We start from the raw sequence: 72,089 nt of genomic DNA, 5'->3' as shown, positions 1-72,089 counted from the left end.
ACCCCCTACATGTACAGTACAGTTTCCCCACAGTACCCCCTACATGTACAGTTTCCCCACAGTAATCCCTACATGTACAGTAGTGTCCCCACAGTAATCCCTACATGTACAGTAGTGTCCCCACAGTACCCCCTACATGTACAGTACAGTTTCCCCACAGTAGCCCCTACATGTACAGAATGGTGTCCCCACAGTACCCCCTACATGTACAGTACAGTGTCCCCACAGTACCCCATACAAGTACAGTACGATGTTCCCACAGTACCCCCTACATGTACAGTATGGTGTCCCCACAGTTCCCTCTACATGTACAGTATAGTATCCCCACAGTACCCCCTACATGTACAGTATGGTGTCCCCATAGTGACCCAAAGAAAAATGTCCCCACAGTACCCCTACATGTACAGTGTCCTCAGTGTACCCCCTACATGTACAGTACAGTGTCCCCACAGTACCCCCTACATGTATAGTATAGTGTCCCCACCTTACCCCCTACATGTGGGTCGCCCTCAGTCCCAGGGCTGTGGGGTACTCGGTACCGGGTCGATGTCAGGGGGAAAGTATCACGGTAGCTGTGACCCGGTCCGTTGCCCTGGGCGCCCAATGTCAATGGTGGTGTGTGGTTAATGGAATTGAATAGTTCGTGACTCCACCTGTGGTGTTTGGCAAGCAAGATGTTAAGCCAACGCTGCGTGAAGATCCTCTGGGGCTGATGGTGTGTTGCAGCATAGACGGTATAGCTCCCCACAGGTGAAGCTGTAGCCCTAGGGCAGTGTGTAGGCGCAGGTAGTGTAAAGGATGATACCCAGATGTAGTGGTGCTGACGGTGTTGGCGCACAATAACTGGAAGACACCAGGGCTTGCAGTTTCAACGCTTTACTCACAGTTCTTGGTAACCACTGGTGCCCGCTTCCATGCCGTGTCCTCCAGGGCAGAGACTCAATCAACCTCCCGGGCAAGTTAGGCTTCTCCTCACCAACACTCCGGCAACATGTACCTGTCCTGAACGACTCCTCTATTGTGCCTTTTAGTGTGAAGAGCTCTAGTACCGTGGTTACTCTGAAGTTCCTCCTGTCAGATGTTCCTAACTCTACTTGTATGACAGACAGCTATAGCCTGATCAGGGACCTCCTAAGTCCCGGCTCTCTATCCGCGTTGCTGTTGTGTCCCAAGTCTTAGATGGGAGTAGTGCATTTACAGCCTACTACTCCACCGGTGTCTGCTGCAGAACCATAAGTGTCCATACAACCTCGGGGAGCGGGCCCCGGCCTTGCGCTGAGAACCTATAGGCAGGGTTCCTCTTCCAACCCATAACTCCTCTCTGTTCTCCTACTCCTTCGTTCTGCGCTGTTCCTTCTCTCTCTTATGGAAGCTTAAGTTGCAGTTCTACGTCTCTTTCTCCTTCTGTTCACTTTCCCCTGCCAGCTGGCTCAGGTCACTGAGGCAGCTGCAGCACTCCTTCCTCCATCCCGCTTCCAGGGATCCTCACTCCTGTCTCAGTCACTTCCTACTCCTCTGACCTTCTGTCAGACTGACCTCCAATTCTAAGCTTTCCCCCTCTTTTATTCTAACTCCACCCACCTCCCAGCACATCTCGTGTTACGAAGCAGGGTTCCACGAAGGCTGCTCTGCTACCCCCAGCCTGAAGCTGCTAGGTGGACCTACTGAACTATCCTGTGTGTGGGATGCAGGTGTTGGAGTGTGGAAAGGAGTTCCCAACTTACATAGTCGGTAAGGCACTACACCTTAGGAGAAGGTGCAGTACCTCTGTGGCGACTGAGCCTCAGGGGCGCCACATATGTACCACATATGTGTCACCACAGTACCCACAAAAATATACAAAATATAGCCAGCTCACCAGCAACCACAGCAGAAACCTCAGAACTTCGTCCTGACAGATGTGGAATCCATAGAGAAAACAAGATGAGTAGTTCCAGCTGCGTTAAAACGTAATGAATTGCTTTATTTCTTCTCATTAAAAACAAATGGTCAGATGACAAATTCACTCTCCAGGACTACTGCCAATACACATGGGACAAGCTTTACGCGTTTCGATCTATGCGATCTTTATCAAAAGCTACAACGCAGACGGCGACAACCCTGGCACACGGTGCAAACACGTTTCCTGCAGCGGTGCTCCAGGTGCGCCGAACGTCTGTGGAGAAAATCCAATCTACCCGAAGATTTCATCCATTTTAAGTTTATGCTTAGAACATACAACACTGCCCTTCACCTCTCCAAACAAACCTATTTCAACACCCTCATCACCTCACTGTCCAATAACCCGAAACGTCTCTTTGACACTTTTCATTCTCTACTCAATCCAAGAGTACAGGCCCCAACCACGGAGCTCCGAGCTGACGATCTGGCCAATTACTTCAAAGAAAAAATTGACCAGATCCGACAGGAAATTATCTCCCAATCACCTCATACCATGCACTGTCCTCCCTCCCCCACTGCATCTAACTCACTCTCTGATTTTGAACCAGTCACAGAAGAAGAAGTAAGCAGGCTCCTTGCATCTTCTCGCCCAACCACTTGCACCAGTGACCCATTTCCGTCACATCTCCTCCAGTCCCTTTCCCCTGCTGTCACCCCTCACCTAACTAAAATATTTAACCTCTCTCTCTCTTCTGGTATTTTTCCCTTCTCATTTAAGCATGCCATCATACATCCACTACTTAAAAAACCATCCCTCGACCAAAACTGTGCCGCTAACTATAGACCTGTCTCTAATCTTCCCTTCATCTCTAAACTCCTGGAACGCCTGGTCCACTCCTGTCTTATCCGCTATCTCTCAGAAAACTCTCTTCTCGACCCTCTCCAATCCGGTTTCCGCTCTTTACACTCCACTGAAACTGCCCTCACTAAAGTCTCTAATGATCTGCTAACAGCTAAATCAAATGGTCACTACTCCATGCTAATTCTCTTGGATCTCTCTGCAGCATTCGACACTGTGGATCATCAGCTCCTCCTCACTATGCTCCGTTCCATTGGCCTCAAGGATACCGTTCTCTCCTGGTTCTCCTCCTATCTCTCCGACCGCTCCTTTACTGTATCTTTTGCCGGTTCCTCCTCCTCTCATCTTCCCCTTACAGTTGGGGTCCCCCAAGGATCGGTTCTAGGTCCCCTCCTCTTCTCCTTGTACACTGCCCCTATTGGTCAAACAATCAGTAGATTTGATTTCCAGTACCATCTCTATGCTGATGACACCCAATTATACGCTTCTTCTCCTGACATCACGCCAGCCTTTCTAGAAAACACCGGCGATTGTCTAAACGCTGTGTCTAATATCATGTCCTCACTATATCTGAAACTGAACCTGTCAAAGACTGAACTCCTGGTGTTTCCTCCCTCTACTAATGTACCTACACCCGACATTGCCATTTCTGTGTGTGGTTCCACTATTACTCCCCAGCAACAGGCCCGCTGTCTTGGGGTCATACTTGATTCCGAGCTTTCCTTTGCCCCCCACATTCGATCACTGGCTCGCTCTTGTCATCTGCACCTCAAAAACATTTCTAGAATTCGACCTTTTCTTACCTTTGACTCTGCAAAAACTCTTACTGTTTCTCTTATTCATTCTCGTCTCGACTATTGTAACTCTCTTCTAATCGGTCTCCCTCTTACCAAACTCTCCCCCCTCCAATCTGTCTTGAATGCTGCAGCCAGGATCATATTCCTCACCAATCGTTACACCGATGCCTCTACCTTGTGCCAGTCATTACACTGGCTAACCATCCACTCCAGAATTCAGTATAAACTTATTACCCTCACTCACAAAGCCCTCCATGGCTCAGCACCACCCTACATCTCCTCCCTTGTTTCAGTATACCACCCTACCCGCGCCCTCTGTTCTGCTGATGACCTGAGATTAGCATCCTCAATAGTCAGAACCTCCCACTCCCGTCTCCAAGACTTTACACGTGCCGCGCCAATTCTTTGGAATGCACTTCCCAGGTCAATACGATTAGTCCCCAATCCCCACAATTTTAAGCGTGTCCTGAAAACACATTTATTCAGACTGGCCTACCACCCCAACACATTAACCTAATCTATCCCTGTGTGGCAGAGCCAAAAGTTTTACCATAACCAGGTTCCCCGCATCATGTTCCCACATGCTTTATGCCTCCATTAGCCCTCTGTGTCTGTACTGTTACACACTTAACATTATGACTGGTCCATACAATCAGGGTAACTGTTACCACCCACCTTTCGTGTCTACCTCTTTCCTCATAGACTGTAAGCTTGCGAGCAGGGCCCTCTTTCCTCTTGGTATTTGTTATAATCTACTGTATGTGATTATTGTTATGCTGTAATGTCTATTGTATGTACAAATCCCCTCTGAAATGTAAAGTGCTGCGGAATATGTCGGCGCTATAAAAATAAAATTTATTATTATTATTATATTAAAAGCTTTTGTCCCTTTTGTCTAATAAGGGACAAAAACAAACTGGCACAAGCAGTAACATATGGATAGAGATTCAGCACAGCCCAAGCCGGAGCTGGCTGACCACACAAAACTGAAATAGACAACAAAACTGAAATAGACAAAACCAGATCAAATGTGAACAATAGCAAAAGAACACTTAGCTGAGCATGCAGGGACTGAGCTGGAAACTAAGACCTCAGGAGGCAAGAAAAAATCACCGGCAGGGATAGAGGGAGTCGGCTGTCTTAAATCCAGTCAGAAACTCCAGATCTCCATTCATCCTCCTCATTACCAGGTGGCAAGCCTCTGTTAATCAGATCAGCTCCATTATCTCCAGTAACCACCAGAGGGAGCCCAGAAAGAGAACTCGCGACCCCTCTGTCCATACAACCAGCTCCACTACCTTCACTAGTAACAAGAGGTAGGCCAGAAAGCGAATTCACAACAGTATCCCCCCTTGAGGAGGAGTCACCGAACCCTCATCCACTCCACCATGCCGATCAGGATGGGCCCAGTGAAAAGCACGAGCCAATCTATCGGCATGAATGTCAGAAGCAGAGACCCAAGAATTATCCTCCTGGCCATAACCCTTCCATTTGACAAAGTACTGGAGTCTCCGTGTAGCCAAACGAGAATCCAATATTTTCTCTACCTCATATTCCACATTGCCTTTAACCAATACAGGGTCAGGAGGTGCCGCCATAGGAACTACTGGCTCCACAAACCTCTTCACGAGATTTATGAAACACGTTATGGATCTTAAACGTAACTGGAAGAGCCAATCGAAAAGAAACAGGATTAAGAATCTCCAAAATCTTAAAAGGTCCAATGAATCTTGGCTTGAACTTTGGAGACGCAACCTTCATAGGAATATTCTTTGATGATAATCAAACCATATCACCCACTTTAAACCGGGGACCAATGGTCTTATGCTGGTTGGAAAACCGTTGGGCTTTTTCCTGAGAGAGGGACAACTTATCCACCACTTGGTCCTAAATCTGCTGCATTCTCTCTGCCACAGTGTCCACACTTGGGCAGGTCAAAGATTCCACTTGCCCTGAAGAAAATCGAGGATGAAACCCAAAGTTACAGAAAAAGGGCGACATCATAGTGGCAGACCTAGCTCTACTGTTTAGCGCGAATTCGGCCAAGGGCAAAAATGAGACCCAGTCATCCTGATCAGCAGATATAAAACATCTCAAATAGGACTCCAAAGTCTGGTTTGTTCTCTCAGTCTGCCCATTGGTCTGAGGATTAAACGCAGAGGAGAAAGATAACTGAATTCCCATTTTGGAACAAAAAGCTCTCCAAAATCTGGAAACAAACTGGACTCCTCTGTCCGACACAATGTTCTCAGGAATCCCGTGCAACCGAACCACCTGTTGTAAAAACAAGGACACCAACTCTGAAGAAAATGGCAACTTTGGGAGTGGTACAAGATGGATCATCTTAGAAAATCTATCACAAATCACCCAGATAACAGTCATTCTCTGAGAGACAGGAAGATCAGAAATAAAATCCATTGAGATATAGGTCCTTGGCTTCTTGGGCACCGGCAGGGGCATCAACAACCCACTAGAACGAGAACAGGGTTTGGACCAAGAGCAAGTCCTACAGGACTGCACAAAATTCCTGACATCACGAGATAAGGCAGGCCACCAAAAAGACCGACTCACCAAACCTCTGGTACCAAAAATACCTGGATGACCAGCCAACGCGGAGCAATGAATTTCAGACATTAATCTCTTCCTCCAGTGGTCAGAGACATAGAATTTTCCCATAGGGCAACGTTCAGGCTTATCCTCCTGAAATTCCTCCAGGGCACATCTCAAATCGGGTGAGATGGCGGAAAGAACTACCTCCTCATTTAGAATGGCAGTAGGCTCGGTCACAATAAGAGAATCCGCAAAGAATCTCCTAGAAAGGGCGTCCGCCTTAACATTCTTAGTGCCCGGAAGAAAAGAGACCACAAAATTAAAACGCGTGAAAAACAAGGCCCACCTAGCCTGCCTAGGATTCAAGCAAACGGCTGATTCAAGATAAATCAAATTCTTGTGGTCGGTGAGGACCACAACTTGATGTCTAGTTCCCTGCAACCAATGTCTCCACTCTTCAAATGCCCATTTCATTGCCAACAATTCCGATTCCCCACATCATAGTTACGTTCAGATGGGGAGAATTTTCTAGAAAAGAAGGCACAGGGATTCATTTTAGAAGTCACAGGATCTTTTTGGGACAAAATGGCTCCTGCACCAATCTCAGAAGCATCTACCTCCACCTGAAATGGGAGTGAGACATCAGGTTGCCGTAGAACCGGAGCAGAAGTGAATCTCCGCGTAAGCTCCTGAAATGCCGAGACTGCCTCTGGAGACCAATTCACCACATCAGCGCCCTTTTTGGTCAGATCAGTCAGTGGTTTGACAATACCAGAAAAATTACTTATAAATTTACGATAGAAATTAGCAAAACCCAACTTCTGGAGAGCCTTCAAAGAAGTGAGCTGAACCCAATCATAAATGGCTTGTACCTTGGCCGGGTCCATTTCAATAGCCGACGGGGACAAAATGAAGAAATACTCTGTACTCTGTACACCAAAGAGGCACTTCGATCCCTTAACATACAGGGAATTTTCCCTCAGAATCCGGAACACAGTCCGGACGTGTTCCACATGAGAATCCCAATCACTGGAAAAGATCAAAATATCATCCAGATAAATGATCAAAAACTCATCCACAAAGTCCCGGAAAATATCGTTCATAAAAGATTGGAAGACAGAAGGGGCATTAGTGAGCCCAAAAGGCATCACCAGGTACTCAAAATGTCCCTCCGGAGTATTAAACGCCGTCTTCCATTCATCCCCGTGCTTGATGCGAATAAGATTATACGCCTGAGGTCAAGCTTGGTAAACCAGCAGGCACTTTTAACTCTGGAAAATAAATCAGAAATCAGGGGTAACGGGTACTGATATTTAACAGTGATTTTGTTAAGGGAACGATAGTCAATGCAAGGCCTTAATGAACCATCTTTCTTGGCCACAAAAAAAAACCCAGCACCTAAAGGGGAAGAGGATGGTCTAATATGACCCTTCTCCAACGACTCCTTGATATAAGATCGCATAGCATCATGTTTGGGTACTGATAAGTTGAAAAGCCGACCCTTGGGGAATTTACACCCAGGCATTAACTCAAGTGCACAGTCATAACTCCTATGAGGAGGCAAAGACGCAGACTTACTCTCACTCTCACTAAATACATCAGAAATATCAGCCAAATAATCAGGAATATCATGAGACTGAGGAGAAGTGGAGAAAACAGGACTGTCACTAAGAACACATTGACAACACCAACTCACCACAGACACAGATTTCCAATCCAAAACAGGATTATGAGTTTGCAACCAGGGAAAACCCAGAACAACTGTATCTTGCAAATTGTGCAACACCAAAAATTTACAATTTTCTTGGTGGTCCGGGGTGACCCGCATTATCACCTGGGTCCAAAACTGGGGTTTATTCTCCGCCAAAGGAGTAGCATCAATGCCCCTCAAAGGGATAGGAGTCCACAGGGGTATCATGGGAAAACCACAATGTTTAGCAAAGTCTAAATCCATCAGATTCAAAGCTGCTCCTGAATCTACAAAAGCCTTAGCGGAAAATGTAGACAAGGAGCAGATCAGAGTAATTGCCTAAAGGAACTTAGGTTGTACACTGCCCACCGCAAATGTGTGAGCAAAAAGTTTCTCTCGTTTAGGGCAGACAGAAATAATATGAGAGGCATGTCAACAGAAAAAACACAGCTTATTACGCCTTCTAAACTCCTGACGTTGCGCCCTAGACAAAACCCTATCACATTCCATGGGTTCAGACGTTCGATCAAAAGGCGGCAACGCCTCTCGTGTAGTTTTACGTTCACGTAAACGCCGATCAACTTGAATGGCTAATGACATAGAATCATCAAGACCAGAGAGAACAGGAAATCCCACCATAACATCTTTTAAGGTTTCTGCCAAACCCTTCCAAAAGAGAGCTGCTAGGGCATCGTCATTCCATTTAGTAAGGACCGCCCACTTTCGGATTTTTTGACAGCATAACTCTGCAGAATCCTGACCCTGGTTCAATGCCAATAGGGTTTTCTCAGCTTGATCAATAGCATTAGGTTCATCATACAACAACCCCCAGGCTTGAAAAAATGTGTCCACATTAGTCAGAATAGGATCTCCGGGTGTCAAAGAAAAGGCCCAATCCTGGGGATCGCCACGCAGCAAAGAGATGACAATTTTAACCTGCTGCACAGAGCTCCCCGATGAGTTAGGCTTCAAGGCAAGAAATAGTTTGCTACACATCGGGTTCCTGCCACTGCACAGCAGGAATCCAGAGCCTTGCACCCAGCGGTCTCCCATTCTTCTTCGGCCACAGTGGAGCCTGCTCAGCAGATTCGTCGGTCCCGATGCTCTGCCCAGGCCAACTCCGTGGGTTTCCTTGCTGCTGCCACCTCTGGAACAGCTTTGACAATGCATGCTGCACAGCAGCGAGATTCTCCAGGGACTTATTCCTCATGTTGGGCCACTGAGCATGCCCGTGGAGTGATCTCCCATTGGAGATTGAGGGTCACATGCTCAGGTCCTGCTCGTGTTCGGATTGGCCCATCCGAGAAGCCAGGAAGGTCCTGGATGCCCGTGGCTATAAAAGGTTTGCATGGACGCTCGCCCATGCGCTAGTATAGACTGTATTTACAGACTTTGTGGAGTGAGTGATGTATGCACGTATGAATGTCTCTGGTGAATGACTCATTAAGAAACCCCTACCCTTGGTATGCATGTGTTGTGCAGCCTAGCCTGCTAGCTCCCAGGCTTAGGCGTAGGTAGGTCTGAGGTTGAGTCAGGTATCTGGCCTCACCAGGGACTTGGCACGCCTCAGTGCACGTGCTCCAAAGCCAGCGTCTATAACGGCGCTCATGGCAGCGGGCCTAGAAGGACTCTAACCCCGTGTCCTTGGGGTAGAGTTCTGTGGCCATACACTGTGCGCTCTTTTGGCCAAGTTCTGTGAGTTAACAGGCTCCGGCATCTACTTTCAGCGGTGGTGCGGCTCAGTGCAGTAACAGAGTTCGCCCTGTTCACATTGGGTGACGTAACCCACGTGTGACTGGTTTCACACCGCTTAATTCTTCCGCCATTACTTAGCAGCAGTGTACCACCTCTGCACGGTGGACCCCAGGCTGCGAACGCACCTACTATTATTTTAGAATTTGGTGCATTCCGCCAGCCCTAACATAGTTTACAATTATTCTTAAAATTCAAAAATTTAGACCGATCCCCAAAACCACATCAGGAGTAGGGATTTTTGGTTCAACAGCAGATGATTGAGCTAAATAGGCGGAAATTCCCCGCACTTCAGCAGCGAGCTGCTCAACACGATCAGACAATTGCTTAATCTCCATTAAAAAAAATAAATCCTCCTACGGCCCCAGCCGGAGCTGGCTGACCACACAAAACTGAAATAGACAAAACCAGATCAAATGTGAACAATAGCAAAAGAACACTTAGCTGAGCATGCAGGGACTGAGCTGGAAATTAAGACCTCAGGAGGCAGGAAAAAATCACCAGCAGGGATAGAGGGAGTCAGCTGTCTTAAATCCAGTCAGAAACTCCAGATCTCCAATCGTCCTCCTCATTGTCAGATGGCAAGCCTCTGTTAATCAGATCAGTCAGCTCCATTATCTCCAGTTACCACCAGAGGGAGGCTAGAAAGAGAACTCGCAACACCTCTGTCAATCCAACCAGCTCCACTACCTTCACTAGTAACCAGAGGTAGGCCAGAAAGCGAATTCACAACAGAATACTGAGCAGTGTAGCTGTGAATATAGCACTTGTGTAAGAGAAAAGCAAGTTTGGAGGACATTATACATCAGTACTGAGCTGTGTAGCTGTGAATCTAGCCCTGTTGTGAGAAAAAAGCTGAATAGAAAGTAGCAGTTTGGTGGAAATTATACAGTACTTCTGAGCAGTGTAGCTGTGAATGTAGCACTAGTGTGAGATAAAAGCTGTATAGAAAACAGTAGTTTGGAGGACACTGTACATCAAGACTGAGCAGTGTAGCTGTGAATATAGCACTAGTGTTAGATAAAAGCTGAATAAAAAGCAGCAGTTTGAAATGACATTATACAGCAGTACTAAGCAGTGTAGCTGTGAATATAGCACTGGTGTGAGAAAAAAACCTGAATAGAAAGTAGCAGGTTGGTGGAAATTATACAGCAGTACTGAGCAATGCAGCTGTGAATATAGCACTAGTGTAAGATAAAAGATGAATAGAAAGAATCAGTTCAGAGGACATTTTGCATGAACACTGAGCAACGTAGCTGTAAATATAGCACTAGTGTAAGATAAAAGCAGTATAGAAAGCATCAGTTTGGAGCACATTGCACATTAGTACTGAGCAGTGTAGGTGTGAATATAGCTGTGGTGTAAGATAACAGCTGAATAGAAAACAGCAGTTTGGAGGAGATTATACAGGACATTATATAGCAGTATTAAGCAGTGTAGCTGTAAATCCAGCTAGTGAGAAGAAAAGTTAATAGAAAGCAGCAACATATTTCTGTCCGCATCACTCTCTTACTTTTCTTACCCCTTAAATAGACTTCTACAGGCAGCTGTAATATGATCCCTCAGTGAGCTGACAGCCCTTCTTGTCAGGAGCTTTTCAGAGTGAATGATGAGGAGAAGAAATGGCTCATTAGCGGAGAAAGGAGTGGATTTCTCTGATAAGATATTTACAGTTCCTTCTTTCCACCTGCACTCCTCAACGTTTGATGAAATGACAGGGACCTGGTTAACGGATCGGTAGTCAGCCCTTGTTACGCATTGTGAAGCATCTACATGTTCGCGCCATGTGGTCCCAATCATCGCAGAATTTCTGCTATTTCCTGAGGAACCTGAGACATGTTCAGTGGGGGAAGGTGGAGATATAAAAAGTAATGATGTCCCGAATGTGATGCCGGAACATGGACATCACACAATCAGAGCTCCTCCGTGTAATCCCACCGGCTGCTGCGGAAGTTAATGATTTCATAAAGAGTCAGTGAAGTCACGCTACTCCGCCAGGAGCCACATCAGAAACAAGACGTTACATGGATGAAAGATGGCGCCAAAGCGTGAACCATGGAGAAGGCTTACGGAAGACGAGGCCCGAAATCTGGGAAATTCCTAATAAATCAGTTTAGTAATGGGAATCCCATGTTCCGCACCATAGATACATAGTGACATGATAATAATGAGAATTCTTTCTCCTCCATTTTGGCGACTCATCGTCATCGGCGTCTAGCGCTCCACACATCGAAACTTGGGATGAGGGACTGAACACAACTTTTACAAAGTGAGCCATGAATTATTTTGAAGCCCAAAGAGAAGGTTGTGGCCCCGGGGTTAATGTAATATTCATTTCTAATGACCTTTCCTGGTCGGGGCCGGCGCAATCACCAGGGGCCGCGGAGTCAAGACGTTTGTATGTAAATGAGGCGCGCGAATGTCGCCTGCGGATGTGGAGATGAATGTGAGATGTCAGGGAGCATCAGCAGAGGAGAAGCAGGTCAGACAGAGGAGCCATAATGACCGGCGAGAGATTAACGTCACACCATGAAAGCAAACACAAGGAAGCGCAGACACAGACTGCAGATGCCAAGAAAAGTTCTGCAGATCTCAGATATACTCTGTGTGTTACTGTACTTACATCTTATTACCAAGATCTCAGCATAATGTCAGTAAAGTGGAGCTGTGCTATAACTGCACTCATCACACCGCAGCGGTGACATCGCCAGATTCATACACACACCTCTCCCGTGACATCACCAGATTCATACACACACCGCTCCCGTGACGTCGCCAGATTCATACACACACCGCTCCTGTGACATCACCAGATTCATACACACACCGCTCCTGTGACGTCACCAGATTCATACACACACCGCTCCTGTGGCATCACCAGATTCATACACACACCGCTCCCGTGACATCACCAGATTCATACACACACCGCTCCTGTGACGTCACCAGATTCATACACACACCGCTCCCGTGACATCACCAGATTCATACACACACCGCTCCCGTGACGTCACCAGATTCATACACACACCGCTCCTGTGACATCACCAGATTCATACACACACCGCTCCTGTGACATCACCAGATTCATACACACACCGCTCCTGTGACGTCACCAGATTCATACACACACCGTTCCTGTGACATCACCAGATTCATACACACAACGCTCCCGTGACATCACCAGATTCATACACACACCGCTCCCGTGACATCACCAGATTCATACACACACCGCTCCCGTGACGTCGGCAGATTCATACACACACCGCTCCCGTGACATCAAGAGATTCATACACACACCGCTCCCGTGACGTCACCAGATTCATACACACACCGCTCCCGTGACATCGCCAGATTCATACACACACCGCTCCCGTGACATCGCCAGATTCATACACACACCGCTCCCGTCACATCACCAGATTCATACACACACCGCTCCTGTGACTTCACCAGATTCATACACACACCGCTTCCGTGACATCAAGAGATTCATACACACACCGCTCCTGTGACGTCACCAGATTCATACACACACCGCTCCCGTGACATCACCAGATTCATACACACACCGCTCCCGTGACATCACTAGATTCATACACACACCGCTCCTGTGACTTCACCAGATTCATACACACACCGCTCCCGTGACATCACCAGATTCATACACACACCGCTCCCGTGACATCACCAGATTCATACACACACCGCTCCCGTGACATCACTAGATTCATACACACACCGCTCCAGTGACATCACCAGATTCATACACACACCGCTCCCGTGACATCACCAGATTCATACACACACCGCTCCCGTGACATCACCAGATTCATACACACACCGCTCCTGTGACATCACCAGATTCATACACACACCGCTCCCGTGACATCACCAGATTCATACATGTGGCACCCCTGAGGCTTCAGTCGCCACAGAGGTACTACACCTTCTCCTAAGGTGTGGTACCCCACCATCCAGGTAGGGTGGGAACTCCCTTCCACATTCCAACACCTGCACTCCACACACAGGATTGTTCAGCAGGGACCCATCCATGCTTTATGCTGGAAAGGTCATTGGGTGCCTTTTGTGGTCCCTGGCTTCATAACATGAGAGGTACTGGGGAGGCGGGTGGAGTTAGATATAAAAGAGAGGGAAAGTGTAGGATTACAAGTCAGTCTGAAGGAGGTCAGTCCGCAGAAGAGGGCAGGCGGAGTAGGAGAGGACAGCCACTCAGTGAGGAGTGGGGATCCCTGGAAGAAGGGATGGAGGAAGGAGTGTTGCAGCTGCCCCAGTGAACTGGGACAGCTGGCACGGGAAGGAAGAGAAGGAGAAAGAGACGTAGACTGGAGACTACAGATTCCATAAGAGAGATAGAACAGATCGGAACGAAGGAGAATAGAAGGACGGTGGGAAGCAGGTTGAGAAAGAGAGATAACCCTTCCAGTCTAGAGCGCAAAGGCCGGGGCCTGGTCCCTGAGGTTGATTGGATCTTAATGTCCGGCAACAGACACCGGAGGAGTAGTGATCCACTAACGCCTTACTCCCATCATAGACTTGGGACACAACAGCAACTGAATAGAGAGCCGGGACGCAGTGAGGAGTCCCCGAAGCAGGCTACAGCTGTCTGTCATACAAGTAAAGACTAGGAACACCTAGAGAGAGGCATTCCAGGGTAACCAAGTACTGGAGTGCTTCGTACCTAAAGGCGCATTGGAGGAGTCGTTCAGTAAGGTACATGTTGGCGGAGTGTGGAGGGGAGAATCCAATCCTGCCTGGAGGTTGGCTGGAGCCCTGACCTGGAGAACACAGTGCGGAGGCAGGCAGCGGTGTGAACTGCAAACAGTGAGTAAAGCTTTGGAACCGCATACTCTGGTGTCCTCCAGTTATTCCAGCACCGCTACACCTGGGTACCAGCATCCATACCATTCTGCGCCTCTCCTCATCCATTGCACCTACACTGCCCTGGGACTACAGCTCCACCTGTAGGGAGCTACACCATCTTTGCTGCACCACACCATCAGTCCCAGTGGATCTGCATGCAGCGTTGGCTTACCATCTTGCTTGCCAAACACCACAGATAGCGTCACGAACTATTTAAATAAACTATTACACTATTAACATCACCGCCATTGATATTGGGCGCCCAGGGCCACAGACTGGGTCACTGCTGCTGTGACACATCCCCCTGACACCGGCCCAGTACCGGGTACCCCGCTGCCCTGGGTGTGAGGGCGACCCAATTTTGGCGTCACTAACAGGATGACAAGACCCGATGCCATCAGGTTCTGTGTGCTTTGGATTTACAACTTTTGAAAATGTGCAAAAGACCAAATTTAATAGACTTTGACATGAATCTAAAAAATGGCCGCTGGCGCGGAGAAGAAGGGCGTGAAGAGATGGGAGGTCCTAAGAAAAGACCGCGAAGAGTATTGGGCCTTCCCTGCCTGAATTACTATGCGACAGATGCATGGCCCACCCCCCGAGGGGTTCGTATACTGGCTTGGTATGGAGGCGCTGGGAGAAGACACCGCCCCCGGAAGGAGGGGCAGAGGATGCCAGTGGCGAGCAGAAGGCCGAGGCAGGAAGAAGAATGCCAGAATGCCATTTTGGAGAGTGAGGGAAGGAGGCCTGCGGAGCGTGTGGAAACGGATCTCCCTGGCGCCATGGCTGGAGGCTCCGACCCCGTCTCTGAGATGAGCCGCCAACAGCTAGAAGATGACATCGCCCAGCTGACGTGCCCCCTGCGACTGAGGCAGAAGGCCTTATGGAGGCCGAGCAGGGTGCACGCCCAGGAGGGGCCTACACCGGCGGTGACCGCCGCTGCTGCACGGAGCTTCCCCGGGCAGATTCTGTAGAGTCTGTCACCGCCATCACACCACCAGCAGCATCCGAAGCCCCTTTGCTGCCGCCACAAGAAGAATTATAAGAAACACTGGGAGCTGAAGCGGAGGAGAAGGAGCTCCCGCCTGGACCTAACGCAGCCGCGCAGGTCCCACCGGAGGCCCCCGTGGACCCGGAGCCACCACCCGCTGCCACCGGCCCGGGAGCAGAGATCACACCACCAGGAGGCCCCAGGTATGTCCGATGTCCCGACACCTGGGAAGGCCCTGGGGTGCACCACGGTCGCAGCAGCTGGCCAGGTCGTGCTAGATCTGGTCTGGGATCGGGATACCAGTCCCCGGGGGGGAACACCGGAACCCCTGAAGGTGGCGCCGCAGCACCAGAGCTGTGAAGCAACCAGCAACAGGATGAGGACATTCCAAGTACCACATCTGGAAGCAGTTCCCATTCAGCGGCTTCCAGAACTCCAGGAGTGGACCACAATTTAGAAAATATACAAATCTCGTTGCCCAGGAGGGTTTTGTTTGCACCAGTTGTGCCTTTTTGTTATCATGTTTTTCTGGTAGCACTTTTGTTGCCTAGTTTTAGCAACGGCAGCATTTTCACAATTTGAACTAGCGATCATGAACTTGGAGTGATCCAAAAACTCTTACTTGTAAATAGTTGCACCTCTTTAGGTGCCCTTTCTTGGTTTTACATATAAGAGACTCTTTGCGAGGATAATGTTTTTGCATGGACACTTTTCAAAGAATGATGTGTACCTCAAGGGACACTGCAAGAAATCCCGGCTGGGAGCAGTGTTCAGCACTTTGCAAGAATCTTTGAATGTTTTATGATAACGTATTTGATAATGTTGTGTCTTATGAAAAGTAAATGTCTTTTATAGCATGTTTGATACAGAAAATTAGAAAAGTTTGAGATAGAATGTGATAATTGAATAAAGAATAAATAATTGAAAGTGACAGGCCAAGTACAGATGGTCAGTGTCTTGCATCCAGTAGAAAGAGAGATTAAGAATAATTGCACTTTGAACTAGGAATTGCACTTAAAGAAAATTTTTGATACTAAGATAGGAAGTTAGCCTGTTTGTAATGTTTAAGAAATGTGCCTCCTACATTAGGAAGATTAGATAAGTATTGTTAAACAGCATTTAAAATTTTTGTGTGTTCCTCTATTGTATTTTTGTTGTCTTGCAGCCCGCGGACGTGCTGTGTTTAACGGGGGGGTATGTGGTGCCCCTGAGGCTTCAGTCGCCACAGAGGTACTGCACCTTCTCCTAAGGTGTGGTACCCCACCATCCAGGTAGGGTGGGAACTCCCTTCCACATTCCAACACCTGCACCCCACACACAGGATAGTTCAGCAGGGACCCATCCATGCTTTATGCTGGAAAGGTCATAGGGTGCCTTTTGTGGTCCCTGGCTTAGTAACACGAGAGGTGCTGGGGAGGCAGGTGGAGTTAGATATAAAAGAGGGAAAGTGTAGGATTACAAGTCAGTCTGAAGGTCAGTCCACAGAAGAGGGCAGGCGGAGTAGGAGAGGACAGCCACTCGGTGAGGAGTGGGGATCCCTGGAAGAAGGGATGGAGGAAGGAGTGCTGCAGCTGCCCCAGTGAACTGGGACAGCTGGCATGGGAAGGAAGAGAAGGAGAAAGAGACGTAGACTGGAGACTACAGATTCCATAAGAGAGATAGAACAGATCGGAATGAAGGAGAATAGAAGGACGGTGGGAAGCAGGTTGAGAAAGAGAGATAACCCTTCAAGTCCAGAGCGCAAAGGCCGGGGCCTGGTCCCCGAGGTTTATTGGATCTTTATGTCCGGCAACAGACACCGGAGGAGTAGTGAGCCACTAACGCCTTACTCCCATCATAGACTTGGGACACAACGACAACTGGATAGAGAGCCGGGATGCAGAGTGGAGTCCCCGAAGCAGGCTACAGCTGTCTGTCATACAAGTAGAGACTAGGAACACCTAGAGAGAGGCATTCCAGGGTAGCTAAGTACTGGAGTGCTTCGCACCTAAAGGCGCATTGGAGGAGTCATTCAGTAAGGTACATATTGGCGGAGTGTGGAGGGGAGAATCCTATCCTGCCTGGAGGTTGGCTGGAGCCCTGACCTGGAGAACACAGTGCGGAGGCAGGCAGTTGTGTGAACTGCAAACAGTGAGTAAAGCTTTGGAACCGCACACTCTGGTGTCCTCCAGTTATTCCAGCACCGCTACACCTGGGTACCAGCATCTATACCATTCTGCGCCTCTCCTCATCCATTGCACCTACACTGCCCTGGGACTACAGCGCTACCTGTGGGGAGCTACACCATCTTTGCTGCACCACACATCAGTCCCAGTGGATCTGCATGCAGTGTTGGCTTAACATATTGCTTGCCAAACACCACAGGTCACGAACTATCTAAATAAACTATTACACTATTAACATCACCGCCATTGATATTGGGCGCCCAGGGCCACGGACCGGGTCACTGCTGCTGTGACACATCCCCCTGACACCGGCCTGGTACCGGGTACCCCGCTGCCCTGGGTGTGAGGGTGACCCATACACACACCGCTCCTGTGACATCACCAGATTCATACACACACCGCTCCTGTGACATCACCAGATTCATACACACACCGCTCCTGTGACATCACCAGATTCATACACACACCGCTCCTGTGACATCACCAGATTCATACACACACCGCTCCCGTGACATCACCAGATTTATGCACACACTGCTCCTGTGACATCACACACTTTTCTTTTAGAGGTACCGTATGTAATTATCTCATCCGGTTATATGTAAATAAAGATTATGATTCATTGTACAATGAAAAGTTCTGTTACTTTTTTTAGACTTTAGCAGAATCCAGAGCAGTGAGGGAGCTGCATGGGGCTGTCGCTAATGGCGCTGGTCACCACTGACGGATGCGCAGCCCTCAGATGTTTCCTGTGCTCCCTCTTCCATATTCACTTCTCAGCTGGAGGAAGAATCTCATTAGAGAGGTTTCATCTATGGAGGATTCATCTATGGAGGCTATGTATAATTATGGCACAAGATGAATGGGGGAGGGGCGGAAAGTTCAGATGTCCAACGGAGACAGGTGACGGTCTGGTAATGAATCCGATATGCAAATAGCAGAATATGAAATGTTCTGGCGCTCGTCTCCGATGTGCGAATTAATCTGAATATTGCAGAGTCGTCTTCGTGTGTCGGGGAAGTGACACTTCTAAAGTGGATTCTCATCGTCATCTTCACACAGCGACTTGATAAACAGCGAGATGTGAGCCCTCAGAGAGAAAAAAACACACCGAACATGTGACAAGAGAAGAAAGTAATGGAAGGAATTATATGTAGAAGAAAAGTATCCAAAATAAAGCCTCGAGCAGCGACAGACACACAAGAAATGGCAACAAAGTGATCACAATGTGTAACAATGCTGTCACTTGTTCATTACCTAAACAAGCTATATCAGCAGTACGAGCAAGATCTGCAGCGAAGAGGCTATATCATATAATCACAAGTGTCAGTAAGGCATTTGAACATGATTCTCTGTAAATTCAATATACCATGCTGTCACTTGCTCATTACCTATTCTGTACATCAAACATGTTAACAATGTGAGCAATGTCTGCAATTTAAAGGTTATATAATCCAGTCGCAAGTGTCAGTGAGACATGTGAACCTGATTCTCTGTAAATTCAATATACCATGCTGTCACTTGCTCAATACCTTCTCTTTACATCAGGTTCGTTAACAATGAGAGCAATGTCTGCGACTAAAATGTTATATCATCTGATCACAAGTACCAGTAAGGCATGTGAACCTGATTCTCTGTAAATTCAATATACCTTGCTGTCACTTGCTCATTACCTACTCTTTACATCAGGTTCGTTAACAATGAGAGCAATGTTCTGCAGTTTAAAGGTTATATCATCTGATCGTAAGTGTTAATAAGGTACATGAACATTGTGAAGAAACCAGATTATACCTAAATTATGCAGACGATTATGTTTTGCAAACCAAGGAGAATTGACTTTTTATTTTGTATGTTGGCTTTTGGATTTAAGTTTTGATTTCTGGGGGGTCAAGAAAACAGACTGTTGCCTGTGTAAGCTTGTAATAGTGACTTATAAGAGGATATTTCATATAACATAGTGTGCACTTGTCTTTGACTTGTGATGGTTGCTGATATGCTAATTGTGCATTGTATTATGGAGCCAGTTTGTTGACTGCAAAAGCAGCGGAAGGAAAAAGCGAGGGAAGAACCATTCAAATAGAGTAAAGAATCAAGTAATGCTTCTTGAGCTCATCACCATTGTTCCCTTATCTTGATGCTGGCCTGAAGGACACTGGGTAAATCTAAAAATAGGTTACATACCTCGGGTATAAAGAGACTCAGAGACTGAGATGGGGAGAGAGCGACACAGCCGGACATTCTGCAAAACACCCAATGGACGAGAGAGCGGACTGCAGCCAATCCATCATGGCACCATCACGAAGGACACGGCTCTATGATTCTATAGGAAACAACCTAGGGATTTTCGGCTCTAGTTGGAAGGATACAGATCTGCTCCATTGACCATCGCTGAACCATGGATGCGTTTTGAGAAAGCCAGGATTAGGGCTTGCTGGTCGCCTGGTTCCATGGAGGTGGTCGGATAAGCCAGGCGGTGACTCTCGTGTCAACTGGTTTTGGACCTTGTATGGACTCTATGGACTGTCATCTTCCTATGCTTGTCGTTACCTCCTCTGTCTGTGTGTACCACAGGTGGGGTAGTCGACCCTGGGAGCTCTGATGTAACAGCCGCCATTATCCCTGCGAGTCAGTGGAAGGGTGAGACTCTGTAATGTGCACCATCTTGGGTATTGTGCTGGGACTGTTCTATGTGTTATCTGCTTGTTTTGTGGTTGAATAAAGCATTGCCATACTGTTTTACCTCCGACACTGTGTTGTCTGAGTAGCGTTATGCCCACGTAAACGGGAGGGTGGGCGTTAGGCGGGTTAATCCCTAGTTCATGCGGCCCCGGCTAGTGGACCTTGAGTGCTCGCCGACCCCCCATTTCCCCACAAACATGATTCTCTGTAAATTCAATATACCAAGCTGTCACTTGCTCATTACCTATTCTTTACATCAGGTACACTAACAATGTGAGCAACGTCTGCAGCTTAAAGGTTATATCATCTGATCGCAAGTGTCAGTGAGGCATGTGAACATGATTCTCTGTATATTCAATATACCATGCTGTCACTTGCTCATTAGCTATTCTTTACATCAGGTACACTAACAATGTGAGCAAGGTCTGCAGCTAAAAGGTTATATCATCTGATCACCATGCTGTCACTTGCTCATTACCTATTCTTGCACCAACCATTGTCAGCTGTGGCTGCTGCTGGAAGGTTATAGTACCTGTTCACAGATGTCATTTACACATGTGAACATGATTCTGTGTGATTACAATATAATATGCTGTCAATCACTCATTACCAGGCCTTCAGATCAGGTGCACTAGCATTGTAAGCAATTGCTACTGCTGGAATGTTATACTATCTAATCACAGGTGGCAGTGAAGCATGTGAACATTATGCGATGTGATTACAATATAATATTAAAGTATGATGTGACTTGCTTATTACCTTATTTCACATCAGTTGCACCAGCAGTGAGAGATATGCCGGCAACTGAAAGGTTATACCACCAGATCGCAGATTTCAATGATGCACAGAAACAGAATCTAATGTGATCACAATATAATATGCTGACAATTTCTCACTTTCAATATTCTTTGCATCAAATACAGCTACAATATGACATTCCATCACTTGCTCATTACCTCATTACAGAACATCTCATATGCCATAGGAGAGTATACTGTTCATGGGGCTGTTCCCCAATTTGGGTACCCCGAAAGCAGCAACAAGGAATTTTAGAGCAGAACATTCCCTTTAAGCAATTTCTGACACATTATAGATAACATGTCAGAGATCCGACCTCTGCCATCTCACAGCTGACACACATTATATGATTATTGCAAAATAATTATCATTATATCTAGCAGGAGGAAGCAGAGATATGAAATCCTCCACGCCACATCATAATCTCTCCATATAAGAACTCATCTTCAAGGTTAATGTGGGCGACGGTGATTGACAGGTCGTATATACCCCAAATCGTCCTGCCCTTGTCTGCTGTTCACATTAACAGGTTAAAGGTCCAGAACATATTTACATCCTGACATTTCAGTACGACTCCAGGACGGGTGATCAACGTGGCGGCCAATTAGTGGGCATCATAACCTGCTCGGCGGGATGACATCCTGGGAGAGAAGTCTGGACGTCAACCATTCACCATTCTGGAGCCCATGAACCTGGAGATGGTCCAGCGAGGGGGGATACCCCACACAGCCTGGAGCCACGAGCCCAACAGCGCTCTGATTCTGAAGCCCCGGCCAGAACACTTACCCGTGATGGAAAAGGACAGGGACTTGGACACGTTTCTGTGGGCCTTTGAGAAAGCCTGCAGACAGTACCAGCTGTCTACGGACCAATGGCCAGGTACTTGACCCCAAGGCTAAAGGGCAAAGCCCTGGAGGCATTTGCTTCTCTCCTGCCAGACCACAATGACGACTATGTGGCCATCAAGCAGGTCCTGATCATCAAATAATGACTAACACCTGAGGTTTACCGTAGAAAGTTCCGGAACCTCCAACATGGCCCACATGACAGTTATAGTGATGCGGTGCAAGGACTCAGGACCCACTCCAGACAGTGGACTGGAGGACTGTCCGTGACCTCTTTTGAGCGGCTGGAGGACCTGATGATCAAAGACCAGTTCCTACACCTTTGCCCAGCTGACATCCGCCAGTTCACACTGGACCAAGAACCAGAGGACGCGGACAAAGCAGCGCAGATTGCCGACAACTATGAGGCCAACTGTCACAAGCAGAAAAGAATAGGCCACAAATCGGGGATCACCCTGAATAGGAATTTAGCAAAAATATTACAATTTTTATTTATTTAAATTAAGCACAGCAAACAACAACAACACATTAAAAAATGGTCACACATGTGACACATTCAAAAGATATACATATCTCATAATAGAGAACCAAACCTGATAACCACTACCACTTTTGGTGGAGAAAGTGTCTTATACCCAAGGTCCATGTAAACTAATACCCAATTAGAAGGTTTTGAAAGCACACTAATACACTGTAGCCATCACAAATGAGTCATGGATATCAGTGATGCAGATAAATTTTAAATGGATGTTATCACAATCTTAAATAATGCCTTGAGACAGTGCACACAATTAGTTATATAGCTCTGGCATACTCTTATTCACAATGTGGTACATAAAAAACAAACGTTTCTGAAATGTACTGAATAAACCCCATTTGGAAATACCTCAGCCTGTAGTCAGGTTCCTAGAGCAGACCAGATCATCCAGACCAGAAATGGGCTGTAAAGAGTGCAAACAACCAAAGGACCTCTACATGTCCACCTTCATATAATATACATAGATGCACAGAACCCAATACATCACATATGAAGTGAAGTGGAGTGGGGCAGGCTGGACTAATGACCCGACGCGTGTCGCCACTCTGACGAAGCCACCTAGCCACACTATTAGTGTGCTTTCAAAACCTTCTAATTGGGTATTAGTTTACATGGACCTTGGGTATAAGACACTTTCTCCACCAAAAGTGGTAGTGGTTATCAGGTTTGGTTCTCTATTATGAGATATGTATATCTTTTGAATGTGTCACATGTGTGACCATTTTTTAATGTTTTTAATGTGTTGTTTGCTGTGCTTAATTTAAATAAATAAAAATTGTAATATTTTTGCTAAATTCCTATTCAGGGTGATCCCCGATTTGTGGTCTATTCTTTTCTGCTTGTGACTGTCATATATAGGTTGTAGGCAGGCCCGGATTGGCAATATAACCAACCGGGCATTTTCCCGCTGGGCCGCTGTCACGTGGGCCGCGGGCGGCAGCGCCCGATCATCTGGCCGCTTGCCAGCTGCTGCGGCCACTATTGCTCCTGCCGCCGGCCCTCTGCGGGCACGGCGGTGATAGTTTCCAAGTTCCTCCCGCACTGCAGGGAGATAAGCCGCCACGCCCCCCCCCCTCGCACCCCATCCTCGCCTTAGCATGAGATCCCCTCCCCCCGCAGCCACTCACAGCGTCGCACTCGCTTGCCTGCTCGCTCTGTTCGCAGGACATGTGATGAGGTCACAGGAGGGGAGGAGTCAGGGGGTCACATGATCAGGAGCCTTTGTCCAGACCCCCGATCATGTCACCCCTGACTCCGCCCCTCCTGTGACCTCATCACAGGTCCTGTGCGCTCAGCCTTGCCTCTACCGTCTGCAAGACTCTGCTTTGCTGTTGTCATGGTGCTGGTTGAGGTAAGTATGTGTGGGGTCAGGATTTACAGTGTGGATGTAGCAGAGCTGTGTGTGTATGAGGTGTACGGAGCGGAGCCGTGTGTGTGTACGAGGTGTACGGAGAGGAGCCAGGTGTACGGAGAGGAGCCGTGTGTACGAGGTGTACAGAGAGGAGCCGTGTGTACGAGGTGTACGGAGCGGAGCCATGTGTGTGTACGAGGTGTACAAAGCGGAGCCGACCGTGTACGAGGTGTATGGAGCGGAGCCGTGTGTGTGTACGAGGTGGAGCCGCGCGTGTACGAGGTGTACGGAGAGGAGCCGTGTGTGTATGAGGTGTACGGAGAGGAGCCGTGTGTACGAGGTGTACGGAGAGGAGCCGTGTGTGTACGAGGTGTACGGAGCGGAGCCCTGTGTGTACGAGATGTACGGAGAGGAGCCCTGTGTGTGTACGAGGTGTACGGAGAGGAGCCGTGTGTGTACGAGGTGTACGGAGCGGAGCCCTGTGTGTACGAGATGTACGGAGAGGAGCCGTGTGTGTGTACGAGGTGTACGGAGAGGAGCCGTGTGTGTACGAGGTGTACGGAGAGGTGCCACACGTGTACGAGGTGGACAGAATGGAGCCGTGTGTGTATGGAGTGGAGCCATATGTGTACGGGATGTACGGAGCGGAGCCAAGTGTGTACAAAGCATACAAAGCGGGCTTTTCCCACGGACACAGGAGTACACGGCGGAGTCCCGAGGAGCATTTTAAAACACACACATGACGTTCCACCTGAAGTGATGTGCTGGAAGCTGACCGGAAATGAGATAATTTCTTGAGGAGATTGTGACGGAACCAGGAATGCTTCAGATCCATCACCGTGTCCTCCTCCGACTGCGCAGACAGCAGGATCGCCTTGGAATCGGGGATGCCGGCCATGTGAGCGGATCATGATAGGTCCTGCACTGGGAGGCTCAGGTAGGCACTACAATGGGAGCCGGGCTGCTATAGTATCTTTGTAGAATCTTTCTTTATTTCTTTCTCTCTTTTTCTTTCTCTCTCTGTTCTTTCTTCCCCTCTTTCTTTCTTTTTCTTTCCTCTCTTTCTCTCTGTTCTTTCTTTCTTTTCTTTACTTCTTTCTTTCTCTCTCTGTTCTTTCTCTGTCTCTCTCTGTTCTTTCTTTCTTTCCCCTCTTTCTTTCTCTCTCTGTTCTTTCTCTGTCTCTCACTGTTCTTTCTTTGTCTCTCACTGTTCTTTCTTTCTTTCCCCTCTTTCTTTCTCTTTTTTCTTTTTTCTCTCTCTCTCTGTTTTCTCTCTTCCTTAGTGCCAGTCAGTGTGCCCATAATGCCAGCCACTGTGCCCTCAGTACCAGTCAGTGACACCGGCAGTGCTAAATGGGTGCGATTAGGTGTGGACATGGGTGTGACTATTTGTGAAATGGGTGGGGCTGGGCATGGCCAAAATTTGCAGCGGCGCCTTTGTCCATCTTTCCCTTCTTCAAAAGTTGGGAGGTATGATAGGGGCGGCTATGACCAGGGGGTCTGGTTGCCCAATAGAGAGCAGTTCTGCCAGGAATTCTGTAATCATGCATACAAAAGGGGACAGAGATTTGGGAGGAGTACTGTACCTAAAAGCAATAAATAGGACTGAGCTGAAATACTGGGCACAGCTCTGACTACATGTTATATAGTCGAGTTAATCTCCTCTCACTTGTAAACTACAAGTGTACAAAGATATTATATAATCACCATGTGACTAGTGGGCCTGTGTAACTTCAAATGCCAGGGCTGAATTTTAGTCCCAGTCCGGCCCTGGTTGTAGGCCAGAGTTGGATCCCCTTTTTATATTTCGGTGGTGCCCCCGTTAGCTTGCTTTACTATGAGGCCAACTGGAAACCAGAGACACGGAAGCCAGTCACTGCCAGCTGAAGATAGGGTAAGCCTGCAACCAAACCCAGCAACCCTGACAGTCGACCCTCCGGAGGCCCTGTCCCTTTTGCCAATACTAGGCCTACTTCAGATCCTCAAAAGTGTTTTGCCTGCAATTGGACTGGTCATATCAGTGCCAACTGGAGAAGCAGAAGAACCCCCCAGCCAAGGCCTCCGGACCTAACGCATCTGTTGTTTTGGTGGGTGGTGTGGTTGGGAGCATTGATGACAATGTGCAGCACGTCCGTGTAGGGACCAGTCTCGCTAGAGGCCTCAAGGACACAGGGGCCGAATGAACCCTCATCTGACCCGGACTGGCGACCCGTGAAGAGCTGATTGAGGGGAAAACCCTAACTGTCACCGGGATTGGGGGCACCCGCTATCCCTTGCCAGTGGCCTGGGTTTTTCTTGATTGAGGTGCCCGGAGCAGGGTGAGGGAAGTGGGGGTGTCTGAAAACCTGCCCACTGATGTTTTATTGGGGACTGATTTGGGGAAGATGGTTGCATACTACATCCCTGACACCCCTCCCCAATCTGATAATAAGGATAGCGTTAACGCTGGTGATGATGATGATGGGAAACTGAATGTGTTACCTGACAATGCTGTTGTGACTTAATTTTCCCCTTCACCATTGAGGTCTGATGAACTCCCTCTTCTGGTGAAGGAAGGTAGTGAGGCTGATTACAAAGCACCTGAGCAAAATGATGATGACTGAGTGACTGGGATTGCTGACTGGATATAAGGCAGCCGTCGCCCTTCTGCCTTGCGGGTGATTACTCTGAGGGATTCTTGGAGACCAGTCTGATTCCTGCTCCTCAAAAGCTAAGTTTTCTGCTCTACTTTTTGCATTTGTGTTTTGGTTTTGTTTTGCCTTGTTTTTCTGGATTTCTGCCTTTCCCTGCTGGGTGAGCTGAATTCCTTTTTGCTCTGTCTTCAGATAATACCTGAGTACTGATATAGTCTTTTTGAAGCCTAGCGTCTTCAGGGTTTTTTTCCCTATCAGTCCATTGGCTATTGTTTTTGAGAGGGTTTTGGCGGATTGCAGACAGCAGCTTTTCTATTCTGTCCTATTTAGTTAGCTTGGGCTCCATCATTTGCTCAGCCTATCTTTCTATCTGTGTGAGTGTTTTTTCATCTTGCTTCACCGTGATTATATGTTGGGGGTTGCCTATTGCTTTGGGGTCTGCTCTGGGGCAGTTTAGATTTCCCTTTCTGTCTTTAGGCTATGTAGTTCTCCGGCTGTGATCGAGGGGTCTAGGGCACCGTAGGAACCCCCCACGGCTACTGCTAGTTGTTGTTGTTAGGTTCAGGGGTCTGCAATCCGATAGCTGCCAACTTCTCTGGTTTTCTGGACTTAGCTAGTATTTCTGTTTTTGCCTCCTACGGTGACTCATTCATAACACAATGCTTTATTGAATGATGATGCCTCTGATAACCATTCTTTCCCTAGGAATGATGCTGATTAGAGATGAGCGACTTTGCCTTTTTTAGGGTCGAGTCGGGTTTCATGAAACCCGACTTTCTCAAAAGTCGAGTCGAACGAAATCGGACTATAGGGAAAAGTCGGGAAAAGTTGAAAAACATGAAACCCAATGCAAGTCAAAAGGAAGAAAAGTTGGCAGTGAGTGGAGGACTGTAAACACACCTGGCATGAATTTTAACCCTAGAGGCAGCGAAATCTCTCTCTCTCTTCTCTCTCTCTCCCACTCCCGCTCCAGCTACACTCCCGCTCTGCTTCTCTCATTGGCTGAAAAAAGTCACGTGCAAGCATTCGGCGAAACCCGACTTTGGTGCTTGGGTCGCCGACCGCATGGCCGACTTCACACTGTGGTCGGGTTTCGTTTCATGAAACCCGACTTTGGCGAAAGTCGGCAACTTTTGAATCTGACCGACCTGTTTCGCTCAACTCTAATGCTGATAGTAATGTAAATGTGTCAACTAAACCTGATAACCATTTTTCTGAGACGGTTGATGTGTCCACAGGTACAGGAGTGCTCAGCCTCGTCGCTCTGCGGAGTGAGACGGCTGAGGAACCCCTAGCACCCTAGAAGGAGCAAGCGTCGGTGCTACAGGAAATGTGGAGGTGCATGGGAACTGTGAGGAAGGTGATGCCATGCCACTGACCAGTGCCACCGAGGAAGATAACTGGCCCATGAGTAGCACTGCTCCTGAAGTGTTGGGGGTGGATGGGGAGGTAACGCCCATAGCAGCGCCAGCTGATGGGTCTGTAGAAATCCCCGGGGAGGCAGCATACGTGGCCGCTGTCACCCGCAGTCAGAGTGCCCGGATCACAGGTAGCGCCCTGCATTCTGGACCCTCCTCCACTACAGGAGACTGAACAAGAGGTGAACCCAGAGCAGGTACCAGAGGGTCCCAGTGAGGAGGGGACCCTGACGTCACTTCTGGCTGCCTCCAGCCAGGAGTTCCAGGCCACTCTGCACTCAGATGCGAGCCTGGAGAAATTGAGACACCTCGCCGAAACGCCCACCTCTGGGACTGATAAGGAGAGGGTGCTCTGGGAATGAGGAAGGTTGTACTGGGAGACAGTACTCAGAGACTCCCAAAAGGAGTGGTTGAGGGAAAGACAGCTAGTCGTCTCCTATCAGTTCATGGGTGAGTTGTTGTGGATTGCCCATGAGATCCCACTCGCTGGATACTTGGGCATCAGCAAAATTAAGGCCCGACTGTCTCAACATTTTCATTGGCCCAAGATGGGGACAGATGTGACCAACTACTTCCGCTCCTGTATCACCTGTCAAAGAGTGGGGAAGGCGGGGCCTGCTCTTAAGGCTCCCCTGATCCCGTTGCCAGTGATAGAGGAGCCTTTCCAGAGAATCGCGGTGGACATTGTGGGCCTGCTGGCCATCCCCAGCAGCTCTGGAAAGCAATACATCCTTACTGTGGTAGACTACACTATCTGGTACCCAGAGGCAGTAGCTCTGTCCTCAAATAGGGCAGACAAGGTGGCAGATGCATTGGTGACCATCTTTTCACGAGTAGAATTTCCCAGGGAGATGCTTACCGATCAAGGGACCCAATTCATGTCTTGCCTAATGGAGGCTCTCTGTAAGAGAATGCAGGTGAAGTGTCTGGTATCAAGTGCCTATCACCCACAGGCCAATGGCTCGTGTGAACGCTTCAACGGTACCCTCAAACAGATGTTCCGCATGCTGGTTGAGACCCAAAGGCGTGACTGGGAGCGGTACCTCCCACACCTGCTATTCGCTTACAGAGAAGTTCTGCAGGTCTTGACAGGGTTCTCCCCCCTCGAGCTCCTGTATGGCAGGCGAGTCCAGGGGCCCATTGGGTTGGTAAGAGAATCTTGGGAAGATGAGCCGAACCCTTCTGAAGTGCCCATAGTGGATTATGTCATGCGCTTCCGTGACAAGATGCAGACCTTGATGCAGTTGGTGCATGAAAACATGGTGTAGGCTCAGGCTGACCAGAAGCACTGGTATGACCAGAACGCCCAGGAGCGGACCTACCAGGTGGGTCAAAAAGTGTGGGTGCTGGTCTCCATACCAAAGGATAAGCTTCAGGCAGCCTGGGAAGGCCCATACGTCGTCCACCAACAGCTCAACCCGGTTACCTACGTGGTCACGCTTGACCACGCTCGGGGTAGGCGCAAGGCATTTCACTTCAACATGATGAAGGCCCATCATGAACGTAAAGCCTGCGTCCTACCGGGCTGCAACCGGCCCGAGGAAGGGGAAGAATACCCCCTCCTGAACATGCTGGCCCAAGCCAAGGCCTGTGGGTCCATCGAGGACATGGAGGTAAGCGACTTGTTAACAGTACCCCAGCAGTCGCAGTTGTTGACCACACTGGAACCCTTCCGGGCCATGTTCTCCAGCCAACCTGGGAGAACGAAGTTAGCGGTCCACGAGATAGACACCAGGAATCATGCCCCACTACGGCAAACACCTTATTGGATATCTGAGGAGATGCAGCAGCTTACGCGCCAAGAGATCAATGAGATGTTACAGCTGGGGGTGATTCAACGGTCCAAGAGCACGTCGGCCTCACCTGTAGTCCTCGTGCCCAAAGAGGATCGGACCACCCGGATCTGTATGGACTACAGGGGGCTCAACGCCATGACAACCTCTGATGCACACCCAATGCCGCGCATCGAGGATCTGCTCAAGTGGTTGGCGAATGCAAAATACATATCCATCATGGATTTGAGTCGGGGATGCTGGCAAATTCCCCTGAACCCGGCGAGGCAGGAGAGATCCACCTTTATCACCCCTTTTGGACTGTACGAGTCCACGGTCATGCCCTTTGGCATGAAAAATGCCCCTGCTACTTTCCAGCAGATGGTCAACCACCTGCTTTGGGGACTGGAGAAGTACGCCATGGCGTACCTGGATGACATTGCCATCTTCAGTTCCTCCTGGGAGGAACACCTTCAGAACATCCAGGAGGTGCTCAAGCGTATTCACCAGGCAGGCCTTACCGTCAAGCCAGGAAAGTGCCAAATGGGCATGAGCAAGGTCCACTACCTGGGACACCGGGTAGGTGGGGGTTCCATGAGTCCAGAGCCAGAGAATGTGGACGTGATCGCGTCCTGGTCCACCCCCAGGACCAAGAAACAAGTGATGTCCTTCTTGGGCACTGCAGGGTACTATAGGCGGTTCGTACAGGACTATAGCACCCTTGCAAAACCCTTGATGGACCTCACCAAGCAGAGGCTACCCCTAACAGTCGACTGGACAGACGGCTGTGAGGCGGCCTTCTGAGCTTTGAAGACAGCCCTGTGCAGCTCTCCAGTGTTGAAAGCAGTCAACAGCAGTCGGCCATTCCTGGTACAGACCGATGCCAGCGAGTTTGGCCTCAGTGCTGTGCTCAGCCAGGTCGACTCGAACCAAGAGCACCCCATGTTGTACCCGAGCCAGAAACTTCTGCCGAGGGAAGTGACATACTCCACAATCGAGAAGGAGTGCCTGGCCATGGTCTGGGCACTGCAATGTTTGCAATGTTTACCTGTACGGGTGCACCTTTACAGTGGTAGCCAACCACAACCCTCTGAGCTGGCTGCACACAGTGTCCGGAACCAACAGAAGGTTGCTACGCTGGAACCTTGCCCTCCAGCAGTATGACTTTACCGTACAACACAAAAAGGGCAGTGAGCATGGAAATGCTGATGGGTTGTCCCACCGGGGCGACCCACTGAGGTGCGCATGGCGGATTACCGACAGGTCATGCCTCCTTAGCACACTCTAAGAGGGGGTGATGTCAAGACAATCTGGAATATGAGTTCCATTGCTTACACTTTTTCTAGAACTTTCAACTACACAGAGGCAAGCGACCTCCCTCCTTCCCCCCTCCCCAGCCTGCAAATTTCTTTCACTCACTGCCTAAAACCTGAAACTACAACTCACTCCTTCCTCTCGCCCCCACCTCAGGAATGTCTTTGTCTTCAGACCATGCGGGTCTGTCCCATAGCATATAATCGGAATTTATTCATTCGGACGTAATACAATGTGAGATTGTGATAGAAAAATGAAACGTACATATTTGGAACAAGCTGTGATTGAGCATCGCTTCAGCACCTCTTGGTAGTCGCTAGCACCGACAGAATCCAAGAAATGGATTCCTCCTGAACAGAGTGGAATAGCTAATCTGAGTTTGGAACCATTGGAGAGGTAATTTCAATATAGGATGACTGATAGGTCTGCCGTTATTTTGCTAGGTTCTCAAGCCCAGTTATATAGCCGAGAAGGTTTCAGAACCAAAATTGCAACCTAGAGACTAGGAGGGGACCCCGGTAACTCAGCCCCTTTTATGATGTCATGACCCAGAACTATAGAGTAAACCCACTCAGTTGTGAGGTCAGTCTGCAGCAGGAACCTAAGATACACAGCCACACTGTCATGCATGGTAACGTGTGGCCCATTCCCCTTCCCCCAGCCTGATTCGCCAGAATGATCTAAGTACCATGTGAGTATTTTCTTCTTTAACCCTGTTTTATTTTTAATTGCTTGTACATATTTTAATTGTCTCAGATTGTTACATCTTTTTTATACCTTGTAAACACTGCCTACCTTTTGGAGTAAAATATATAAAATTACTAGCTCGGTCTCTATGCTCTAAGAACAAATATACAAGTGCCTGAAGTAATTATGCTACTAATTTGGGTTTGCTACGGACCCTCTTAATTAAGTTATTAACCAAGAGAATCGTTAGCTGGTGGCAGGGAAGTGTGGTCCTGGTTAGGTGGGTGAAGCTGGCAGTGACGGAAGGGGTTTTATAAGCTTTTGTGTGGCTGCAGCCAGAGCATTTATAATTCCCACACTGCAGCGCATCTAACAGCCAGTCCACAGTGAGCGGCCCATCCGGCAACAAATTATCCCAGGTGTAGTTCCCTGACTGACCTGAGGGTAAGGGGGGGCGCCGGAGAGCTGTGAGTTCCAAAGTGGAACCAGAAAGTGGGATAAACATAAATCCCCGCAGTTCGTGGTATATTGTAGCAGCAGTGGGATAATTCAAATAAGCCCCTACAGTAAATTGATAGGTCAAGACTAGCTTGCTGTTTTTTCATCACATTGTTGGCAGCGGTGGGATAACTAAGATAAGCCCCCTGCATATGTGATAGCCGGTGCCGGCCAAAAGGGTCAAAACCCCCAGTCCGTGACACAAGCAGAATAGTGAATGCAGCTCTGGAGTTTAATAGAGGATATACAGTCCTGCTCATCGTTATTGGCACCCATTAAGTGTAAGTACATAATGTAGAATATCTCCTGAAAAAAAGAATCGAGTAAAACAGTTTTTTTATTTTAAAGCGAAAAACAATGGGAGGGAAAAATAGAAAAACCTGAATCTTGCTGTGACTCTGGTATTGGCCCCTTTACATTACATTAGTATGGAAACACATTGTGACTCGCCTGTGGTAAATCACAAATGAGAATCACCTGTGATTAATTGTCGGTGCCCATGTGACATGAATTAGCCAAAGAATGATGACTTCAGTGTTTTATAAAGCCACATGGTCGGCCCTGTTCCATTATCACAATGGTGAAGACAAATGAGCTGTCTGAAGACATCAGAACTGCTATTATTAGCAAACACAAGATTTCCAAATGGTATAAGGCCATCTCCAAACACCTTACTATCCCAGTTTCAACAGTGTACAATGTTATTAAGAAGTTTGCCAAGCATTGAATCATAAAGAACCTTCCTGGATGTGGGGGAAAGAGGAAAATTGATAAGAGATGGCTTGAAAGGTTGGTGTGAATGGAGGGAAAAACAACACATCAAACATCCAAAGACCTGAAGGCCAACCTGGAACAGTCTGGGGTCACAGTTTCAGCAAGCACTATGTGCCGCACACTAAACCAAGCAGAGCTTTATGGGCGAAGGCTAAGGAAGAAACCATTGCTGAAGAAAAGACATAAAAAGGAATGACTGATCTTTGCCATAGAATACCTTGAGGAACCACAAGTCTTCTGGCAAAATATTGTGTGGACAGCTGAAACAAAAATAGAGCTTTTTGGCAATGCAAAGCAATGGTTTGTTTACAGACGACGCAATGAAGCTTATAAGGAAAAGAACACCCTACCAACAATTAAGCATGGTGGAGGATCCATAATGCTGTGGAGTTGCTTTGTTGTGTCTGGCACTGGAGGCCTTGACTGTATCACAGGAATCATGAAATCAGAGATTATCAAGAGATTTTAGAGCAAAATTTCCTACTCAGTGTAAGAAAACTTGGTTTGAGTTGAAGATCATGGATCCTCCAGCAAGACAATGACCCAAAGCAAACATCTAAACGTATAAATGAATGGTTGAAAAGGAAAAGGGACTGTTTTAAAACATCCAGCAATGAGTCCTGACCTCAGGCCCATTGAAAATCTTTGGTGTGAGCTGAAATTTGCCATTGAGAAAAAGAATCCAGCAAACATTCAAGAGCTTGAACAAACTGCAAAGGAAGAGTGGGAGAAAATACCAGCGAGGAGTGCTAGAAGCTTATAGGTGGCTACAAGAAATGCTTGGAGACCGTCATCAATGCCAAAGGGTGTGCAACCAAGTATTAATTAGGCGGCCTTTAGGCTATGTGCACACGTGTGGATTTTTAGTGTTTTTGCCGCGTTTTTTCGCCGCTAAAAATTCGCAACCCATTGAATTCAATGGCATTCCGCACATGCTGAACTAATGCTGCGTATTTTTCCGTGGCAGAATTGCATTGTGGAAAAATACGCAGTGTTCTGCCCATTCTGTGCAGCTAGATATTTTTACGTGCTGTTACAGCTATGGCCAGTAGGTGTCATAAGTAGCCCTTCTCTTTTATAAATGTGTGTGGAATTTTCTGTTCTCCAAATGGTTAATTGTTCAGCAATAAAACATCACCAACGAACCAGTGTTTTTTCTCTCTCTGCCTGTATTGTACTGCACTCGCTACTGCGGGGACGCTGGTTCGGTGGTGATGTCTTATTGCCACCCTTATGATATGCTGCATTTTCAGATTATATTGGTCACAGCGAATTAGATTTCAGTGGGGGTCATACTCATTGGCACAGCACTATAGATTCATACTGCCAGAATCTAGTGCAATATACTTCTGTGGATTAACTATTTTCAGTGCAGATTCCCCAGCACTTACACTAATTCATTTCCCTTACAAAGGGCCTGAGTGCTTTTCACATGATAGCAAATTTACTTGTTGCTGATTTGTCTGTTTCAGTGGGCTCCGAGCCTTCATTTATTGCCTTTTTATTATACTATCATGATTGTTCTGTTACTTTATATGTGCCTGTTTTTTGTCAATAAAATTTTGTACTGCTTTAGATAGATCTGGACTCCAGCATTCTCTTGTTTCTTTCCAATTTAGTGGGAGTCCTCTCTGTTGATTGAGACTACACGAGGCATAATTCTTGTACTTACAGTAATGGACTAAAAATGCTTCTTTGGAGAATTTTCTTTATATTAAGCACCCATACAGTCTTGTTTCTGGGAGTGGACGAAAGGTTAAGCCGTATGCTGAAGTCTACACAGCGTCATATGTGGAAGAAGGCAGAACAGTAAAAACGGAACCGCCGGTCGCAGGCGGTGGTTACACAGGCTGTACAGAGCCTATATCACCCAAACTGCTCCACATACGGGTACTACAGTAGCCGCCACACAGCCGCAGGGAATAAGAGCCCAGTGCTCAGTAAAAACAGAACCGCCGGTCGCAGGCGGTGGTTACACAGGCTGTACGGAGCAGCTATCTCCCAAACTGTTCCGCACACGGATACTACAGCAGCTGCCATACAGCTGCAGGGGACAAGAGTCCAGGGCCCTGTAAAGATGGACCGCTGGTCGCACGCGGTGGTTACCCAGGCTGTACGGAGCAGCTATCTCCCAAACTGTTCCGCACACGGATATTACAGCAGCTGCCATACAGCTGCAGGGGACAAGAGTCCAGGGCCCTGTAAAGATGGACCGCTGGTCGTACGCGGTGGTTACCCAGGCTATACGGGACCGCTATCACCCAAACTGCTCCGCATAAGGTTACTACAGCAGCCGCCATACAGCCGCAGGGAAAGGAGCCGAGCGCTCAGTAAAAACGGAACCGCCAGTCGCACGCGGTGGTTACACAGACTGTAAGGGACAGCTATCACCCAGACTGCTCCGCATACGGGTATTACAGCAGCTGCCATACAGCCACAGGGAATAAGAGCCCAGGGCTCAGTAAAGGACCGCCGGTTGCACGTGGTGATTGCATAGACTGTACGGGACCGCTAACTCCCACACTGCTCTGCACACGGGTATCACAGCAGCCGCCATACAGTCGCAGAACGCTACTGCAGCCCACCAAGAAGTGCTACATCTTTCCCGCCACGCGGAAGCCCGCCACGCATAGACTCAGTTTCCCTCCAATATACTCAGCAGTACTCAGCTAAACGCACAATGTCTCGGAAAAGCACATCCTCACTCAAAACGAGGTCACGAACAAGCTCCAACAGATTGTCATTAGCAGAGCTAGCTGCTGTCGCTCGCACAGAGGCCGAAGCAGCCAAGGCAAGATCCTCCTTCGCCGAATGAGAGATGAATCTAAAGCTGAGACAAGCAGATCAAGATATGGAAACTGCACATTTGCAGGCAGTGAGAGAGATAGAAGCCGCACATCTGCAAGCAGAAACCGCATGTCTGCAAGCAGAGAGAGAGGCCAAAGCCGCACGTCTGCAAGCAGAGAGTGAGGCCGAAACCGCACGCCTGCAGGGAGAACTAGAAAGACTTGCTGCAGACAAAGAGACAGCAACTGCAATAGCTAAAGTAGAGTATTTGGAAGCTATGAAAGATCCTGATTATGAGAGACACAGCAGCATTCTCAAACCAGATCTAGAGCAGCAAGATCCAGCGCAGCGCATTGCAGAGTACATCCGTCAACATATCGGCGTGGATGACAGCCCTGAAGCATCATATCGATCAGCCCATGCCAATTACCAGCGATCCAACCCCGAGCTTCACTACCATAGGCGAGGAGACATCCAGCATAGAGATGTCGACCACAGCTACCGTTCCACTGAGAAGAAGGTACAGCTCCCATCCCACCTTGAAGAGACAACTTCTTCACCAACAAGGTACTGCACAGACTATCCGGAGTCAGAAGCGTCTTACAGGTATGGTGATACACCACACACTAGACATGACTATAACACACCAGCTCGTGCCAGCACTGACGGAGTCACAAAGGACTTGGCAAAGTTCTTTGCCCGCCGAGAACTGGTTACAAAGGGACTTGTAAAGTTCACTGACAAACCTGAGAACTATTGGTCATGGCGAGCTTCGTTCCAGAACGCCATTCATGGTCTGGACCTTTCTTGTAGTGAGGAGTTAGATCTCCTGGTAAAGTGGCTCGGAAGTGAGTCAGTTGAGCATGCCAAAAGACTGAGAGACATTAATGTAAGCATCCCCGCACAGGTCTACATAAAGGGTGGGAAAGACTTGATGAATGCTATGGGACAGTAGAAGTCATAGAGAATGCTTAATATAAAAGAATTGATGATTTTCCTAAGATAGGACCTAAAGGTTATCTAAAGCTTAGAGAACTGAGAGATTTATTGACTGAGTTACAGGTTGCCCAGCAGGAAGGAGACTTGCACGGATTGGCATTCTTAGACACCACTAAGGGTGTCAAATCAATAGTACAGAAACTTCCTTACAACCTACAAGAAAAGTGGATTACATGTGGTTTGCACTATAAGCAAAATCACAATGTATCATTCTCTCCTTTCACTGTATTTGTTGTTTTTGTCACCAAACAATCTAGCATTAGAAATGACCCTAGTTTTGACTTTACTGTCATATTCCACTGCCCCTGGTGTCAAACCCGGTGGCAGTCCACAGAACTAACATTGATTCCACATTGTGGTCAGCTCTCAATGCACGGAGATCTGTAAGGGACTCACAGGAGGAAGGTCCTGTGCAAAAATCTGCCTTGTCAGAGTCTATCCTGCAGGCTGCAAGGACAAAGCCTTCAAGATTTATGCAATCCTGGATGACCAAATAAACAGGTCTCTAGCCAGGTCCATCTTCTTCGACAACTTCAGCATTGTAGGCCCTGGTTCTCCCTACACCCTGAGGATATGTTCAGGTACCACTGAGACGGTGGGGAGAAAAGCTACCGGATACAAAGTGGAGTCCATATATGGCAGAACCTGCCTATCGTTACCGACCATCCTGGAGTGCAACCAGATTCCTAACAACAGGTCAGAGATACCTTCACAGGAGGTGGTGACACATTACCCCCATCTAAAGCGTATAGCCCACCTGATACCTGAGATTGATCCAGGAACCCCAATAGCTCTACTCCTGGGAAGATATATACTATGAGTCTACAAGACTAGAGAATGTATAAACGGCTCTGGGAACGCTCCATATGCACAGAGGCTCGACATTGGATGGGTCATCATAGGAGACATCTGTCTAGGAGGAGCACACAAGCCGGCCTCAGTCAACAGTATGCTTACCAGCACACTAGAAAGTGGATGTCCATCTCTCTTTCGGCCATGTCACAATAGTCTGCTGGTAAAGGAATTACCAAACAGCACTCCACTACCTTGCCCTTTCTCAGCACTTACCAATGAAGACCACGCCTGTGAAGGTGAACAAAACCACATGGGAGGTACATTCTTCCACAAGACAAAGGAGGACGACAAGGTAGCGATGTCCATAGAAGTGTAATGGTCAACGTGTGACTGGACACACCGCCTCCAGCAGGGCGAATTTATATGACACACGCGACCCAGGATACACCGCCTCCAGTAGGGCAAATTTAAATAATAAGACGTGCAGCCGGATACACCGCCTCCAGCAGGCGAATTTCAGAAATACACGTGAAACCAGATACACTGCCTCCAGCAGGGCGAATTTAAAAAATAAGGGAAAACACCAGGGAAACAATTACAATGGTGGGCCCTGCGATAGGGAACGGGGACATGGAGACCTCCTGCACTCCCCTGAGTCAGTGTCTCTACATTCCTACCGATCCCTAGGCCAGTTCCGCACCAGGTGCCGATCTGGATACCTTTAAACCCTAGCTCGCCCTGCACCTACCCCTTTCTAGTGAAATGGCCGGTGCAGAGACTAATCCCACCATTGCACTGAAACACACATAAAGGAAAGGCACAAACAGGGAAACACCACTTAGCTTTGCTCTGTTGCTCTTGCTCCCAGCAACAGAGTCCACCACCAGAATGCAGCTTTCCACCTGAATAGCTGCCACCAAGCTCTGTCAGAGCTGCAAGGAAATCCCCTCTGACTCCTTCCACACCCGGACTCTCACTGTGCTGCAAGGAACTCTCTCTAGCTCCTTTCTCCACCAAGGATGGTTGGAAATGAACACTATCACCAACCCCAGTGAGAGCACAAGACACACCTTTATAGTTAAGCCAGAGGAATCACAACTGTTAGTGATTCCCGTGTAATACGCCAAACACAACCGGGGGCAAACTAGAACAAAAGACACCACTGTGCAATAATCCTAATGGCCACCGGGGGCAAAACCAAACTTAAGCACACAGCTTAAAGAAAAAAAGGTTACATGTGCTTTTAACTGTCATCATCCCACCTGGATCATGACAAGAAGATATGATGTTCCTGGACATCATGGATACTCAAAAAGTCAAAGACAACCTCAACGAGGGACAACCTATTCCTGGAGACAACGTGCTAAAGAAGCTTGATCCAATTGTTGACCAAGACGGGCTGCTGAAAGTATGTGGCTGTCTTCAAGAAGGCGAGGTAGAAGATTCAGAGTTACACCAGGTAATAATTCCTGGACATCATCATGTCACAACCCTGCTCATTCAGCATCATCATGAATTAGTGAGACACCAAGGCTGTTTGTTCACAGAAGGGAATCTGTGGGTGGCTGGTCTATGGATAGTCGGCACAAAGAGAAGCATGGGCAAATTCATCTTCAACTGTGTTACGTGTCGCAAATTCTGTGGCTCGTTCCAAAATTCAAAGATGGCCAATCTTCCATCCGACAGACTCAGTACCGAACCCCCCTTCACCAATGTTGGACTAGACATATTCGGTCCTTGGTCCGTGGCTACTCGATGCACAAGAAAATCCAATACTGAAGCAAAGTGTTGGGCAGTTCTATTCACTTGTCTGTCCATCATAGCTGTTCATATTGAAGCAATCGAGTCTATGGACACTTCAAGTTTCATAAATGCATTTCGACGCTTCACCGCAATCACAGGCCCTGTGAAGCATATTTGATCCGACAGAGGTACGAATTTCATTGGAGCGGCAAGAGAACTCCAGATCCCTTCCAATTTGGACATCGCTAACGTTGAAAGGTACCTAGGCGAACAAGGATGCACCTGGACTTTCAATCCGCCACACTCTTCACACATGGGAGGTGCCTGGGAGAGAATGATAGGCATAGCATGCAAGATACTAGACTCTATCTTCCTCCAAACGAACACCAGACTCACACTTGAGAGTTTAACTACGTTCTTGGCCGAGGTATCGGCTATCATGAGCGCCAGGCCACTGTCAGCACTTTCCAGCGATTCCGCAGACCCGACAGTCCTTACTCCCGCAATGCTACTCACACAGAAAACCTGTGTCCCGAGAGATCCACTCACAGAATTCAACGATAAAGATCTCTTCAGACACCAGTGTAGGCAAGTGCAAAGCGTGTCCAATGTCTTCTGGGACATATGGAAGAAGCAATATCTCTCCACTCTACAAACCAGGACAAAGTGGCAAAAAGACCACCCAAACATCCAACCAGGCAATGTGGTACTTGTCAAAGACACTCAGTCACATCGTAATGAGTGGCCACTCGGCCTAGTCACCAAGCCTCTTCCCAGCAAGGATGGGAAAGTGCTCAAGGTAGAAGTCAAAGTGAGCAAACTTGGGGAGAACAAACTGTTCCTCAGGCCAGTTACTGAACTTGTACTGTTATTATCCCGAAAATAGCCAAATTGTGGCATCTGTTGATGCCAATCGGGGAGTGTTCTGCTCATTCTGTGCAGCTAGATATTTTTAAGTGCAGTTACAGCTATGGCCATTAGGTGTCATAAGTTGCCCTTCTCTTTTGTTCATGTGTTTGGTATTTTCTGCTCCCCAAATGGTTAATTGTTCAGCACCGCCCCTTCTTTCTGCCCTGGTCAACAACATGTAACCATTTTTCCAGCCATCTCCTGAGTAGCTCACACCTGCTCAGCTCAGCTCTCTGCAAACCATTGCCTATAACAAGCAGAATCCGGTAAGGTTAATGCAATAATGAGTTATGCATCTGTGTTAGCAGCCATAATGCAGCCCCTTATGATTTTTGCAATGCATGCTCAGCTCCCGTGATGTTATTTCACTACATATTTGTTATAAGCATCCTCTAGTTATGCATCCTCCGTTCAGTGTGTGTAAAGCTGCAGCCATTAGTGTGTTAGTTATCTTTCTCCTTTGTTGCTGTGCATGTTATATTGCCCAGCTCTTATATAATGCATGATAACAGCATCCTGCATCATTGCTACTGTTGTGATAATACCCTGCATTGCTATTACTTGCCAGTATTGTGTATTGTATACTGTCTACTAGTACTGACATGCTGTATTAACTGTCTTTTGTAGTTTTTACCTGAATTATCCACATTTTGTACAACAATCTACTGAATCATCCATAACTGTGTTCTACAACTCCTGATCTCATCTACTACTGTGTTCTACTATACCATCTGTTATCATCTCCCATTGTTGTCCATATCACCCCAATAAATATAGACTTAAGCACCCATACAGTCTTGTTTCTGGGAGTGGATGAAAGGTTAAGTCGTATGCTGGAATCCACACAGCGTCATACGTGGAAGAAGGCAGAACACGCAGCATGCTCATTCTTTTTGCAGAATCGTGGGAATTCCGCACACATAGGAATGCATTATTCTGCTTACATTCCGCATGTGGCTACGCCCACTATGTGCAAAATAAGCGGAAAATGTGCGGATGGTAACTATGGTACATTATCTTTATTTCTGAAGATATTGTACAGACTATGAAAACAATAAAGGGGTGCCAATAATTAGGAGCAGGCCTGTATACAAATTGTACCTTCAGAGAGGAACAGGACTTGAACTCTCATGCCACATATTGGAAGTAGGAAGCCTGAAATTCAATATTGACCCTTTCTATGATCATTCTTGACTATTAGGCTCGCTACTTCCAATAGGTGACATTAGAGTTCAAGTCCTGTTCCTCTCTGAAGAGACAATGTCCTAGAGAAGCGTTGCATGGCCTATAAGTCTCCTTACACTGGCATGTCAGGCATGTCACTCTCCGCACAGAGAGACGTTACCCCTTAGACAGAGGATGTAGTAAAGTAGGTATATGTTACTTCTCTCCCCGTGTGGCTCTATGGTGCATCATCCATATTCTTCTGCAGCGGATTTGGCCTCCCGGCTGGTGAATTACTTGCTGCATTTCTGACATTACAGAGGAAATATAGATTTGTACATTTGTCTCTGTAGTTTACAGATTTTAGTGTCATAAAAAAGTGACAAACCGAAGAAAAACTGGGTTTTATAGCGACATAAAATGTGAGATGGAAATTAGCAGTTTCCTGTGATATTAGGAGTGGCGCGTTGGGCGGCCGGCGCTGTCGTCTCACTGACGGAGGAGCTGTCACAGTGACAGTAACTTAGAGCTCTGGGTAATGAGGCTCCTGCTCCAGGAATTCCATGTTCCAGACATTTTATTCTCACGATGCAATTCACAATTTATTTTATGATCGATTTGATGTAAAAAAAATTAATATCCCAGAAACAACAATAAGACATTTCTCATTATTACACATGGCGACACAGTAAGGTGTGGCCCCTGAGCGGAAGTCTGGACCCCCATTATCTGAGCAGGGTCTCCACAATGAACACTGGGCAGGGGCTCCAGCTGTCCCCAAATAAGATCTCACGTTTGGCCCCTTCCACACAGGGCCTCTAAGCAGCCACATGGGCTAATAAACGCCTGTCCATCAGGAGCTTCTCCACAGTCTGATGTCCGCCGTCACATTGTGTCTACTGTTTCTGGATGCACACATTGCATAAAGGTAAAAAACATAGCTCGCAAGCGTCCCGATTCCCGCGGGACAGTCCCGATTTCAGGTCCGTATCCCACCGTCCCGGCCGGGATGCTTTCTTTCCTGCGATCGCGGTCAGATGACCACAAAATACAAGCAGTCTGTTGTGAGCTCATATTCGGGTTTGCCTCTGGCTTCTGGTGAGGGTTATGGAGCTCACTGTGCTGACAGAGGAGTAGTGAGTTCTCTATCTGGACTCCCTCTGTTGGTGAAGGGAGGAAATGAAGCTGATCTAAATGGCAGAGACCGGCCACCTGAGGAAGAGGACTGTGATTGGACATCAGGAATTTCTGATTGGATTTAAGGCAGCCGACTCCCTAGTTTCTTGCTGGTGATTTCTCCTGACTGTGGCTTCTGGTTTCCAGTTTGGTTCCTGCCTTCTTAAAGCTAAGTTTTCTCTGCTATTGTTCATATGAGTTTTCGTCTGGTTTACTTAGTTTTTGTGTTCAGCCAGCCCTGGCTGGGACTGAGCTGAATCCCCATTTTGTCTCTGATCAGTTGATCTCTTTTGCTCTGTCTTCAGAATATACCTAAGTGCTGATATAGGGAATTGAAGTCTAGCGACTTCAGGGCCTTTTTCTATCAGACGTGTTGGACATTTCTTGGCAGGGTTTTTTGCGCGATTGCAGACAGCAGCTTTTCTTTCCTGTCCTTTCTAGTTAGTGAGGGCCCCATTGTTTGCTCAGCCTATCTTTCTATCTGTGTTTGTGTTTTCATCTTGTTTCACCAACAATACATGTTGGGGGCTGTCTATTGCTTTGGGGTCTGCTCTGGGGCAGTTTAGATTTTCCCTTTCTTTCTTTAGGCTTATTTAGTTCTCCGGCCGTGACGAGGCGTCTAGGACCACCGTAGGCACGCTCCACGGCTACTGCTAGTTGTGTGTATAGGATCAGGGGTCTGCAATCCGCTAGTTACCAACCTCTCCGGTTTTCTGGGCTTAGCTTACTTTTTGTTTTTTCCTCCTCGGTGACTCATTCATAACACAGTCTGACTCTGAGTCGCACATCACATTCCACTGGAAGTGGAAGCTAGTATCTTAATATATTGTTAATCGGTTACTATCAAACACAATAAATATTTCAGCTTTTCTGAAAATCTATTCTTAACATAGAAACCATCAACAAGCATGTCATTCCCCGCTGATGTGCATAGTATTTGTATATCGCTTAGATTAATTGTTCCAGTAAGTAAACGTGTCCTGTAAGAGATACATGAATATCCTTCTACTCCATTAACTCCTATGTAAATATTGCTCTATGCAAAAAAATGCAGAAACAAAGTCATGTACTGTTACATTTCTACTGCTCATAAACTGCATGCAACAATCACACCATTTACTGTAATGCATGTACACAGTGACTGCACCAGCAGACTAGTGAGTGCAGCTCTGGGGTATAATACAGGATGCAACTCAGGATCAGTAATGTAATGTATGTACACAGTGACTGCACCAGCAGAATAGTGAGTGCAGCTCTGGGGTATAATACAGGATGTAACTCAGGATCAGTAATGTAATGTATGTACACAGTGACTGCACCAGCAGAATAGTGAGTGCAGTTCTGGGGTATAATACAGGATGTAACTCAGGATCAGTAATGTAATGTATGTACACAGTGACTGCACCAGCAGAATAGTGAGTGCAGCTCTGGGGTATAATACAGGACGTAACTCAGGATCAGTACTGTAATGTATGTACACAGTGACTGCACCAGCAGAATAGTGAGTGCAGCTCTGGAGTATAATACAGGAGGTAACTCAGGATCAGTAATGTAATGTATGTACACAGTGACTGCACCAGCAGAATAGTGAGTGCAGCTCTGGGCACGCCCAGGAAGAGGAGTAGCATCTGTGCTGAGCGTCTGCAGGCTGGGGTTTTGCTAAGCTCCTGGGAAGGGAGGTTTTTTCCTGCAAGGACTTTCCATCTGCCCTCTTCCCAGGAAAGAGGACTCTCCCTGGGACTGAGCGCCGGGGCTGTGCCCCTGGCTCCCACCCCCCGGCAAGCCAGTTGGGGGTGGGGGGGCCTCATCCACCATCAGGAGGCCCAAGGCACAGCCAGCCAGTCCCAGGGATGGGGAAAAAGCAGACCCCAGGGGGCCGCAAGGCTCCAGGGTCCGGGACCCCTGAAGTGAAGGCTGTGGCGGGCCCTTCCCCCGGAGGTGCAGCAGCCGGCAGAGGTGAGGCAGGGCCCCCCTTAACATCTGGGGCTCCAAGGCTGCGGGAGAGCCAGCTACCACCTACGCCTCCCACATCAATGCCCACCTCTCCGAATATGAGGAGGACGGGAAGCAGCTGAGGAGACTCCGGGGGGAGTTGGAGGGAGTCAGGATAATATCTAAAAACAGGCTCCCTACCTCAAAGAAAGCGGAGGTCACCGCCACTGTCCAGCGGCTGAAAGGGGAGATTCGGGCACTGGAGGGCCGGCAAAGTGTCATCATGGCCGGCAGCGGCCCCTTCCAGGAAAAGCCGCTGAACGAGGACCTGTTCAGGGCCATGGCCAGTGGGTCTCCTGGGGGGTCAGGAGGCCCCACCCAGGTGGAGGAAAGTGAGGAGGAGGAAGAGCAAGATGGCGCCCACGCTACACCCGGGCCGCCTCCACCTGAAGACCTGACGGACACCAGCAGGAGTCAGGTAACATGCAGCGGGATAACCCCTGAGCAATTGGCCCTCCCGCTGGACTCCGGTAATATGGAGGAAAGCGGGAGCGAGGGAGAGGATGGAGGGAGTGGGAGTAATACCGAGGGGGGCTGCCTCATCCTCAGGCAAGTGCGGCAGATGGAATCCCCAGCACGGTTTGGCACGCTGTTGTTTGGGTATGAGGTCTGCCCGGAGGATGAGGCAACCGGGAAGAGGAGAAACAGGAGGCGCAGGCGTAGGGCCTCTGGCGTGGAGGAACAACTGGTTTTTGCTCCACTTCCCGGGGCCCCTCTGTCCCGCTGTGTGAAACCCGCTACCCACCCCGGCTCGGGCCCTGTGGTGGGTCCGCAGCGAGGGAGTGGGGAGAGATATGTCTGTTGTGACCTGACTGTCATATCTGGTGACAGTTCAGACCAAGGCAGTGACATGGAGGTCGGTGCTGGTTGTGGTGTTGGTGGTGGTGTCCATGCTCAGCCCTCGGTGGCAGGGGGGGCTGGCCTGGCACCAGGTAAAGTTGGTACAGCCAGGGCCGCACCTCCAGCGGCGAGTGCTGGGGCTTCTGGACCCCCCACGCATGGATCCGTTAAGTCTGGATCGCTAGTGGGGGTCCAGAAGTCTAGGAAGGGTGAACAAAAAATCAAACAACTGAAGCGGTGCAAGGTGCTGGTCGCTCCCATGGTGGCGCCCATGGTAAGAGCGGGGTCTCCGGCATGTCGACCCAAAAGGGGGTCCGTGAGGGGGGCTCCGCCGCCACTGGGTGACGAGGGGAGTGGCCGGCCCTGCCCGTGGCAAGTGGTGGGCACAGGTGGCGGCGTGTCCTTGGCCGCTGTCCCGCCCGCTACGCCCGCATCACTCCGGGGGCGTGGCCTCGCAAGGGGTCACTGCTTTGCCCGTGGTGACCATGGCTGGCGGGGGGGCATGGCCTCGGCAGTCTCGGCTCCGACCGCTGTGCTCGCGTCACCCGGGGGTGGCCTCGCAAGGGGCCACGGCTCTGCCTGGAGTGACTGTGACCGGCGGGGGGGCGTGGCCACAGCGGGCCCGCTGCCCTCTGTCCCCCCACCCTTCCAAGCAGTGCAAGCAAGCTGCCCCCAAAAGCCGGCGGGGGGTTGTCGGGGTCCCCAGCCCACCTTCCTTCATCTGAGGGTGCGGGGACTCTGGTGCCCCCTGGCAAGCCGGCGGAGGGGGTGAAGAAGGGTGCAGGGCAGGGAGCGGTGCCAGAGGCCGTCCCTGTCCAGAGCAAGGAAAACAAAAGAAACTCTGAAAAAGAAAAAAAAATGGTGCTGGAGAAACCAGGAGCTGCTGCTGCTCCCAGGCCCAGACAGGGAAGTGTGCAGTATGTCATCAGCGCTGAGGCACTTAAAGGGGCAGCAGCACTCTTGGCCAGCAAGTACAATCATGGAGCACCCGGCCAGCTAGGGCCCCCAGCAGGGGGGAGGGAAAATTGCGGCAAAGGAACTGTTAATGCTGATGTAAATAAAAATGTAAATATAAATAAAATTGTTGCTGAGGAGTATGAGGAGTGCGTTAGTGAATGTGAGAGCGAGGTGACTGATATTTTTGAGGAGTTTGCGGACGTGAATGGGGATGTGAGTGACATGGATGAGGGAGTGAGTGCGAGTGTGAATGTGGCTGAAAGTGCTGGAGTGAATGCTGGGGTGAGTGGGAATAATAAAAGAGTGAATGGGAGAGTGAGTGGGAGGACGAATGAGGGTGCAGGCACAAGTGGTGGTGGGAGGGCTGGCCCATCTGCCCCCCGGCGCGAGACCCCAACGTAACTATGCGGGGGCCGCGGCTGGGGGTCGGGGTGGTCCTGGGGGGTCTCCTCGCCTCCGGGCTCCAGGGACAGCGTTTTGCACCACCGTTTCCTGGAGGTCCTTAAAATGGGAGAAAGGTCGGTAACAGTAGAGGGGAGGACGGTGGACCTGTCTTTCTGGATAGAGAGACACAGCCTGGCTGCCTTCCAACAGCAAAGGGAGGGAGGGACTGTTTGGTCTCTCCCCACAGCCGGGCAGGGACAGCCAAGAAGGAATGTGGTCCGTCTTAAGTTGGGGGGCAATGAAGCTGTTCACCCAGGAGCAAGGTGGTGGAGCTCCTCCTAAAGATGGGCTTCAGGGCAAATGACATCTTTGCCCTGATACATCCTTCGGCGTCCTGCTTCTTTGACATCAGTTTTGTGCGGCCAGAGGTGCTTGAGCTCTTCTGGTCGAACTACGAGCTGGTGCGAGAAGAGCCCGGATGGCGAGACTTCGTTGCGCAAGCGGTGTCTCGCCAAAATGCCGCCAAGCGAGTGACCGTGGTGACTTGTAACGAGTCGCTCACAGGCGTGGACATAATGATGTGGCTTTCTCATTACGGGGAAGTCACCGAGGTCCCGAAAAAGAACAGGGACAAATTTGGCATCTGGTCGGGGGGCTGGACCTTCATGGTCAAACTGAAGGTTTCCGGCGGCACGGTCACCCACAACCCTTCCTCGGCGTTCTTGGGGAGGGACAGGATCCTGGTTTTCTACCAGGGGCAACCGAAGGTCTGCCACAAGTGCGGCGACCCCACCCACTTCAGCGCCAGCTGCAAGGTGCAGAAGTGTGCGTTGTGTGGTGGGGTAGGTCACCTGGCCGCCTTGTGCAAAGACATTCGGTGCCACCTGTGTGGTGACCTAGGTCACCCGCTGCCCTCGCTCTTTCTCCAATACCGCTGCAGGCCCGGTGGGGGGAGACTGTGAGGAGGCAACCTCTGGCGGCGCTTCTTCTGCCGTGGCAGATGGTGGTGGAGGGGGAAGGGCTGAGGGGCCAGTGAGGAAGGGCAAAGCTAAGGCAAGGGGCCCCGCGTATGAGTGGAGGCAAGAAAAACGCCATGGAGGCAAGGGGCAGGTGGAGCCTCGGGCAATCGGGGTGATGCCTGTCCCTCCCTCTAGGCCCGTGGCAAAAGCCTCTGAGACCCTGGGGGAGAGTGCGGTGAGTGAGGAGATCAGGAGGATGGAGAGAGAGGAGAAAGTGGCTGACTCAGACGACTCCTCTCGTTATGAAAGTGTCGACGAAGATGTCAGGGAGCAGCCTACAGCACCAGGTGGCAAAAACAAGCGTGCCAACCGTAAATCGGGAGGGAAGAGGGCTGACAAGTCTTCAAAGTCCCCCCCGCCCCCAACCACAAGGGTGCATACGGAAGGGCCCGCTGACCCCCCTCTGATCAGACTCTCCAACCGGTTCAGCGCCCTCGGAGGTTCAGATGATGAACCGCAAGACGAGGGTGCTGGGCCGGGGGTAACACCGGAGGGTTCTTCAGGGGATGGTGGAGTCCGTCCCTCAGGGGGCACTGTTCCTCCTGAGGGGGGGACGGGCCTGGAACCCGGGGGCGAGGACACCGGGGGGAGGGATGGACACGTCGGGGGCTTCCCTAAAAAGGAAGGTGTCTGACCCCTCCCCAGGTGGAGGTGATAGCGGGGCAGGGAAGAAGCTGGCCATCCAACTCGATCACCCATGATGGCTGAACTCGCCCCGTTGACGCTGGCATCCATTAATGTCACCAGCATTAAGTCAGATGCGGCTTGCTTCACGGCCTTTGATTTTTTCTCCAGGATTGAGGCAGAAATTTTATTTTTGCAAGAGACCAGACTAACGGACATGGGGGCCATCTATAAAGCACGGAGGAAGTCGAGGTGCGGGCCCTCATACTGGCCTCTTGAGGCCAAGCCGTGTAGCGGGGTGGTAGTCCTTTTTAAGACTGCAGATGTTGAATGCCGACGGGTTACTGAGTTGGAAATGGGGAGGTGCCTGATCCTAGATGTCTTCATGAGGGGACAAGAGCTCCGGCTCATTAATATCTACGGCCCATAGTCCAAGTGGGACCGTAAATGTTTCTTCCTGAGGATCAAGCCCTTTCTTTTTACGAGCCGACAGGTGGTCTTCGGTGGGGACTTCAACACCGTTACGAGGTCCCGTGACCGGGGGGGTCCCGGAGACCGCCTGGCTTATGACAGCGTCGCACTTAATAGCATAGCTAGTGAAGCTCGCCTGGTGGATGTCCACATCCGGCACACCCCAGGCCATGGGGGTTTCACCTACCATAGGGGTAGCAGTAGGTCTAGAATAGACAGTTTTTTTTTTTAAGGAGGACGCCATCTTTTCCGCTGTGTCCGCCGTTGAGGTGGAGTTCTCCGACCACTGTTTAATTTTCTTTTCTCTGAATGTTGCAGAGACTCCTCGGATGGGAAGAGGGCTGTGGAAGCTCAATTCGTCCCTGCTGGAAGAAGCGGAGGTGAGACAATCCTTTGAGGATTTTCTTCAGAGCCAGGTACCGCTGTTGGATCTCTATAGTAGTAAGTCAGAGTGGTGGGAGATCTTCAAAAAGCGGGTGGCTGGGTTCTTCCGTCAGCTCTCGAACCTCAGAAGTCTGAACAGGCACGCTTGTATCAGGCTCTGGGGAGGAAACTCGAGCAGCTTGTCTCGACTGGAGGTGACCGTGAGGAAATCTCCAGAGTAAAATCTTTGCTCAATGGGTGCCAGTATGATAGACACACATCTTTAGCTTTTGAGAGGGACTTCGGGAAGTGCAGCTCGCCCGACCCTTACAGAAACTGTAAGATGTCAGTGAATTGTAAGATGGTGACAGGACTGATCGACAGTACGGGGTCCCTGAACAGATCCGAATCAGGGATCCTGGAGGTGGTCAGATCCTTCTACTCGCGCCTCTTAGAAAAGAAGGATCTGGATCGGGATAGGATGTCGGCTTTCCTGGCTGAAACCGTCCCTGAGCCAGGGGGTGAGAAGAAATTAGGGAAGAGGAAGTGAGACTGGCCATTGATGGGCTTCGGCCCAAGTAATCACCAGGTCCGGATGGCTTAACATCCGAGTTTTATAAGACTTTTAGGGACTCCTTGGTCCCCCTCTTGACTGGGGTCTTTAATGAGTGTCTATCCTTGGGCACTTTTCCCGACTCAATGAAGAAGTCAGCCCTAATTATTTTGTCAAAGGGTAAGGATCCGTCCCGTATCGAAAATTGGCGTCCCATAGCACTTCTCGATATGGACCGGAAGGTTCTGGCCAAGGTGCTGTTTAATCGGCTGGTGAATTTTGCACCCCGGCTCCTTTCAGGGGCCCAGCATTGCTCTGCTCCAGGCCGCAGTACTTTTAGTGCTGTGCTCGGTGTCCGGGAGGCAGTGGAGCAGGGTAGGGCAGGCCACTGGAAGGGGTACTTGCTGTCGTTAGACCAAGCGAAAGCCTTTGACCGGGTCAACCATGAGTACCTCTGGTCCGTCCTTTTGAGGTATGGTCTGCCTGGGAGGTTTGTAAAATGGATAGAGATCTTGTACCAAGGGGCTGAGACTTTTCCGCTGGTGAACGGTTGGTCAGGTCGCCCTTTTGAGGTGGGTTCTGGGTTCCGTCAGGGCTGTCCGCTGAGCGCGATTTTATACGTGTTCGCGATCAATCCCTTCCTAAGGAGGGTAGATCGTGGACCGTTGGCGGGAGTCGGGATGGACTAGGCGGGCTCTGGGTCCTCCCTGAGGGTGGTGGCGAACGCCGATGATGTTTCCCTTTTTGTGTCTTTGAGAGGGGAGGCGGATTGGGTCATGTCAGAGGTAGTGCGCTACTCGGAGGCATCCGGGTCCATGATCAACCGGGATAAGTGTGAAAGTCTCTGGCTGGGAGGGGGAGATCCTAGTTTTGATCTCCCGGACACCCTTCCAAGACCCCAGGCCACCGCCAAAATTCTAGGCATCGAATTTGGCCCCGGGGACTACCCCCAGCAAAATTGGGAGGGCAGACTTAAGATCGCCACCCAAAAGGTGGACCAATGGAAGGGTTGGTCTTTGACCCTAAGTGAAAGGGTTGCCCTGGCTAAAGGCTTTCTGCTTCCCTTGTTAATTTACCTGGGCAGCGTGTGCATCTTGCCAGAACCTCTCTGGACACGGGTCTTCAGCCTGTTTTTCCAGCTGTTATGGGGGAATAGGCTCAACCTAATCAAGAGAGGTCACATACCGCACGAGGAGACTAGGTGGGTTGGGTATGGTCAACCCGGTAGTGTTCTTAGTGAACACCTTTCTTAAAGCCAACATTTCCAACCTCTGGCTAGAGAGGGCTCCTCCGTGGGTAGTCTCCTGCAAGGGTTGGCTTCGGCCCTTCTTCCAGGAATGGGAGACAGGAGGGCAAGTGAAGGACCTCCACACACCTCATGGGCATCTCCCGGCTTTTGCTACCCCGGTTCTGAAGGTGATCCGCCGGTGGGGTCTGGGAATGTGGGAAATCAGGACCATGTCAAGGCAATGCCTTGACAGGTGGGTTCTGTTGACTCATTTCCAGAAGCCCCTGGCCCTTAAGGATTGCCCAGGCTGGGATCTGGAGGTGGGGCTCGGTCTTTTAAATTCTAAGCGGATCCCCACGACGTTTTGGGACTTGACCTGGCGCTGCTTCCATGGGAGGCTGTATGTAAAGGATAACTTAGAATCATAGAATCATAGAATCATAGAATCGTAGTGTTGGAAGGGACCTCCTGGGCCATCTGGTCCAACCCCCTGCTCAAAGCAGGATTCGCTAAATCATCCCAGTCAGATGTCTGTCCAGCCTCTGTTTGAAGACTTCCATTGAAGGAGAACTCACCACTTCTCGTGGCAGCCTGTTCCACTCATTGATCACTCTAACTGTCAAAAAGTTTTTTCTAATATCTAATCTGTGTCTCCTCCCATTCAGTTTCATCCCATTGCTTCTAGTCTTTCCTTGTGCAAATGAGAATAAAGTTGATCCTTCTACAATGTGACAGCCCTTTAGATATTTGTAGACAGCTATTAAGTCTCCTCTCAGTCTTCTCTTTTGCAAACTAAACATTCCCAAATCCTGCAACCTTTCCTCATAAGACAGGGTTTGCAGACCGGTCACCATTCTGGTCGCTCTTTTCTGAACTTGCTCCAGTTTGTTGATGTCTTTTTTAAAATGTGGTGCCCAAAACTGGACACAATATTCCAGATGAGGTCTGACCAAAGAGGAGTAGAGGGAAATAATGACTTCACGTGATCTAGACTGTATGCTTCTGTTAATACATCCTAGAATTGCATTTGCCTTTTTTGCTGCTGCATCACACTGTTGACTCATATTCAGTCTGTGATCTATTAGTATACCCAAGTCTTTTTCACATGTGCTGTCACTTAGCCCTATTCCTCCCATTTTTATTGCCCAGATGTAGTACTTTGCATTTCTCCCTGTTAAAAACCATTCTGTTAGTTGCTGCCCACTTCTCCAGTTTATTTAAATCTTTTTGAATCCTCTCTCTCTCTTCTCTAGTATTAGCTATCCCTCCTAGCTTTGTGTCATCAGCAAATTTAATCAGTTTACCCTCAATTCCTTCATCTAAATCGTTGATAAAGATGTTGAACAATACAGGGCCCAGGACAGAGCCCTGTGGTACCCCACTTGAGACATTCTTCCAACTGGATGTGCAGCCATTTACGACCACTCTTTGGGTCCGATCACTAAGCCAGTTATGAATCCACCTAACAGTTGCCTTGTCCATTCCATACGTAATCATTTTTTCAATAAGGATTGTATGAGAGACTTTGTCAAATGCTTTGCTGAAGTCAAGATATACTATATCTACAGCATTTCCTTGATCCACCCAATCAGTGATACCGTCATAGAAGGAAATTAAGTTAGTCTGACATGACTTATTAGTTACAAACCCATGCTGACTCTGTTTAATCACTTCATTCTTATCCAGGTATTGACATACATGTTGTTTAATAATTTGTTCAAAGATCTTTCCTGGTATAGAAGTCAGACTCACCGGCCTATAGTTACCTGGGTCCACCTTCTTCCCCTTTTTGAAGATAGGAACAACATTTGCTCTTCTCCAGTCTTCTGGCACTTCTCCTGTTCTCCAAGAATTTTCAAAGATTATAGAGAGGGGTTCAAAAATTTCTTCTGCTATCTCCTTCAGTACTCTGGGGTGTAATTCATCTGGACCTGGAGACTTGAATTCATTTAGGCTAGCTAAGTGTTTCATCACTATCTTTCTGTTTATAGATATCCTGGATTCTTCTATTCCCTTAATAGGACAGTGAATAACAGTTGATGTTACATTTCCTTTCTGAGAGAAAACAGATGCAAAATAGGAATTTAAAAGTTCAGCCTTCTCAACATCCTGTCTTACCATTTCATCATTTTCATCCTGTAAAAATCCTATAGCATCTTTGACTTTTCTTTTACTTTTGACATATCCCCAAAATCCTTTATTATTGCTTTTGACATCTCTTGCAAGCCTCAATTCATTTTCAGCTTTAGATAATCTGATTTGTGCCCTGCAGGTTCTGCAGACAGCATTATATTCTTCTTTAGATATGCCTCCCTCTTTCCATTTTATAAACATTTTTTTCTTCCTTTTTAGCATGTGCTTAAGTTCTGTGTTCATCCATCCTGGTTTCCTTAACTGCTTCCTATTCTTCCCTCTTTTCGGAATTGTTAACAACTGTGCTTTGAGAATTTCATTTTTCAAGATTTCCCATCCTTCCTGGACATTTTTGTCTTTAAGGATATCCAGCCATTGGATCCCTCCAATTCTCTTTCTGAATCCCTTAAAATCTGCCTTTCTGAAATCTAACCTTGATGTCTGAGTCTTCACAGGTCTTCCGCCTCTAGTTATCCAAAATTCTAAAATAGCATGGTCGCTACCTCCTAGGGTCCCAGCCACTTTTACCTCCTCAACCATTTCCTCCCTGTTTATAAGGATTAGATCCAAGGTAGCAGTTCCCCTTGTTTTCTCCCTTACCTTTTGGAAGATAAAGTTGTCAGCAAGAGAGGATAAGAATTTCCTTGACCTGTTAGTTTTGCCTGAGAGAGATTCCCAACAAATGTCTGGATAGTTGAAATCTCCCATGACAACTATGTCATATTTTTTGGAGAACTTGGCCATTTGATGCATAAAGAGTTCATCCATAGCTTCAGCTTGCACAGGCGGCCTGTAGTAAATGCCTACAATGGTGTCCTTTCCATTGTTCTGTCCTTGTATTCTTACCCAAACAGTTTCCACAGAACTCCCAGTCTCTGAAGCTTCAATCTCTGTGCAGATATACGCGTTTCTAACATACAATGCGACACCCCCTCCTCGTTTATCAAGTCTGTTTCTTGCAAATAAGTTGTATCCTTCTAGTCTTGTATTCCAATCATGTGTATTGTCCCACCAAGTTTCAGTGATTCCAATGACATCATATTTCTTTTCCTGTGTTAGTAGTTCCAATTCTCCTTGTTTGTTGCCCATGCTTTGTGCATTAGTATAGAAACTTTTTAGTTTGTGATTGGTTTTTCTTTCTCCAATATTTTTATTAATTAGATTCTTTTGTCTTTGTTCTTCCTTTCCACTTCTAATAGCAGAGTTCTCAATAGCATTTGTCAGGTGTATGGCTTTTTCTGGTCTTTTGCTTCCCTTCCCATGTTGTTCTAGTTTAAAGCTCTCCTTACAAGTGTAGCAAGGCGACTTCCAAATACATGTTTTCCAGTCTTCGTAAGGTGCACCCCATCTCTAGCAAGTAGTCCATCGTATAAGTAATTCACTCCGTGATCCAGAAATCCAAATCGTTGCTGACGGCACCATCGACGTAGCCAGTTATTCACCTGCAGAATCTTATTCCACCTCCTTGTTCCATGGCCATCCACTGGGAGAATGGAAGAGAAGACCACCTGCGCTCCCAGTTCTTTCACTTTCTTGCCTAAGTCTTCAAAGTCTCTGCAGATGGTTTCCAGGTCATTTCTTGCAGTGTCATTTGTCCCCACATGTAGTAGCAGGAATGGGTAGTCATCTGTAGGTCTGAAGAGTCCTGATATCCTGTCAGACACATCTTTAATTTTTGCACCTGGAAGACAGCACATTTCTCTTGAAGTTATATCCGGTCTGCAGATAGCGGCCTCAGTTCCTCTCAACAGGGAATCCCCCATGACCACCACTCTCCGTTTCTTCTTCACAACATTTTTCTTTCTCCATCCAGGAGGACTCTGAAGGCGTACAAGGTTGCTGCTTGTTGGCAAAGTCTTATCCTGATGTATTTCTTCATTGTTTTCCTGCGTGAGAGCCTGGTACTGGTTTCTGAGCAGTATGGGTGCTGACTGCCTCCTGATCCTCCTGCTTCTCTGGGTCACATGTCTCCATTCCTCTGTTTCTTCAGGTGCACTTCGAATTTCTTCTCTTTCTGTAACATGAAGAGATAATTCTGCTCTGTCCAAGAACTCTTCACCTTCCTTAATGATCTTCAACGTAGCTAACCTCTCTTCGAGATTTTCCAACTTTTCCTCCAACAGGGACACAAGCTTGCATTTGTGGCATGTGAAGTTTGGCTTTTCCACTGGTAAGTCTGTGAACATGTAGCAAGAAATGCAGCTCACCAAATGGCTCCTGGCCTCTTCCATCTTGAGATTTCTTAAAAACGATGAAAGATGAGCCCAAATTCCCAGAAGGCACTGGGAATATGCAAATGATCTCCCCAAGACTCTTCCCCTGGTTTTCCGATTTCCTCTTTTCAGCTGCAACGGCCAAAACCCAGTGATCGTTGAGCTCGCGGAGACTCTTCACTTATCCCAGAAGGCACTGGGAATATGCAAATGATCTCCTCAAGACTCTTCCCCTGGTTTTCCGATTTCCTCTTTTCAGCTGCAACGGCCAAAACCCAGTGATCGTTGAGCTCGCGGAGACTCTTCACTTATCCCAGAAGGCACTGGGAATATGCAAATGATCTCCTCAAGACTCTTCCCCTGGTTTTGACTCTTCCCCTGCACTTGAAGTGCAGGAAATCCGATGAACGGGGTTGTCCCCATGAGGAGTGTGGCGACGTGCTGGAAAGCATGGAGCACTTCCTGCTTCAGTGTCCCTTTAATGCAGAGGTTTACAACAGGGTGGGGGCTTCCATACGTTGGCCGCCGCTGGCGTCCCTCTCCTATGCCGAGTGGGCCTATGGAGCGTTCAGAACTCTGGGTGGCCGAGACCGGGGCACTTTATTCCTAGTCAGTGTAGTGGTTAGGTTCTACAATTGGAATGCACGGTGCTTAGTTTCGACGCGGCAGAAAGCCCTCCCAAGGGAAGAGGTGGTTAGTAACATCTTGGGTGACCTTGTGAAGGTGCGTTCTTTGGAGTTCGAAAGGTTGGGTGTGAGGAGGGCCTCTTGGCTTTGGAGGGGCCTTTCCTTTTAAAAACGCACTCTAGGGAGAGCTAGATTTTGTGTGAATGTGGGTAGGGACAGCATAAGGTGGTGTGGGTGGTGAGGGACAGAAGTAGGGGCAGATAGGGACAGGAAGGGACAGGCACTGAGGGACAGATAGAGAGTTAGTTATGATACGTTAGGTAGAGTAGGGGCAGGTAAGGACAGATAGGGACAGTTTCTTTAGGGACAGAAGTAGGGACAGTCTTAGTTGTTGAGGGACAGGGTGAATGTGTTAGTGAGGGATGGGGCCTCTAGAACTCCTTTTTCCTGGTGGTGGGCTATTGCATGGCACACCTAGATTTTTGTTTTGAGATAGAGAAATAATGGATATTGGGCTTGCAGGCACTGAACTTGGGCCTGTAAGTAAAGGTTTGTGGTGTGGTAATATTCGGTAAAGCAAATGATGTAATGACATTGCATTGTAATATTGTATTGTAATATGTATTGTAGTATATGTATTGTAGTATGTGTTGTTGTTCTTTTCCGTAGTCAGAGGTGCATGGGGGTGTAGTGAGGTTGGGAGGGGGGTGAATGGGGGGGTGAGAGCGGAAAAAAAGTAAAAGGACCCTAAACCAAGGGGAAAGTGGTGAATGGATATAACATATACCATGGACCATGAAAATGATGGAAAATGGACCATTTTTGAGCACATTGGGGGCAAATGGGTGAGGGTTTTGCTTGTGGGCATAAACTTTCGTGCTCATCAGGCCTAGACGTGATAAGGCCATGGACATTTATGGACCTGTGGTGTGGGTGGTGGGGAAAAAAAAAAGAAAAAAAAATATATATATAGAGGTGTTAAGCTGGTGTAGGTAATTTTACCAAAAAAGAATTGGCTAGGTTTATTTAAGGCAGCATGGGCCAAGAATATTATTTTTGTTTTCCTGTATATACAGTAGGTATGGGTGGAAGTGTGAATGGGGAGTGACAGAGAGTGAATGGGGGTGAAAGATTAAAAACTGTTTTTCATTATTTTATGGGAAAAGTTTTCTGTTGGAAAGTTCCTGCTGGGGGTCCCCTAAGCTGGAAAGCTTGGGGACTATAACAAGTTGCGGTTTTGCACAAGTTTCTGTATGTCCTAAGTGTATGATTAATGTGTGTATTTTGGTTTATGTGTTTTCTTTTCTGGAATGTTGTGTTGTATTGTTTTTGATATTTTATAATAAAAGAGATACAGGATGTAACTCAGGATCAGTAATGTATTGTATGTACACAGTGACTGCACCAGCAGAATAGTGAGTGCAGCTCTGGAGTATAATACAGGATGTAACTCAGGATCAGTAATGTAATGTATGTACACAGTGACTGCACCAGCAGAATAGTGAGTGCAGCTCTGGAGTATAATACAGGATGTAACTCAGGATCAGTAATGCAATGTATGTACACAGTGACTGCACCAGCAGAATAGTGAGTGCAGCTCTGGGGTATAATACAGGAGGTAACTCAGGATCAGTAATGTAATGTATGTACACAGTGACTGCACCAGCAGAATAATGAGTGCAGCTCTGGGGTATAATACAGGATGTAACTCAGGATCAGTAATGTAATGTATGTACACAGTGACTGCACCAGCAGAATAGTGAGTGCAGCTCTGGAGTATAATACAGGATGTAACTCAGGATCAGGTATGTAATGTATGTACACAGTGACTGCACCAGCAGAATAGTGAGTGCAGCTCTGGGGTATAATACAGGAGGTAACTCAGGATCAGTAATGTAATGTATGTACACAGTGACTGCACCAGCAGAATAATGAGTGCAGCTCTGGGGTATAATACAGGATGTAACTCAGGATCAGTAATGTAATGTATGTACACATTGACTGCACCAGCAGAATAGTGAGTGCAGCTCTGGAGTATAATACAGGATGTAACTCAGGATCAGTAATGTAATGTATGTACACAGTGACTGCACCAGCAGAATAGTGAGTGCAGCTCTGGAGCATAATACAGGATTTGGTAGTTAATTTAGCAGGAATGGTCTGTAATTGTGGCATACATATAGGTAAATGTCTTGTCACATTATCAGGACGTTGCTCTTTATGTCTGGAGATGTCTCATTCTTTACCGTCATGTTTTGATGTCTGGCGATTAGTCGCAGCGGTACCACCTGATACATTGTATCTCCTGGCAGGTAACGACCTCAGCACATAATGCGGTGACAGATGTGTCCTATGATCCTCCACCATTAACCCCTCTGTGACCACGGCTGATGTCAGTAACCACACAGCCACGTTCAAACTGGTGTCATGGCATCCACCTATTAAATAGCTACGGAACCCAGACCACAGCCCCGAAATAACTCAAAACTCAAAACTAGACCCTGTTGATAAAGAAAGACCCCAGAACTCAAAATAACAACTAAACCACAGGCCCCTGAGTGAATCCAGATAGGAACTGCAAAAGAACTACAGAGCCAAGACCTCCTAAATACAGACCCCAGACCAAACCCTTTTAGTACAGACCCCAGACACCCTAAGTTTAGACCCAGGGGTGGATTAAGGGTAGCCAGGGCCCCAGGCTGTTCAGACTCTGTGGGCCCCCCGGTCATGTGACGGGGTCGGGAAGTCACTAGTTTTCATGACGCATACGGTGCGTCAAGGGGCGGGAAGGGGTTAAATACTGAGGTAAAAAAAACTCTGCAAATACTCAGCGTGTGCACGAGGCCTCACAAATACTGAGGTAAAAAACACCAAGTGCTCAGCGTGCCCATGAGGCCTTACAAATACTGAGTGAAAAACTCACCAAATGCTCAGCGTGTGCACAAAGCCTTATAAATACTGAGGTAAAAACTCACCAAATACTCAGCGTGTGCATGATGCCTTATAAATAGTGAGGAAAAAACTCACCAAATACTCAGCGTGTGCACGAGGCCTTACAAATACTGTAAGGCTTCCACCCAACATCTAGTCCTGACTCACCTGTACCTAACATCGAAACCAGCTAATAGTCTGCAATCACCTGCTGACCTGGACCCATGACCTGTCAGACAAGTTACTTCACATGAGTCACACAGAGGCTTCTGCTTCATGAACTTCCCCAGATAGAAGAAGCAGCCTCCGATGTACAGGCTGTGGCTGGATACACAGGAAGAGACGCTCCTCGTCACAGGCTGTGCCCAACATGACAGCAGAGGGGTTAACGCCACAGACAAGTCTCCGTCTCCTCACACACTGGACACGACGCTGCATCTGGCGACGAACAAGTGCACATTACGCAATGTTAGTCATGTCCCAGATGCTCAGCATGTGGAGGACCAAGGGGGGACCAAAAAAGACCCCCCAGGATTGGAACAGGAGCATGGGAAAGTGGACGGCGGTCAGAGGGGCAGGGTTTATATAGAGGTTGGAGTAAGTAAATATATATATGCGGGCAGCGCACACATGCACAATCCTCAGGTTATATAACTTTCAACTGGTCAAAACATTTCTCTCAGTAGGCCAAGAAAGAAATGTGGTAAGAATAAAGTACACCTCATAGTAACTTATATGTGAGGCAGAGGTGACAAGACCCGCCATCTTGTGCCCACCTTACTAGAGGTGCCCACTGCCCACATATAACAAAGTTGATGGAAACAGATGACTTCCATTATGATGATTGGTTACCGGCCGCCCGACCACACCCATTTCACAACTAGTCACACCCATGTCCACACCCCAACCACACCCATTTATCACTGCTGATCACACTGACTGGTACTGAGGGCACAGTGGCTGGTACTGTGGGCACACTGACTGGTACTGAGGAAAAGAAAGAAATAACAGAGAAAAAAGAAAAAAGAGAAAGAAAGAAAGAAAGGCGAAAGAAAGAACAGAAAGAAAGCAGAAAGAAAGAGAGAAACAGAGAGAGAAAGTAAGAAAGAAGAGAGAGAAAGAAAGAGGGGACAGAAAAAAGAACAGAGAGAGAAAAAAAGAAAGAGGGGAAAGAAAGAAAGAAAGAAAGAACAGAGAGAAAGAAAGAAAGAGGGGAAAGAAAGAACATAGAGAGAAAAAAAGAGAGAAAGAACAGAGAGAGAGAAAGAAAGAAAGAGGGGATAGAAAGAAAAAGAACAAAGAGAGAAAAAAAGAAAGAAAGGGGAAATAAAGAACAGGGAGGGAGAGAGAAAGAAAGAGGGGAAAGAAAGAAAGAACAGAGAGAGAAAGAAAGAAAGAAAGAAAGAAAGACAAAGAAAGAGGGGAAAGAAAGAAAGATTCTATAAAGATACTATACCAGTCCGGCTCACATTGTAGTGCCCACCTGAGCCTTCTGATGCAGGACATATCCACTCACATGGCCAACATCCCCGAGTCCAAGGCGATCCCGCTGTCCGCGCTGTCATGGTGGACATGGTGATGATCTTAAGCATTCCCTGAAGTGCCTTCATGGTTCTGTCACAATCTCCTCCGGTCAGCTTCCAGCACGTCACTTCCGATGGAATGTCACGTGCGAATTTTCAAGTGCTCCTCGGGGCACTGCCGTATACTCCTGTGTCCGCAGGAAAAGTAAGCTCCTGGTCGGGGCAGTGGGGCAGACTCTAAAAATCTGGGACAGTTGGGAGGTATGAATGCTCCTCATCATACACCTTGTACATGCATGGCTCCGCACACCTCATACACACACGGTTCCGCTTTGTATGCCTCATACACACGGCTTCGCTCCATACACCTTGTACACACATGGCTCTGCTCTGCAAACCTTGTACACATGCGGCTTTGCTCCATACACCTCATACACACGCGGCTCCGCTCTGTAAACACACTGCTCAGCTCTGTACACTTTGTACACATAGGGCTCCGTTCCGTACACCTCGTACACATGTGGCTCCGCTCCGTACACACACACGGCTTCGCTCCGTACACGCGTGGCTCCTCACACCTCGCACACACGCAGTTCTGCTCCGTACACCTGCGGCTCCGCTCCGTAAACACACGGCTCAGTTCTGTACACACAGGGCTCCACTCTGTACACCTCGTACACACACGGCTCTGCTCCATACACCTCGTACACACACGCGGCTTCGCTCCGTACACCTCGTACATACACACGGCTCCGCTCCGTACACCTCACGCACACGCGGCTCCGCTCCGTACACCTCGCACACGCACAGCTCCGCTCCGTACACCTCGCACATTCGCGGCTCTGCTCCGTACACCTTGCACACGCGCAGCTCCGCTCCGTACACCTCGCACATGTGCGGCTCTGCTCCATACACCTCGCACACACGCGGCTCTGCTCTGTACACCTTGCACACGCGCTGCTCTGTTCTGTACACCTCACACACACGCAGCCACATTCACCCTGTAAACCCCTCCTGAACCCACACATAATTCCCTCATCCAGCACCATGACAACCAGCACAGCAGTCCCACATACTGTACAATACATTGAGGGCTGTGTGCACAGGACCTGTGATGAGGTCACAGGAGGGGAGGAGTCAGGTGTCACATGATCAGGGGCCTCCACTGAAGGGCCCCTGATCATGTAACCCCTGACTGCTCTCCTCCTGTGACCTCATCACAGGTCCTGTGCGCACAGAGCAGGGATTTATTAGTGAGGGGTTTGCCATGCGGTGGCCGGTGGGTCTGGGAGGGGGAGGAAGGGGTTGGTACATGGGGGGGCGTGGCGCTATAGCGGCGGATTATAATGGGGCAATTTTCCTTGGGCTGGTGGGCCCCCCCACACCACTGGGCCCTGGGCTACCGCCCAGATTGACCTCATTATGATCCGCCACTGTATAGACCCCTAACACCGTAAATACAGACCCCACCCCCTTAGTAAGTAAAAACCACAGACCCTACCGCCTTAATACAGAGCCCAGACCCCCTAAATACAGACCCCAGACCATACACAGACCCCAGTCCAGCTAAATACAGACCCCAGACTATACCCCTTTAGTAAATACAATCCCCAGACAAAATCCCTAATAAAATATAGACACTATATAAGACCCCCCTGAACTAAAGCATACATACAGACCTTAAATCAGACCCCTTAAAATGAATACACATCCCAGAGCAGAACTCCTAAATAAGTTGAGACCCCAGACCAGACTGCAGACACCCCCCCGCCCTCATCATTAAAGCTTGTAATAATCCTCTTCTGTCCATACTGGGGGCACATCGGACACCCTGTGCTGGTGTGATATGTTATGTGGGTATCATTTTGTGTCCATTTATATTTTACGGATTTCCATAGTGTTCTCTTGTTGCCCTCTATCATTCTGTGTATTCCCCATATTGTCTAGAGTCAAAATTACCTTCCAAACGTCTGATAATTGAATTAGCTCACTTACTGTCTGCAGCCTGACTGTATCTATGTCTCTAGATGACCCCCTGTAGTGCCTTAATCCCCAGGGCACCTTTGTCAGGTCTGGGAGGCCTGAAAACTGCCCCAACCTGTCTGACTACCCCTGGACATAAGGAGGGGGCTTGGGAGGACAGGAGCTGTACAAGTCAGACCTTGTGTGGTGATGATCATGTGAAGACAGCATGTCAGAGAGGAGGGGACGCATATGGACTCATTTTATCCTCTGTCTGCTAGATTGTTGGACTCTCATCTCCTTGGACTTTCATCCTGTTACTGAACTGCATTCGTGTTCTGGACTATTGTATCCTCAGTGTGGTGGATTGCTTATGGACCTTTTAGTTTTGCCTATAATAAAGGTCTTGGGATTGTTCACCCTTCCCTCGCTCTGTTAATTGTGTGGTATCGGAGAAGGACCCTGTGATGGTGTGTTATGTTGTGTGGATGTCATTTTTTGTATATTCCTATTTTTAACAATTCCAGTTATTTTCATAGTGTTTTTCTTATTACATTGTAAGTCTACAGCCTCACTGTATCTGTCTCTTGATGACCCCCTGTAGTGCATTAATCCCTAAGGCCTTTTGTTCTCCTCTGGGAGGAAACTTGTTTGACTACCCCTGGACAAGGAAGGGGGTGGGGGGAAGAACGGCAGCTGGACAACAAGTCAGTTCCGGTAGAGACAAGATGGTTAAAAGGCTGCATTTTCAGAGAGAAGGATCCATTATTACCCTCTGGTGCTAGAGTGTTTTGGACTCTCATCTCCCTGGACATTTTATCCTGATGCTGGACTGCATTCTTATTCTGGACTATCTTATCCTTTGTGTGGTGGACTGAATATGGACCTTTTCGTATTTTTGCCTGAATAAAGGTCTTGGAATTGTTCACTCTTCGCTCGCTCTGTTGATTGTGTGGTATCGGAGAAGGACCCCTTGACAATTGGTGGCAGCAGTGGGATCAACAGAGTGTAACCCATTGGAGAACCACCCACCGAGTCAGTACAGAAATTGGACTGTATCCAGTTTACAGGAGAGAGCCAGAGACCTGGGCCTGAACTACCAGGGACTGACTAAAGAAGCCTCAGGCTATGTGCCCACGTATGCAGAAAATTTCTGCATGAAAACCAGACTCCTTTGCGCAAAAAACAAGCGTTTTTTTCCGCGCGTCCCCAGTCTCATAGAAAATAGCTAAAAACACGGACTTTCCCTCAAAATTAATGAGCATGCTGCTTTTTTTTACCGCGATGCATTTTTTTCGCGGAAAAAACACCTCAGTATGCACAAAAAGTGCAAAATGCATTAAAATGAATAGGCTGCTTCTTTTAAGCGATTTTTAAGCGTTTTTGCCGGTAAAAACGCTTAAAAAATGCTTACGTGGGCACACAACCTCAATTGACCTACCGGTGAGTGCTAGCCTGGCCACGTCCTCCCAGATGTCTGAAGGACAAGCGCTGGAGACAGGAATCCCCACCCCAAAAAGCCAGTGGTTGGTGTGGTACGAAGAAGAGATGGGGATTCTGGGCCCCGGCGTCTCTCAGGAGTATAAGGAGAGACTGCCCGCTGGGCACAGCGGAGACAAGAAGCAATGGAGCTTGAAAGAGGGAGTATTGCAATGTGGAGTGTAACCCCAACGATCCGGGAGCCTGTACGGATCACCCGGACAGAGTTTAAGCCATTTGATGAGGCTTCCGGAGATGTGGAGGGGTTCTTCAAGGACTTTGAGCAGCAGTGTGCTGTGATGGAGGTGCCCCACTCTGGCTGGATGCGTTTGTTAGTGGGACTCCTGAACGGAAGCATGGCAGAGGCTTACCGAACCATTGACTCACAGCGGAATCGGGATTATAACACTGTAAAGCGGACTATCCTGGATTACCATGCTATCACCCCAGACTCATATAGGGCCAAGTTCTGAGACCTCCCAGGCACCACAGGAGGATCGTTTAGGATGTATGCACATAATATGTCTCATGCATGTCGGAGATGGCTGGAAGCAGAAAGTTCCTTTATTGTGGAAGATATTATACAGGCGTTCCTTATAGAACAGTTTCTTGCCAAGTGCCCCACAGAGGTACGGGAATGGGTCCAGGAGCGCACGTCAGGTACCGTGGATAGAGCTACAGCCTTGGCCGATGAAGCCCTTACTATCCAGCCGAAATGGAGGAGGCTTCAGGACAATGAACCACGGCTTGCTCCCGCACCCCCGTCCCCCTCCGATTATATCTGCCCTCCACCTAGTTGCAAGCCGATGACAATCACGCCTCACCATCCTGGGCCCCAACAGTTCCAACCATGACCTGGGGGTATCAGAGAGAGATATTATGGGTGTGGGCAACCTGGACATTTGCAGTTTGGCTGTCCCTCAAGGATTCGGAGGGAGCCCCACGCAGCCCCACCTTGTCCAGTGCATCTTGTGTACTCCATCCCGCCTGAGCAAGAGCTACCACCACCCCCACCAGAGTGGACCATCGACCACGGCACCATAGATACCCCTCCTGGAGTGTACGGACTCTGGCTTTTGTCCTTTAGCTACCCAGAGCAACGGCAATGCCACCTGCAGGATGTCTTAATTGATGGCTACAAAGTGTCAGGATTTAGAGACACGGCGGCATTCCTGACTATCGCTGACCCCCATGTGGTTCGACCCGAGGCAATTCACCAGGGTCCGGGAATTCCCATTGTCCTGGCGGGGGGGTGCCTGCAAATATATACAGCAAGCTTCTGTGCATTTGGATTATGGTTGTGGGAGAACTTCCTGCAGATATCCTCCTTGGGAACGACATTGGGGAGTTACAGTGTGAATTTGTGGGAGCAGTCACCCAACTACAGGCCCTTAAAGCATGACATCATCCGGACCTCACCAGGGAGCAACCATCACGAACCGCATCAGAATTGGTAAGCAATACGTTCGCTGCTACTACATTGGGAGAGTCTCGGGACAGAGAGGAGTTTAGGAGAGAAATAGAGGGTGACACTACCTTAGCAGCCCTTAGGCGAAAGGCAGAAACTGGGCACGTAGGAGATAATGGGGATGGCTTCACTCGAGAAAACGGACTGTATTATCGTGTAACAAAGGTCAGTGACAAGGGCAACCCTGACGCAACGATCAGGCAACTCATTGTCCCTCAGAAGTACAGGGCCCAGCTACTCCAACTGGCCCATGACATCCCCTTGGCTGGGCATCAAGGGAGGAAAAGGACTGAAAAGAGACTCAGCCAAAGTTTTTACTGGCCTGGCATCTCGCAGTCAGTAGCCCATTTTTGCCGCACCTGCCATGTGTGCCAGTGAATGCGGCATCCAGGAGCTCGACATAAGGTACCCCTGAAATCCCTGCCCATAATTGAAGAACCATTTCAACGTGTAGCTGTCGACATCATTGGTCCTCTGGCCCACCCCAGCTAGTCGGGGAAAAAATATATACTGACAGTGGTGGACTATGCCACTCGGTATCCAGAAGCTGTGGCCCTTTCTAGTATTACAGCAGTAAAGGTGGCCGAGGCCCTTGTTACCATCTTTACCCGGGTAGGGTTTCCTAGTGAAATATTATCGGATCAAGGCACTCAGTTGATGTCAGATCTGGTCCAGTCCTATGGCATACCTGTGGTGTTCGAGCCATTTGCACCACCCCACACCACCCGCAGACCAACGGAGTATGTGAACACTTTAATGGAACTCTAAAAAATATGCTGAGGGCTTTTGTTGACGTTGAAATGACTGGGAAAAATACCTGCCACACGTCCTCTTCTATCGGGAGGTTCCCGAAGAGTCGACAGGGTTCTCTCCCTTCGAACTACTGTTTAGACGGAAGGTCCGTGGGCCTCTCACTCATCTCAAAGAACATTTGGAGGGAGACATCTCAGATACCGGAATGCCCATCATTCCCTATGTTCTAGAGTTCGGAGACCGTCTCGCCCAGCTAGCTACCTTGGCTAAAGAACAACAGCGAATGGCCCAGTCCAGACAAAAAACCTGGTATAACCGTAATGCCAGGACCTGTGAATTTATGGAAGGACAACAAGTGCTCATGATTACTGCTTCCACTGCCAACAAGCTTCAAGCAGTGTGGGAAGGCCCTTATCAGGTTGTCAAGAAAATTAATGACACTAACTACGTTATTGCCCTGGTCTACGACAGAAAACCATCCAGATTAACATGCTGTAAGACAACCATGACCAATCTCTGCCTGTTCTAGCCATCTGCCACCCCTTTAGTGATACCGCCGACGACGAGTGTCTCCCCGATCTTCCCCAGGTCGCCCAAGCGGGAGGATCACTGGAACAAATTCCACTGGGCTCCCATTTATCAGATATACAAAAGGATGATATTTTCGCCGTACTAAGGCCGAGAGCTGCTGCTTTCACCTTAAAGTCAGGGAAGACTACTCTCACCAGCCACCATGTGGAAACCCCCGGACAACGCCCCATCCAGCAGGCTACCTACTGGGTTCCAGAGGCTGTTCAAAGCATGATAAAGGACGAACTGGAGGAGATGAAACGACTAGGAGTTGTTCAGCCATCTCACAGTTCTTGGACCTCTCCTGTCGTCCTGGTCCCCAAGAAAGATGGTATAACACGATTCTGCATTGATTACAGACAATTAAATGATGCCACCAAGAGTGATCCTTACCCCATGCCCAGGATTGATGATCTATTGGATCATCTGGCCAGTGCCCAATTTGTGACCACTGTAAGGTAGCGCTCACTGAGTGTATTAGGGGACACTGACCTGGCAGCAGATTAACAAGGTCGGGCACAGGTTTTTCTCATAAATCAGTCCATGTGGTTTATTATTAGATGGCATAAACCATAAACAGCAACAGTCTTATATCACAACAGAAGAATGTTCATGTAGAGCTCTGCTCTCTCAGACCTGTGGTCACACAGGCTGTGCTTTGTCCAGCAATCAGGCTCTATAGCCTCACAGTTATTTTCCCCTGTCTGGGGTTACCTCTTAGTTGCTTCTTATTCAGGATGTCCATTCCCTCCTGAGGACTGTCCCACACACACAGGCCAAAATACACAGGCCTCACCCGGTCAGTGGCCTCCGCATGTGCGCTTCAGGAAGGCAGCACACCTTGTAGCACGTCGGCCTTTCGGAATCTTCCACACGGACCAATCAGATCCAGGCACTCACTCTCATGTGACTTACCCTGGTCACCTTATATGGTCCGTAGCCACGCCCACCGGATCACATGGCTATGACCTCATTGCAGGTCCTATCTCAGACACCCAGCCATACACACGTATATGCAGGCTTACTATGGGCTTTTAGACACACGCCCCTGGTTGGGTTTGTAGGTGAGTGGTCCCACCTGTCTCACCAGCCACCTGAAAGCTCTCCCTGATACACTGTAACAAAAACCTCAGCAGTGCCTCTGCTGATTAACACACTTCAAGCTTCCATCCCAGGGCCACCCACTCTGTGATACATAACGGTCATTTGCCATCCTATCTCCATTACCACAATGGATATGCTGTGTGCATGACCCATACAGCGCCCCCTAGCTGTCACAGTGGTCCCTGCACCACATACCTCCCCCCTCTGTTCAAACTTGTGGGGTTGAACACTTGACATCACCCAGGGGTCATGAGACCGGGCACCCATGTCACATTGCCCTACAAGTCGAGAGGACCGTCTCCATCTGTTATGGGTGTCATACGGCCTCATATTTACGTTAGGCCTCCCCCGCCCCCAGCGGTCAGTATATCAGCCTTGGGTTTTGGCCTTCCAGTCAAAGTCCGTCTGCGTGACAAGACACTCTTTAGTCTCCACCTTTCTGCAGGGCACTCCGTCACCCGACCTTTTTCTCACTGGCCGGCTCTCCCAGTGGGTACAGTCAGAAGTCCCACTTACAGTCGTGTCAACTGTCTGGCCTGAGTCTGACCCATTTAGTGTCTCACAGGAGCTAAGGTCTCTCAGTTTCGTATTGCCAGTAGAATTGCCATTTGCCGATTTTTAACGTTCTTGCCTTGCTGACAGTCTTCGGCCACCTGCCATTTCACTTTTTGGAGGAACCCTTCGGGTCTTTATACCTTGGGTCAAAGGCTGCCGCCATCTGATGTTCCGCATCTCTTTATTCTCTTTATTGATCTGCAGTCGGTCAAGTCTCAACTGCTCAATCTCCTGCAGGTACGTTACTCGATATTCTAGGAGAAACCAAAAGTTTCTAAAGCTTTCCATGGAGCCAACCACAATGATGGGAATCATGCCCTCTTCACCAGATACCTGGACTTCACCATCAGGAGGGATTCTCACCCTTGCCACATCAGAGATATTCACAAGGTCCGAGCCTTCCAACGATTCTCCACCAGATATTTGGGTACCGGAATTACATTTTCCCCCAAGACCTGCCGATTCTTAGCTTCCGAGCAGCTTTCCCATTTCTCCGCCTGAACATCTGTTTAGCGTGGAGACATTGCAGATGCATATCTGTCAGGACAGCTACCCGCTTTGTTGTGTCTTCCCTGGTTGATAGTACCACCCATTGTTTTGTCTCTGGTGCCCAGTTCACACTACATGCTTGGACCACCTTTTTAAAAGCCTCATGCACACCTTAGAATCATAGAATCATAGAATCGTAGAGTTGGAAGGGACCTCCTGGGCCATCTGGTCCAACCCCCTGCTCAAAGCAGGATTCGCTAAATCATCCCAGTCAGATGTCTCTCCAGCCTCTTTTTCAAGACTTCCATAGAAGGAGCACTCACCACTTCTCGTGGCAGCCTGTTCCACTCATTGATCACTCTAACTGTCAAAAAGTTTTTTCTAATATCTAATCTGTGTCTCCTCCCATTCAGTTTCATCCCATTGCTTCTAGTCTTTCCTTGTGCAAATGAGAATAAAGTTGATCCTTCTACAATGTGACAGCCCTTTAGATATTTGTAGACAGCTATTAAGTCTCCTCTCAGTCTTCTCTTTTGCAAACTAAACATTCCCAAATCCTGCAACCTTTCCTCATAAGACAGGGTTTGCAGACCGGTCACCATTCTGGTCGCTCTTTTCTGAACTTGCTCCAGTTTGTTGATGTCTTTTTTAAAATGTGGTGCCCAAAACTGGACACAATATTCCAGATGAGGTCTGACCAAAGAGGAGTAGAGGGAAATAATGACTTCACGTGATCTAGACTGTATGCTTCTGTTAATACATCCTAGAATTGCATTTGCCTTTTTTGCTGCTGCATCACACTGTTGACTCATATTCAGTCTGTGATCTATTAGTATACCCAAGTCTTTTTCACATGTGCTGTCACTTAGCCCTATTCCTCCCATTCTATATATGCTTTTTTCATTTTTATTGCCCAGATGTAGTACTTTGCATTTCTCCCTGTTAAAAACCATTCTGTTAGTTGCTGCCCACTTCTCCAGTTTATTTAAATCTTTTTGAATCCTCTCTCTCTCTTCTCTAGTATTAGCTATCCCTCCTAGCTTTGTGTCATCAGCAAATTTAATCAGTTTACCCTCAATTCCTTCCTTCACCAGTACAGGCTTCTTACACGTCTTCGGGTACCTCGATCACGCACTTGAAGATCGTGGGCTCGCTCTCTTCCTGGACAGATGGCTCCGGGTTTACAGTTGTCCCGACCGGGTGACTGTCTTCTTCAGCTCTCAGCTCAAAATATTCATGAGATTTACCCTTTTTGAGACCCTTTGCCAAGATGGGTACTGGCAGTTCCGTCTTATTATCACTCGCGCTCGGCCGCTGTAAGTCTTCAACCACCAACTTCTCCCGCAGAAGATCTCTTACTGCTTCTTTGAGCACTTCCACATCTTCTCTGAGGGTCTTATTCATACTTCACCACGTTGACAGGTGACCTCTGAGCTCAGCGACTTCCTTCTCCTGCTCCTCCAGTCTGTGCTTCTGTGGCGCCCCTGAGGCTCAGTCGCCACAGAGGTACTGCACCTCCTCCTGAGGTGTGGTACCCCACCATCCAGGTAAGGTGGAGACTCCTGACCACACTCCAACACCTGCACCCCACACCACACCACAAAGTAGTGTAGCAAAGCACCTTCGGCGGCTCCCTGCTTGGAGTGTAGCAAAGCACCCATTGGTGGCTCCCTGCTTGGAACACGAAACGTGCTGGGTGGTGGGTGGAGCTTAGTTTACATTAAAGAGAGCGGGAAGAGTTTAGGACTCAGTGAGTTGTTCAGTTGGCGAGTGAGTAAGAAGAAGATCCCCGAGAGAGGGATAGATGGATGGAAGTGCTGCAGCAGATCCCAGTGACCTTGGTCTGCTGGCACAGGAAAGGAAGAGAGAGAGCGACAGACTGAAAGCCTGATTTTCCATAGAAAGAAAGATTAGTACGGAACGTGAGGAGTAAAAGAGAACAGAGGACGTGGGTTAGAAGAGAACCCTTCCTAGAAGTTCTAAGCGCAAGGCCGGGGTCCGGTCCCCGAGGTCGTATGGATACTAATGGTCCTGCAGCAGACACCGGAGGAATAGAAGTAGTGACCGCTTTATTCCCACACAAGACTTGGGGGCACAACAGCAACTGGATAGTGAGTTGGGACTTAGAAGCAAGGAGTCACCGAAGCAGGCTACAGCTGTCTGCCGTACAAGTAGAGTTCATAAGAACATCTGTCAGGAGGAACTCCAGTGTAATTCAGTACTAGGAGTACTTCATTTAAAGGCACTAAAAGAGGAGATGTTCAGAAAGGCACATGTTGGCAGATTGTTGGAAAGGAGTATTCCATCTGGCCTGGACGTTGACTGAGTCCCTGACCCGGAGGACACGGCAAGGAGGCAGGCACCTGTTTGTACAACAGACTGTGAGTAAAGCTTTGGAACTACATGCCCTGGTGTCCTCCACTCATTCCTGCGCCACACACTTGGCACCGCTACATCCCTGTGCCTACACTGCACCATTCCTGCAACGCTTATCTACACTGCCCTGGTACTACAGCTTCACCTGTGGGGAGCTATAACATCTTTGCTGCGCCATACCATCAGTTCCAGAGGATCTGCATGCAGCGTCGGCCTAACATCTCCCTTGCCGAACACCACAGGTGGCGTCACGAATCACTTATAAACTTTATTCCATCATTCAATTCCCCTTTTTACTTGGGCGCCCAGGGCCACGGACCGGGTCACCGCTGCTGTGACACCTTCCTCCCTGAGTTACCGGCCCGGTACCGAGTACCCCACAGTCTTGGGAGGGCGACCCACTTCCTTTTTACCTTAGAGCCACAGTCACCCCCGGAGTCTGAGTCACCCCGATCTGCCGAGTGAACCCTCCAGTTACCCTCTAACCGTGTGTCCGCTCCAGTCATCTTATCTACCAGCTCATCATCCATCATGTCCTGAGACATCAGGTCCGTAAGTTGGGAAGACGCACCCCTTCCTCCGGTCACTCCTACATCTGACCTGCCACTTTAGGAGGCGTCACCATCTCAATGTCTGCCAGCCCAACAGTAGAAAGGTCTCCATCTTCCATCTGAAGAGGAACTTCCCTCTCCCACAAGCCAGAGAACAGTCTAGAGTCCCGGCCTATAATGACTGGACTGGACAGATTCATAACTATCGCGACATCCTGCCCCGCAATGTCCCACCCTGTCTCAAAGACTACCCTGGCCAATGGACAATCCTTAGTGCCCCCGTGGTTGCAAGTGACCCCAACCTTTCTGCCGGGTATCTCAGGAGCAACCCTCACTAGAGTCATCAGGCTCTCAGGGTCGACCAGACCAACCATATCTTCGTTATTTATCTGGAGGCCACACCCCCATAGCATTGTGCTAGGTGGGTAGTTCACCAGGCAGACTGGACAGACATAGGACATTTGCCCCTGGCA

Source organism: Dendrobates tinctorius, unplaced genomic scaffold, assembly GCF_039654945.1.
Source record: "Dendrobates tinctorius isolate UK_male_01 unplaced genomic scaffold, ASM3965494v1 ptg000237l, whole genome shotgun sequence".
In the NCBI taxonomy this organism is placed as follows: Eukaryota; Metazoa; Chordata; class Amphibia; order Anura; family Dendrobatidae; genus Dendrobates; species Dendrobates tinctorius.
The sequence above is the reverse complement of the archived record's forward strand: the minus strand, read 5'-3'. Positions refer to the sequence as shown.